The sequence below is a fragment of the Molossus molossus genome, unplaced genomic scaffold, assembly GCF_014108415.1.
Source record: "Molossus molossus isolate mMolMol1 unplaced genomic scaffold, mMolMol1.p scaffold_m16_p_3, whole genome shotgun sequence".
NCBI classification, from domain to species: Eukaryota; Metazoa; Chordata; class Mammalia; order Chiroptera; family Molossidae; genus Molossus; species Molossus molossus.
Genome location: NW_023425366.1, coordinates 40,008,240 through 40,080,328, shown reverse-complemented (window position 1 = coordinate 40,080,328; position 72,089 = coordinate 40,008,240).

Here is a 72,089-nt window from a genome sequence, read left to right as displayed (position 1 = left end):
GTTAGTTGGAAGAAGTTCTACCACCTATAGTACTTTTTTTTCTTTTTAGACAAAGTTATAAAAGAGGAAGGCACAGCCCTGGCCGGTTTGGCTCAGTGGTTAGAGTGTTGGCCTGTGGACCAAGGAGTTGTGGGTTCAATTCTGGTCAAGGGCACGTACCTTGGTTGCAGTTTGGTCCTCGGCCCTAGTTGGGCTGGTGCAGGAGGCAACCAATTGATATGTCTCTCTCACATCAATGTCTGTCTGTCTGTCTCTGTCTCTCTCTCTCTCCCCCACTCTGAAGATAAATGGAAAAATATCCTTGGGTAAGGATTAATAAAAAAAAAAAATACAGAAAGGCACAAAAAGCAAAACAAAATAAATGAAATGAATCCTCTTCCACCCCAGCGATTCACAAGGGAACTTTGTAGAAATGAAGGAATTTAATTTATGATACAGATTGAATACTGCTTCTAGGACCACTGTCCTGACTTTTTTGTACCTTTGGTGATTGGATAAGAGCAATCTTCAGTAATTTAAAATTGTCATGAAGAATGCTTTTTAATTTAATGATTCCCCCAAGCTTTACTGAGATATGATTGACATATAACATTATATACGTTTAAGGTATACAACATGTTGATTTGATACACTTATGTATTACAGCACGATTGCCACCATATTGTTAGCTAACACCTGCATCATACCATCACATAATGTCTAATTCTCCTTTTGTGCTGAGAACATTTGAGATTTGCTCTTAGTAACTTTCCAGTATATAATACACTATTGTTAACTATAATCACTATTCTATACATTTGCTATAATTTATTTATCTTACAACTGAAAGTCTGTACTCTGACCAACATCTCTCTTTTTCCCTCAACCTTAGACCCCTGGCAACCACCAGTCTACTCTCTGTTTCTATGAGTTCAGCCTATTTAGATTCTACATATAAGTGAGATTATACAGTATTTTTTTCCTTCTATGTGACTTATTTCACCAGCATAATACCATCAAGGTTCATCCATGTCTTCCCAAATGGCAGAATTTCCTTCTTTTTTAGGTCTGTCTGAATAATATTCCTCCAATCTGTGTGTGTGTGTGTGTGAGACATTTTTTTAAATTCGTTCATCTATTGAAGGGCACTTAGGGGGTTCCCATGTCTTGGCTATTATAAATAACACTGCAATGCACATGGGGTACAGATACACCCTTCAAGATAGTGATTTCATTTTCTTCAGATAAATACCCAGAAGTAGGATTGCATGGCCATATGGTAGTTTTATTTTTAATTTTTTTTAAGGAACCTCTACTGTTTTCTACAATGGCTGTGCCAATGAACTAAAATGGATATTCTTGGTGGGTACATTCCTCTCATTCAAGTGGTGTTCCTGTCATCACCTCGTTGCCACCAGTTCCCAGGTCCTCGTACGCTGGCAAAGGGGAAGACACGTAGAGGATTGCTCACATTTTTTTTGGCCAGAGTTTGAGCACATGACCCCACCTAGTTGAAAGGAGGCTAGGACAGATAGTTTCATTTGTGTCTGGGGAAAAATAGAAAGTTGGTTTGGTGATTAACCAATCAATTTCTGCCATACTTTTTTTTTTGCATTCATCTTCAGAAAGACTGGGAGGGAGAGAGAGGAGGAAAAGAGGGAGAGAAACATCTATGTGACAGAGACACCCCGAGTGGTTACCACCCACACGACCCCAACCGACCTGGCGATAAACTGCAACCAAGGTACGTGCCCTCAGTGGGAACCGAACCCAGGTCTCTCTGATCCGTGGGCCGACACTCTAACCACTGAGCCAAACCAGCCAGGTCCTACCATACCTTTTGTCTTTTTTTAATTCCTTTCTCTTCTTCCCTTCCTCTCCTTCCCTCCATTGCTCTCCTTTTCTTTCTGTTCTCTCATACGTCAACATAGAATGTAGGCCTGTAACCACTAAGTAAAAGTTAAATTTAAAAAAATATAATCTGCCCTGGCCGGTTTGGCTCAGCGGTTAGAGCGCCCACCTGCGGTCCGGAGAGACCCGGGTTCGGTTCCCGCTAAGGGCATGTACCTTGGTTGCAGTTTGTCCCCGGCCCTGGTTGGTCGTGGGGGTGGCAGCCACTCGATGTGTCCCTTTCACATCGATGTTTCTCTCTCTCTCTTCCTCTCTCTCCCTCCCACTCTGTCTGTACAAAAAATGGAAAAATGTCCTTAGGTGAGGATAAAAAAAAAAAAAAATATATATATATATATATATATATATATATATAAAATCTTCGCCATCTAGAAGAAATTAAGAATATGATTTTACTTTTAAATTCTTAATCCTACATGTTGATAATTTTCCAAGGCTATTAAAATATAACTGAAAATTATGGTTATATCTATTGATTTAATATTTACATCCTATAGCAAAGAAAGTGGTAATGGGATGTTTTTCTCTTCATACCTAGTCCATTCTCTTCTACTCCAGGTATCTGCAAGCCCTTGCTTTATAGTTTTAGAAAAGAGTGGGAAGAAAATGAAAAACTGGCCACAAAGATAAAATGACTGTTCCAAACTTATCCGTTCCTCACAGTTCCTTGAGCATTTTGTAAGTTTTGCAGTGAATGGCAACTAATTAGTGGGGAGAGTGCTGTGAAGAGCGTGCATGGCTTTAGGAGAACTGTTTCTTGCAGGAAGTTGAGCAAAAAGTGTAACTAATAAGCTTGGTTCACAGCCTCTCTATTTTCTAGAGGCTGCAAGATGCCTCTCCACTATGAACTTCCAGAGATTAGCAAAAATATTCATATAACAAATAAAAAAGAAGACAGATGTCTACTTGGTAGCCAAAAATATTTTTCAGATCATTGCTATTTAAAAAAATCTTTCCACAGACTTTTAATTTTCTTTTAATGAAACATCATAAAATGATTTTAGTCCTTCACTCTGGATATATTAGGGTCAAATGTTTTTGTTGGGTGATAAGCCAGTAGTAACCTTAGTGTTTTAAGAACCAGATTACTTTCCTTCTATATAAGCCAAATTTGCAATTAAGCAATTTAAAAAGTAAAGACAACAAATAAAAAATCTGTTTTAATTTTCATATCTTGACCTAAGAAATAGAAGGACTTATTTCACATCCTTGTGTTTATCTGACTGAACTAGGAGTGCCTAAAAAGAATTTTCCCATAACTTTATTTACTTGTTTATTTCCCTAGCTCATTCCAAAACACTTTTAAATGCAAACCTAAAAAGAATAAAATCTTAGTCTAACATCTAAACTCTCTTTTTATTTTGGTAGAACTGAATAAAGATAATAGACACAATCTTGACCTCAAGGCACTGAGAAACACTCATGTGTCTCAAGCGTTAGATTCTGAAGCTTACATTATATTTAGCAGAGGTTTTACATATATCTTATCATGTTTATGGTCTTTGAAATGAGGCATCCCACATATGCTGTTAGGGTAATGCCTTGGCATAGTGGAGTATTGAATAAATGTTGTCTGGACTTAGACTGCCTGGATTCAGATCTCAGCTCTGCTATTTCATAGCTGTGTTATTTTGGGAAAGGTATTTAATATCCCTGTACCCCAATTTTCTTACCAGAAAAATGGAATAATAATAATAGTACCTTCGTGGTTGGGTTATTATGAACATTAAATAAACTAATACACATAAAACACTTGAAGTGATGCATGACTCAAAATAAGTGCCTTTATGAATGTTTGTCTTCCTCGTACTCTCTGGGGAATTGAGTATTTCATAAAATATATATTCTAAATAACTGAAATTTATTCAGTCAGTTTCAGAACTTCTAGTAGCCAATTTTCATGGATCCTTCTAAAGTGGATCCTACGTGTGTCTATGTTTCCTCTGTCCTAAAGAGATTAGACAGAATCTTTCTTTTGGTGACTCAGAGTCATCATTAAGATTCAGAATCATCATTTTAACCGTCAAAAATGGAACTTTGCTATAAGTAAGTGATACTGAGTCAGGTGATATTGAAATGATTAAGATAACATTAAGGGGTTTGTTTACAAGAGGGTTTTGCCCTGGTCCGGACTGCTCTTCGGTTTCAGTCTACTGGCTATCTTCTGCAGACTTGGCCTTCACTGTCCTGGCCCAAGCTAGCACCCCTGCTTTGAAATCCCTGCTTCTCTTTTGCTATAGGTTGTAAGCAAGAAAACAGCCCTCTTTATTATTTTTTAAAAATTGTGCCATAAAGTGAGAGAACAGGCATCCAATCAGGGTGTCAGTTCTCCCTGAGAGTAAATAAAAAAAAGCATGAATTTATTTTCCTTCTGAGTGAGGGTTATGTTTTAGAACAGGGATTGGCAAACTACTGCCTGTGGCCCAAATATGTTTGTGTAAATAAAGTTTTATTGGGACACAGCCACACTGAAGTGTTTCTATATTGTCTACGGTTGCTGTCACACCACAAGGGCAGAGTTGAGCAGTTGCCGCAGAGACCATATGGGTCTCAAAGACAAAAGTACTTACTATCTGATATTTTACAGAAGTTTGCCAGCCATGTTCCAGAGCTTTAAATTTGGGCAGAGTTTGAAATAAACAAGATGTTACTGTGTTTTGTAGTCTGTTAACCTGCATATTCAATTATCTGTGGCACTGCCTCTGCTAAATATATTTTGCATAAACAAGATTTCTTGCAGTAGCTTATGTTGGATAAAGAAAAACAGCCCACAACAGCACATTTAGAACATACAGAGGAGGTGAAAATGTGATTGTTAAGCAGTTATGTGGGGATCCTCACTTTGATATTTGTTGCTCCGCTGTTATCAGTACATACCACGAAGTAAAATTACGTAACTTTCTGTAGAATGTTCTAGAAATGTTAGGAATTGGTTTTCTAATACAATTGTCCAACGTAAGTGTAAATACCTCTGTTGTCTCTTTTCTTACATAGATCTATCTGTTCTTTATCTTTCTTCTTACACATAACTTGATTCTTTATCTTTTCTGTGCAAAAATTATTTTGATTTTTCCAACATTGTACTACATTGTAATATTCAGGAACATAGTGTACACACAAGGACTCTGAATTTGGGTGTGAATTATGATTTAGTCAAGTTACAGAAGAGAAACCTCAGGGAAGTGACACGGTCACCCCCAGCCTGAGTTTCCTTGACTGTAAGGGAGACAGGAACCCTGGCTCCGCTTACCACTTGCCATAGGCTGGATTTGTGCTTCCCGCCCAAATTCGTATGCTGAAATCCTGATGGTCAATATTATGCTGTTAGGAAATGAGTTCTTTGAAAGGTCATGAGAGCAGAGCCTTCATGGGGTTAGCATCTCATAAAAGAGACCCCACAGAACTCTCTAGCCCCTTCTACCATTTGAGGCTACAATGGAAGTCTGAAAACTGGATGAGGACCCTCACCCAATTAGACTGGCACCCTAGTCTTGAATTTCCAGACTCCGGAACTGTGGAAAATAAATGTCTGTTGCTTATAAGCCACGTAGTCCATGGTATTTTGTTATAGCTGCCCCAGTGAACTAAGGCACCACATATAAGAAAGAGCAAATGTGACTAAGCATAGAAGAGGACTCGGCAAGTGCATATTATTATTTATGCCCTGAATAATGCTCTGTTTGGCCCGGTTTCTTCTCACACAAAGACGTATATGTTTATGGAACAGAATACAAAAAGGATTCTGCATGAACTGAAATTGTCGCTGGGCTCAGCATGAGGCTGGGAAGGAGACTGGGTGTGAAAGCCTCTTCAAACTGCAGATGTATTCCTCGGGTGTCTGCTTCGTTTCACTTCTCTGATGGGGGATTTCACACTTTGGTGCAGACCTCTGGAAAATATGCAAAGGAAAAAGAGAGATGGATAACCTTGGAAGGGGGAGAAGATAGTGCTTATGTCAGAATGAAAGTCTGAATAGAAGCAAATTATTGGTTTATTTTGGCTATAGGTCTTTCAGTGAATTTGGTATGTGGACAGGAAAGCTGTTAATTTTTTCAAGATGAAAGAAAGAACAGTTTCCTTTAATGAAAATAGACTCTTAGTGATGTGGAAATCAGAGTCCCCTGTGATGAGGCTTGGGTAGAATTACTGAAGGATGAAGGAACATATGTGGTTCTATTTTGTTTTTATTGGAGCCTACAAAGAAAACCAACAGTCTTCTGGGTGTAAGATATTTATACTTGTAAAAGATCACCCCACTTTTATAATTTAAGGAGATGCTTTGAATTGCATTATATTGAACATATTTCCACATAATCTTGTTGTTTAAAAAACTTTAATCTGAAAATTAAGAACTCTTTTGCTTAGGTAACTTGCCATTTTAATTCTTTTGACTTTTAGAGAAGATATTTTAAAATTGTGATCTTGGATTTGAATTTAGAGAGACCCCCACTTTATTTTTAATCCCTTGGTTATTACCCAAGTTATATCAATTAGCAATTGCTGTGTAACAAACTACTCCAAGACATAGTATCTTAAAATGACAACTATTTATTATTTTCATGTGTCTACTGCAGCTATTTTCAATGTTTTTCATCTCATGGCACGCATTAACTAATTGCTGAAATGTGTGTGTGTGTGTGTGTGTGTGTGTGGTGTGTAGGTATAATTTTGATTCATTCACACCAGATGGCAATTGTTGTGTTGTCTGTTGTCATTTTTAAATTTGACAGTCAAAAGGAAAAGAGGTCAGTACCCCTGACTAAATAGGCAGTAATTGCATGTTTGAAAAATTCTTGCAGTACCCAGTGGGCCTCTTATGGCACACTTGTTGAAAATCGCTGGTCTACTGATTAGCCAGGGGAATTCAGAATCTAAATCAGATTCCGATCATGTTAGCTGGTCTCCCTCATGCATTGGTGGTTGGCTGTCAGTCTAAGACATCTTTGACTGGGAAAACTCAGTACTCCCTCACATGTCTCTCGTCTCCTCATCCCTCCAGAAGGCGAGGTGAGTCCAAACACGTTCTCATGGTTGGGGTCCAAAATGTAGACAAGCTCAATCATACAAGAGGGTATGTAGCAACACACGTGTTTTTCAAAGCTCTGTTTGTGTTACATTTGCTAGTACCCCACCTGACAAAGCAAGTCATGGTGGAACTCAGGGTCAGTGTGAAGGCGTACCAAGGTATGGGTCAAAGGGTGGAGATATGGGGAGGCCAGGAATTGGGGCCTCAACTTACCAGCTGCCATTTCACACTTTTCCCTCTATCTCAGCAAACTCTGTTTTGGCAGTTTTACTATTCATTAGTACTTCTACAGACTGGGCAGAAAAACAAACACACACCCAATTCTAGTAGTCACTTTTCAGCACTTGTTTTTAAAGCTTGGTGAGGAAGTAGCTTGTCATTAATGGCTAAAATAAAATTTTTGCTTTATTCATTTACTTCTACCCCTCACCCCCTTAACCAAATTGAGCACCACACATTCTTGTATAATGAAGTAGTTTTTTGTTTTTTTTCCAATTCTATCCATATCCATTTATGAGTATTATTCTGTTTCCAACTACTTTCTGTATTTTGGGGCCAATACTTCAGTAGCATTTGGAGGACTTTGGTGGACAGGTTCATACATCTTTACTCTCACTTTCACATGTTGTTGTTCTTTGTTTTCCTCTGTCCTAAATGCCAGGATTTTATTTCTTACTCTCCACTCTACAATTCCTGGAGAAACCTCAGAGTGAACATATCCAAGTGACTACTCATTATCTACCACTTGTACATCTACTCATGCCTTCAATCAACAAATATCTATTGAGTGTCTTCCATACTATTTTAGGCATTATTAATACAGTAATGTAGAATATAGACAAAATGTATTGTATATAGACATTGTATATAAGCTTCTGGCATTTACAATCTAATGGGGCTTGACAGACAGTAAGTAAATACATGAATAGCTCATTTTAATGATAAATGGTAGTGATAAATGTTATGGAAAAAATAAAGCAGACAGTGGTGGAGGAGTGAACCGGTGTTCAGGGAAGGCCTCCTAAGTAGGGCAGTGAGCCCTGATAATCTGGGAAGGATGTGGTAAGCAGATGCAAATGCTGCCTGAATATTCATTGTGGCTGCAATCAATACATCCACTGGGAAGAATGTTAGGAAATGCGCCTGGAAGACAGGCAGGGGCCAGGTTATGGAGGGCTTTTGTAGAGTACAGTCAGGTCTTTGCATGTATTCTAAATGGGATAGGAATTTATTGGTGGATTCAGGGCAGGGGAGAGACATGATCTGGTTTTAAGAGTAGAAGCTGTGAGACCATGACGTTGTGTTGGGGAGAAATACGGAGGGGCTGCCTTAGGAGAGCAGCAGTGGAGACTGAGAGAATGGCAGACTCTGGAGCTCTCCAAAGTGTGTTTCATTTAAATAAACCAAATTTAGACATTGAGATCAGCTCTGCAAATTTGAGCATATGGAGAAGTGTTTCCCAAAGTAGACCCAGCATACTTCCAGTGATATCTGAGTTAATTTTAAGTGCTATGTCACCTGAATGGATCTTCTAAACTTTAATAATTACTTATGAATTTAATTTGTATTAGGCAAGATATAAAACTTAAATAGAACACCTATTATGCCATAGTTATTTCTTGAAGTGAGGATAAAGTATTGAGTATATTACAGAATTGAATGCAGAAATAGCAGAAATAGCCCGGCCGGTGTGGCTTAGTGGTTGAGCATCGACCCATGCACCAAGAGGTCACCGGTTCCATTCCCCATCAGGGCACATGCTCAGGTTGTGGGCTTACTCCCCAGTGTGGGGTATGCAGGAGGTGGCCAATCAATGTTCTCTCTCATCGATGTTTCCATCTCTCTCTACCTTTCTCTTCCTCTCTCTTTAAAGTCAATAAAGAAAAAAAAAATAGCAGAAATAAAAAATTGTGAGGGTTGTGTCTGATTGACTAGATTTAGGCCATAGTGACAGGATTATTTATAAGGTTTAGCTCTGAGGGACACATGAATGTGATTCTGCTTTTAGGGTAGTGTGTGATCACAACTATATATTACCACTTACCGATTATCTGTGAGTGTGAGGCTCTATACTAGATACTTGATAGATGAAATTTCACCCAGTTCTCACTGCTATCTATGTGATGTCGGTGGTCAAGTTTTGATATTCTCACTTAAGAGGTGGGGAAGTGAATTTCATAGGGAATAGATAATTTGTTCTAGGAAGTCTGAGTTTTCAGACATTGCGAGATTACAAATGCAATCTGTAGTTCTGATAAATTCTCTGCCAACAGGGACTTAAACTGTTCGGTACACAACTGCAGCCTTAGATCCTAGAGCGGTTTCTGATATATGCTAGACAGTCAATATATGCTGAATGAATGAAAGAGAAAAACAATGGGGCTTTTATTTAGGTCCAACTCAAGAGTAGTGAATGTTCATGTTCCTCACAATAGGATGATTTTTAGGAAGCAATCACTTGGAGTTGTAATGGAAAGACCATATAAGGTGACTTACTGTGCCTTCTAAATGCAGATTTCCCAGTGTGCCAACCTTGGCCTTATATTTTTTCCTGTTCTCCTTTAAGTATCTTATCCACTCTTCTGACTATAACTAAATGTGCAACTCCCCAATCGCAGATGTCGGTCCTAAACTCCAGTCATAGAACAAATAAACCCAGTAACAAACTTGGAGCCAATTTAGGACAACATAACCTTTGGCAAGTCATTTAACCTCCCTTGAGACTCAGTCTCTGTCATTAAGAGGAAGAGATGAAAGCTGGATCCGAGCCCTGATCTGGCTAAAATCTATGCGTGCCAGAAGAAGGAGAAGGACCAGATGCTTAGGGAGAGTAACATTAGGGGAAAGATGACTTGAAAGGCAAGTGGAATTCAATTTCCGTTCCTCTTGAGCATCCTTGTTTTGCTTTTTACCTAGAGCTTTGCAAGTAAGGAGTTAAATACAGTCATGTGAGGCATAACAATTTGGTAAATAGCAGACTGCATATATATAATGGTGGTCTCATAGTTACAGCGGAGTTGAAAAATACCTATTCCCTAGTTATGTTTTAGCTGTCATGACATCACAGTGCAACACATCGCTCACATGCCTGGTGAGGCTGAGATAAAGAAATCTGTGCTGCCAACCATATAACAATATAATGTATACAATTACACTAGTAGGCATTACCATCCAGATTTATGTAAGTGCACTCTGTGATGTTTGCAGAACTGAATTACCTAACGACACATTTCTGAGAAGATATGCCCATCATTAAGTGGCGCATGACTGTAATCCTTTTAGGTAAGATTTCTATTTTTTATTTTTTCAATTATAGTTGACATTCAATATTATTTTATATCCACTTCAGGTGTACAGCATAGTGGTTAGGCATTCATGTAGTTTACAAAGTGTTGCCGCAGATAAGTCTAGTACCATCATGGCACCATACATTGTTATTACACTATTATTGACTATATTTCTTATGCTATACTGTACATCCTGTTATAAAGCCTGATTTGTTTCCCCCTTAAAAACTATTCAAAAGCAAAGCATTGAAAGCAAAGTCATTCGAGCACTTAGACTCCTGGATGCAGCTTGAATATGCATCGAGGGAACCCTCTCCCACCACTTCCCCTCCATGCTCTTTGTTGGCAGCCTGGGGACCATCAGCACTGGGCAGAGCATGCTGGGAGGTCTGCATGAGGTGGGGGTGGGGTGGGGGCGTGGACTGAGCTGGATCAAGGGACTCCCGAAAGGGGCAGAAGCTTTCTAAAGGAACATTGTTATCGAGTGAGGCTAGCCTAGGAAGGATGTTACTGAGCTCAGTAACACCATGTTTCTGTAGTGACATAGAAAAACCAAATAAAAAACCTTTATTATTATTGTTTTTTAAGAAGCTTGCCCTGGCCAGTTTGGCTCAGCAGTAAGAGCATTGGCCCTCAGACCAGAGAGGCCCGGGTTGGTTTCTGCTAAGGGCACATATCTCAGTTGCAGTTTGTCCCTAGCGCCAGTTGGGGTTGTGTGGGTGGCAACCGCTCCATGTGTCCCTCTCACGTTGATGTTTCTCTCTCTCTCTTCCTCCCTCTCTCCCTCCCGCTCCCTCTGGAGATAAATGCAAAAATGTCCTCGGGTGAGGATTAAAAAAAAAAAAAAAAGATAAAAAATCCCAGTCTTGAGTTATATATTTAAAAGTCCTTTATGGATCTGCATTTGTTTTATAAGTATGAACCTATTTATTATTGAGTAAAATAAACAGCTAAAAGTATATGCCACATTTTCCCCTGACTAGGTCCTATTATCTAGGGATGAGGATGGGGATGTATATCCTTGTGTTAAAAGTCTGAGAAAAAACAAAAAGAGAAAGCAGAACCAACTGGAGAGATCAATGAATGGGGAGAATTAATTCAACAGAAGGCAAATGGTAGGAAAGATTTGAGCAAGGGATCTAAAAATGTCAGATCTTGAAGATACAACAATTATAAGTGATAATGGGGCCTAAAGTGTGATCCAACAATCCACTGAGTGATTGAGATGGAGATGGAGGATGCCTTGGGTGATTTCCAACGTGTTAAATTGCTCCTGACTTAGAACCCAAATACAAAATTTCTTTTTTTTTTGGTGCACAGGAGAAAAATTAATGTTTCAAAAGAAGCTTTTGTAAAATGTTAAGCCAGACATTTATTTTTAAACATTGTCTTGAAGTCAGAAAGAGATTAATAGAGCCAATTTAAATCCCCTTAGGGACCATTTGGTATCTGCCTCTTGCTGGATCGTCTCTATTAACAGTAGAAGCAAGAACTATATAACTGACGTGTCCGTTGTGACACTGATTTTTGAATAGATGCATTTTTCAATTCATTGATAGGAGACATCTTATTTCCCTTATTGGGGAAGATCTCTGTCTTGAACAACAAGCAGATAATTTGTGAAATTAGTAGCTATTTTGGGAGAGCCAGTAAACTTTGTGCCTGTTTTGTTCCTGTTTCAAAATAAGGTTGCAGACCAGCACTTCTACTCAGACTAGCAGATGGACTTTGGTAGTGGCGGATAACACAGCAAAAGAAGCGATATGGTGCCTAGAGTTTTTTTTGTTTTTTGTTTTTTCCTCACCCGAGGATATTTTTCCATTTTTTGTACAGACAGAGTGGGAGGGAGAGAGAGGAAGGGAGAGAGAGAGAGAAACATCGATGCGAAGGGACACATCGAGTGGCTGCCACCCACACGACCAACCAGGGCTGGGGACAAACTGCAACGGAGGTACGTGCCCTTAGCGGGAACCGAACCCGGGTCTCTCAGGACCGCAGGCCGACGCTCTAACCGCTGAGCCAAACTGGCCAGGGCTAGAGTTTTGAAATAATTATAATGTCTGATGTTGATAATAGCTTCCATTGGTTAATAACGTCAATATGTTCTACCTCCTTTTTTTAAGCTCGAAACGCATGTGAGTAATAAATGGTTATAGTAGAAAAGAGTTAAGTAACAGGATCAGAAATCTTGGACCACCTCAAATGAACCGATGGAGATGTATGTGAGCATTTAGCCTCACTTTTAAACCTTAGGAAAATTATCTAAAGCTTAGTGAAAAGAACAAGAAAGCAAGAGAAATGAGGCGTAAGTTAGTCAAATATATTGAGTATTTCTTCAGCTTAGCACACGTTCAGGAAGTACGTAGGTTCATTTTCCACATTTTGGGTCTGGTCTTTTTATTTTTAACTTTTACAGCTCTCCACCCTCCAAAGCCCTATCAGCAATGGGTGGGAACTGGGAACCCACACTTCGCATCGACTTGCTCCCTGGGCCACGTTGGGATTTCCAGCTGTCAGGATCAGAGGGCTCTCTTGTAAAGGCTCCATATCTGAGGTCTGTGGGAACGTCTCTGGGGACAGTGCCCTTGTTACTTTACGGGGTGAGCTACACCTTCGAACTGTGCTGGGGGAGCTTTCTGCCTCCACCGCTCTGTCGACAGCAGACCTGTCTGTGGGTTTGCCTGTGATGGTAACAGCCAGACCGATGACTGAATTCCGTGGTCAGCCTTTCCACTGACAAGGAGGGATTTCACCCTGACTGCATTTCTCAAATTTTATTTAAACTTAGGCTTATTTCTGATTACATTAGGCTATTTGTAAAACACAAAATTTAAATTGATTACTATAATTTCCCCCCATCCATAGTCTGGATGAATCAAAAGGTAAAGTGAGGAACATTTCTTATCCTTTGAAAACCTTTGGTTCATTTCAGAAATAAAAAAAATAACACGGGCTCTCACTGGTTGGCTCAGTTGGTTGGAGCATCATCCAGTACACCAAAGAGTTTTCGGGTTTGATTCCCAGTCAGGGCACATACCTAGGTTGCAGGTTTGATCCCTGGTTAGGGCATGTACAGGAGGCAACTGATCCAAGTTTCTCTCTCGCTCTCTCTTTCTCCCTTCTCCTCTCTCTAAAATTCAATACGAAAAAACATATTCTCACCCTGGCCAGTTTGGCTCAGTGGTTAGAGTGTTGCCTTGTGGACCAAAGAATCATGGGTTTGATTCTGGTTAAGGGCATGTACCTTGGTTGCAGTTTGGTCCCTGGCCCTTGTCGGGGTCAAGCGGGAGGCAGCCAATCAATGTGTCTCTCTCACATGGATGTTTCTCTCTCTCTCTCTCTCTGTCTCTCTCTATACATCTGAAGATAAATGGGGAAAAAAAACCCCTTGGGTGAGGATTTAAACAAAACCATATTCTCAGGTGAGAATTAAAAAAAATTACACGTTTTTCTGGATATGTTGATGTATTCTTCTAAAAGGGTCAGTCCTCCATTCCTTGAGTTTTATTAATTTAACAGAAAGCTCAGAGATCACAGTCTAGGTATGTGTGAGATGGGAAAGAGTGGGGAGAGAAGGGAAAAAATGGGTGAAAATTTCATTCAAAGGAAAGTTTTATCATTGGATTAGGAACTAAAGTGCATCAGAAAAAAATGTATCATTCTGAAGATTTTATAAACTTGCTGCACGTGTGCATTTTTGTTTCTGAATAAAGCTCAAATAATTTCTCACAAAAGGGAATCAATACAGAAACCTTCCGGGACATGTTGGAATTGGCAGTTGGTCAGAGCTTGGTCATAGCAGGAGAGGACAGCTGTCTGTCGTGGTGCCTTATGCCAGGGTGTTGGGCAGAACGTCTTCACTTGTCACTAGGAAGACCCCAACGTGGGAGCAGGCTGGGAAAACAGCATGAAGGCGCATCCGGGTCAGACAGTGTCCTAGTCTGAGTTCCTCTAGCTGAGCTCCTCCAGTGGTTAGAATGTTTTGCTTTCATAGTCGTCTGGATTGTTTACTAAGGCTAGAAATGTCCCAGCCTCACCCCAACCTGCTGATTCAGTCTCTGTGGGGTGCTGCTTGGGAATCTGTATATTAGAGAAACTCTCCGGGTAATTGTGATGTGTGGTCATGTTTAAGATCTGCCCATAAAAATTATGGTACACAGTAGGGCCAACTGACTGGAAGCACTGGAGGGAGGGAGGGAGGGTGGGAGGGAGGGAAGGAAGGAGGGAGGGAGAGAGAAAGAGAGAGGGAGAGAGAGAGAAAGAGGGGGGGGGAGAGAGAGAGGGTGTGTGTGGTGCAGCAGCTGTGAGATGAAATCAGGCTACTGGAATTTGCCAAAAAGCAGCAAGGGAGACACATTAGCCAGGTGCCAAGGATGTGGCCTTAGGTCTTACCAGAAATTCCCTCCTCTAGGGTGTGAGCTTCTGGAAAACAGTGACTGGTTCTGATTAAATTCTACTTTCCCAGACCCAGTGCAGGACTGGCCCCAGAAAAGGCCATCACAATGTTTTCTTTTAAAGTTCTGTTTACTGGCCATGGCCGGGTAGCTCACTGGGTTACAGCATCGTCCTGATGCACCAAGGTGGCGGGTTTGATCCCCAGGCAGGGCACATACAAGAATCAACCAAGGAATGCATGATGCATGAATAAGTGGAACAACAAATCGATGTTCTCTCTCCGTCTCTGTCTCTCCCTTTCTTTCTAAAACATCAATGAAAAAAAAGTTCTTTTTACCGTCTAGCTTTGATTTTCTACTTTATGCAGGAATCCTAGTATCTAACTTCTTTCTAGTGTGTTTGCATTTGTCCAGCATTACTGATTTCTTAGGTCTCCCTTTTATTTTCTATTCCTTTGCAGATAAACAACAGAAGCTGAAACTACATGTCTTGCTTTCTATCATATACCATGTTGCACATAATAAGAATGAAGTTTTATTTCGTTCTTGGGTGCACCCAGCATAAACACTCTCTCATAGGGGGAAAGAAGAGCCTGATGGGAAAGAAAAATGCTGGATGCCAATAGATGGCAATTCTTTGGGCTCAGTGTACAGAGGGATCTTTATAAAGGAAGCCACCACCTGCAGTTTGATGTACTTGGGATGACTTTATGCCCCAGTTTTCAGGGTGGTCTTGGCTTCACCAGTTGAGCTGGTACCCCATTTGGTTAGAATCCCTTTTATAGTCAATAATAAGTTATGCGGTCACCGTGAGTATGAGAGAGAGAGAGATATTTCCTGGCATCACTGAATAGCACTCATTTCAGTCTGTAATTTAGCTCATTCCAGACCCACCCCTAACATCTGTGGGCCCAAGACAAGAGTCCCTCCTAGTCTTACCCCTTCTCTTCCTGTCTTGGATCCACTCGGCAACTGGAGGAGCCTCGGAGGAATGTGTGTGGACAAGCCAGTCTGCTCATTCAAACGTCACTCACACACACCATCCACCAGCTGCTCATCCTCACCCCTCAGTCCTAAGGGTGCGCACACTGGCCAGAAAATGGCCTGCTCTTGGGAGGGTAAAGACTCAACAGGCCTTGGAGGCTGGCTTTGGACCATTTGGGACAGGGAATTCCAGGATCATGGGTATCTGGGGAATGGTCCCCAGGTGGGTATGTCCCCCAACCCTGCAGATTGCTAGCCCCACGGGGAGGCATAGTTAGAGGAGGGCAGGAGAAGAGCGCTCTGAAGCATGAGACCCATGTTAGGGTTGCCTGGCCTGCCTCTGCTTTTCAGAGCTCCTGCTTCTAACACGCCCTTGTCATTCCAGGAAAGCAGGCTCACCATGCATTTCTGAAGTATTTGACATAAAAACACTTTCGACAGAATAGCACTTGGCCTGACAGAAACCCCTTGTCCTACCCTCAGGCTGGCTTGTCCTTAATGCCATATATTTATGAGAACAACTTAGTTTTTCAGGTTGAAACAAAAACTTGAACTACATGGCTTCATGTTTTCAAAGTCAACCAAAGGGAAGGCACCTCTCCCCAGTATGCTTTATCAATGGAAATTTGGTGAATGTTTTCTTTGCTTGTTGATATGTTCCACCAGGTATGTAGATGTGAAGATAGGACAACTGTTTGCTCAGCCATTCCCACTGTGGTTTTGTTTATCTAAGGATCAGTCAAATGGAAAGATTTGCCTTTCTCAGGTGATTACAGAATCAGATCCTTTATAATTTCAGGTATTTCCTCTGCATCTATTTGTGGAACTTCTTGAGTAATTAATTATTAAAGTCAACGAACAATTTCTCTTTTTCCTCCATATCTCATTAAGACGGAACTAGCTCACAGGGCGGTCTTTTCCTAGATGAGGAACACTTTCCTTTTGGCGGGTTATGGAATACCCTGTGCATAGGGTGATAGTAGATAGCATGGAGATTGTGCACCACACAACCCTGGAGGTAGATTTCATAAACAGTTTAAATGGGGTTGTGCAAAGTGGCAGCCCTGCTTACGCATGTTTTGGTCAGGAATTTCTCCCAACTATGTACTTCCCAACAGGTCCAGGTTTTCCCCCCTTTCATAACTTATGAAGAAAATGAGTGTTTGAAGAGAGGGAGTGAAAATCATGTTATTCTCAACACTTTTCTCCATTTTATTTTAAGACACTCATTCTCCTTCTAATAGTAATGTAGATGTGGGCACATAAAAGCTACTAAAGATACACAGAAGGGATTTTTATTTAATCCATCATTTTTGGCCAATGATGACACCAAAAATATGTTTTCAAACTCTGGCTCTATCCTGGTGGTTGTGTCCATTAATTTTCATGGGGTCTAAACAGCTATGGCTCTTGCATTTTCACAGATGGTTCAGTATGTTATTTCCCTGGAATTAATAGTGTAAAGTATGCTTCAAATAACCTTGTGTTATTGCCCATTTGTAACCCATAAAACTTGTACCAAGTCACACTGCTGTGGGTAGTTAATTGTCCAGTAGAAAAGTGATCCTTGTATCCAAGCTTTAAAGAAGCCAGTCTGCCTTTATGTGATCATATGTAGGGACTCAGCTGAGCAAGAATTATTATTCAGAGTTTTCTTGTTACACTTTGGTTTTCAGTGGTGGTAGAATGGCGAGGGGGCATTTGGATTGTGGAATCAGTATTCGATGGTATGGTGAGCTGTGCATGTACTTATTATCTTTGTGAGCTGCTCATTACCTCTTCTCTTCTTTGATTATTTGGAAGCTTTCATTCTTAATAATTTAATTTATCCTGACCAACTCCAGCCTCCCATGACAGCCTGAAAACCAGGCTTGATAAAATCCAGACATATTTTACTTCTCTTTTTTCAAACCCAAGAGAGAATTTCTTAGAGGCTGTGCTGATTTGTGTGTCTTGAAAAAAATACCCACTGTGGGAATTTTGAAGTATAATGAAGCCCAGGGAGGAATGGGCTTCATTCCAAAATATTGCAAATAGATAGAATTTAAGCAAGCAAACATAGCATACATTCTTAACTGTTTTCCAAAATACTAGAAGAGGGGGTAATTTGAAAACAGAAACTATCCAATAGTAATGGATGGGTCATAACTCGAGCAGTTCTCACAAACGCTTAGCAGAGACTCTGACACACATTGGGTGCTTAGCAAAGTGTTTATTAACAGAATGAATGAATGGATCTGACCTTGTTCTGTGAAGTTCTACGGCAGAGAACACTTGGCATGAATGCTCACATCAACCACACATAGGCTGTTTTGTTTGGTCTTTGCTGAAACAAATCCTCATTTTATTGATGACACTGAGGCTCAAAGAAGAGTTGAACAACTTCCTTGTGGTGACTAAGCACTAGGATTGCAACTGAAACGTGCACCTTCTGACTCCAAGTCTGGGGCTCTAGGATTTTAAGGGTTACCCACCTTTTTGAGGTCACAGGCCAAAGCAATGTAAAAGCAGCTGAAGAAACTGGAGTGGAATCACTGTTCACCCTTAAATAACGAAGACTAAAGCTAATTCTTCAGAATCTCGATACATGAATAAAAATATGACTTAAAAGATAGAGGCACATATAATGTTAAAAAAAAAAATCTTTCAAAAGTCCAAGTTCTGCAGATTGGAAAAACGAGGTAGCAGAGAAGGAAGGAAATGTGTCTAGTTTCTTTCAAGCTATTTCACTTGCTTTTTAAGCCAAGTCTTTTGTCTCTTACTCAAAATTTCAGGGAAGGCTTGTGACAGATGAGACTTTTGGAAGAGTATGATGAATCAGGAGGGGAAAGGCCTAGTAACTTATTCATTTGCATACTTATGTTACTTTGTCATGTTACTAAGCCTTTATTATTTTACATAGATTCTGTCTTTTCAACTTAACTGCAGACCTGTTAGGACAACTTTCTTCTCTCTCTTTTCTCTTCTTGGTCCCTTATCCACATGAAAAGTCTTCTCCACAGGGCAGGCGTTTGCCTGTGTGACATATTCGAGGTGTTCCAAGGAGCTTCAGTGCCCCCATTGGCCTGATCCCGTCTTTGTAATATATTCAGCTGCTACTGGAGTCATTCCTACATATTAAGAAATGACATGTTTATTGTGTTAATTAACTTGAACAATGACTCATTCAACAGGTAACACTCACTAGCCTACTGGTACACGATAGGTGGTTTATTCTATTAGTTGACTACCACCAGATGAAAACCTGAAAATACGAGAAAAAATTGTTTTGTGGTAGAAAGGGGGAAATAGAGGTAGAGGACACTTTCTTGGGGAAGTGGATCTTCTTGTGCTTGCATGGAAATAACTCAGGCAGGCCAGGGTGAGGTGCTACAAGAAGGGAGAACAAGAAGGAAGGTTCATCATTGAATTTAGCTTCTTGCCCTGTGCCTTGGCCCATGATACTCTGTAGACTGAGAGTAAGGACCGAGAAATTGGGGCAACAATTTTGCTCTATGCTTGGTAACTGCCTAGCAGCTCATAAATTTGTTTTTGTCTAGGGTTTTTTTTTTTTTGCTGAAAAATGCAGCCTCTTGTGCTAACTGTGGACTCCATTATATTCAAATTAAAAGCATTTGACAACCTGAGCTGAAGTGATTTGAGCATTTAGGTTGATTATTTTCACTATATAGTGCAATCAGTTCTATCTAGTCTGGCTGCTTGGAATATGAGATACAGTGAATTGGATTTTCTGGCTAACCGAGATTAAGGTAGAAACATCATACCAACAGTAGTAACATCCTTTGACCTTGGCCAAAAGGGACTCTTTTTCCCAGGTCCCTTGCTTTAAAGGGCCCCATTCTGGCCCTTCTCCTGCTGTTCCTTGTCCCATAAGGAGAAGTTTTTGTAGGGCCAAGGAGACATTATCCATCTCAAACACCCTCACCCTCACTTCTAACCCATTCAGGACCTTATTATTTCCTGCCTAAGTGATCTCCAAATTATTTCCAGATCCTCTGTGGGTCTCTCTTGGGGTCAAATCTTTCACTTGTGTGTGAGCACCCCTAGGACCAAAGTTTGGGGCTGGTTGTGAATCTTGGAGGTGAGGGTTGGAGTGTCCTCATTGAGCATGTGCAGGGCTTGTCACATTTTAGAATTGAACTGAAGTTGGGAAAAAGAGGGGAGTGGGCTTACTGGCTGGGGGCCTTTGGCTCCACAAATTTTATGAATCGGCTGGGATTCCAAACCCTCCTGTAGGAAACCCTTTAAAACAGTCAACTCATCCTGACTGTGAAGCACACTAATTTGAGAAACGATGCTGTAATTGACCACTAAGGCCTTTGCATGCATTCCTGGTCTGCACGTGGAATAGCAGGCATGAACGCACTGTGGTTATTAATGACGTACAAACTAGGAATGACCGTACTCTAGAGACATTCCTAGGGAGCTGCTACCAGGGGAGGTGGTGATCATGGTTACTTCACGAACAATGACGTTTTTTATTTTCCTGTAAATTTGTTTCTTCCCTTAATGCTGAACTGTAAGGGTGTGTGTATGTATTCTTAAGTTGTTGAGTTCTGGTTACTTAAATTTTTACCGTAGTTTGTACTTGCAGCTTGTTTGGAATCTTAAACTGATGTTGGCATATTTTATCCTTTTGTCCTCTCTCCATTGTGATGTATGGTCTCTGAGCTCAGTAAGATGATTTATGTCACTTTAAAATATAGCCTTTCTTTTTCTGTCCTTCTTCTTCTCTCCCTCTGAGTTATATTTATGCCTGTGATCTTCCAGGCCCTGTGCTAGAATGCCTCATGTGCTTATTTTTTAATGATAACATATAATTTTTAAAAATGTCATCATCTAGTGTTTAGTAAATCCATAATAGAAAATAACTGTGTTCCTCTACAAATATGCACAGTGATTTAAAGTTATCATTTCAATATCAAAATCTTTTGCCTTTGTTTTCTTTCTGGAGAGAAACAAATAACTAGAGTTATTTCTTACCATAGAAAAAAATACAGGTAAAACTTTTCAATTTTTATGCTCTGTAATTAGAGTTGCAAACTCTTCTTTAGCTCACTTAACTGTGCCTTTGTTGTGTCTCCTCCCTTCTAAATGCTTTGCCCAGGTCTCCACTCGTACCCCCCATGTCTCTAGATCTTTGCCACTCTCACCTCATTATTCTCTCTCTCCCTGTCTCTCCTGCCCTTCCACTGCTCCTGCAGTGCACCCCTTTCTGCCTGCTTCTTTCTCGTTTATACTCTCTCCTCAGATGTGTACTTTGTCTTTGTCTAAGTTAATATCCACCAGAAGGGCCAGCCATCATTTACTATTTATTTTTAAAAAGTTTTATTATTTTTTAATTTTTGTATTGATTTCTTTTTTAGAGAGAAAGAGAGAGCGAGCAAGAGAGAAACATCAATCTGCTATCTCCTGTACAACCCCTATTAGGGATTGAGCTTGCAACCCAGGCATGTGCCCTGACAGGGAATCAAACCGGGAGCTCTCAGTCCATGGGACTATGCTCAATCCACTGAGCCACATCAGCCAGGCCCAACTACTTTTTAATATAACAAATGGCATTCAGTTGTGAGGTCCCAAGTCAAAGAGCTACAGAGTCATTAGGTTTCAGGGTTGTCGGAACCTTTGAAATTGATCATCTAGCAGAGTCCTCCTCCTCATTCTGTGCTTGAGAAGACAGGTCCACTGAAGTCTAGAACTGGCCCAAGGCTATACAATGACCAGATTCCATGTATCTTATTTCCTAGTCTAGTCATTTTCTTAACAATAGCTTCTGTATTAATTCAAGTAAAAACAAATAAGCTACCATAAGTCATAGACTTACTTATGTGTACTCCTATGGTGCCAAGGAAGAAAAAAAATGCAGGGGGGCGGGGACATGAACACAAAAGAACACACGAAATGCTCTGATAAGTTATTTACTCAAAAGATCACAGTAGGAACAATAGACCAACAAGTTCAGACAAGTGACCGCAGAGAAGAGTGTATTTAAGTTAGAGGACAGGAGAAGGACATTTGTCAACACGTGCAGGGATAGAGGCACTATAGACCTTACAATTGGGGGGTGGGGAAAAGGAGTTGGTTCTTTACCTTGATTTTTCTTACTTTGTGACAAAATGTACAACGAACCTATTTTAATGCATAAATTAAAATCAGTACACTGTAATTTACTTGGGTTAATATAAATTTAAAATTCTTCAGGCCAGACCAGCTGTAATCACATTCCAAAGATCTCCATTTTATCATTATTCACAGCTAACAAGACATTTATGATCTCTTTTTGGTTGTCTCTGGTGGAACATTGTTGGCAATGCTTTCCTGACTTGAAATTCTCATGTGCACGGAAATCTAGTTAGGAAAAATGAGTAAGCCAATAACGTCTCCTAAGAGTATAATCTCTCCTTTGTGACATAAATTAGATATCCATTCACATCTATGGAATAATTCCCAGTTATGCAATTAAGTAATCTGATATGCACAAGCAAACATGCCCATCTCTTTTTAGTCTAGGAGAATTCAGTCAACTTTCTACTTGAACAAAGAAGCTATGCTTTTAAATAGATGCATCATTTTCTCAAAATTGGATTATAAAGAGCTGATCTGAGCTGCAATCAGACAGATAATTAAATGGCAAAGGTAAGAGGCTTCTGACTGTGCATGTTTACAGTGTTAATTGAAAAATTAAATTGTGATTTTTAATCCTAAGTGTAATTTGACCAACGCACATGTATAATGATGTGAAGTTCCCTGGCTTCACATTTTAGTCTTGAAGTTGATGCATTTGCAACAAGCTTCCTCAAAGAGAATGGACAAAGTTTGATTGGAGAAATTTGATTTCATTTTATGTTTTTCTGGAGTGTATATATTTGAATGAAGAAATGAAGATGCTACTTTAAAAGTTTTTAAATTTTGTTGTTTCCTCCTTTAGCTATAATGCTTTGTTTTCTTAGGTCTGTTTAACAATCTGGAATAGTTCCCAAAGTGATTTTTAAAATGCTGGGAAATGTCCCCTCTTTCTCAATGTAGTTGTTGCCTCTGAAATATCATAAATTTTTAATTTTTTTTAAAACATTGTTTATGGCAGTTATTACTTTTTACTTCATTTTATAGTAATTTGGCATGCAAATATGTCTTCCATACTAAATTAAATTATTCTTTGAAGGCAGGGTCCATACCTTCCTCTTTTTTACCTGAAGCCTTTCTTTTGGTTGGTGAAATGTGTGTGGACTCGGTGAGTGAAACTAAGACATCCGTTGCTCTCTGAGCCTGTACAGATGCATGGCTGGTTATGGGCTGGATAACTGGCTGACCAGTTTACACCTAGCCAAAAAGTCAGAGACAACATGCTAATAACGTTCTGTAGATTATGTTGTTGCTTTGAGCAAGAATGAAGTGAAAAATGTAGATTTGTGGTCCAACTTTTTTTTCAGTGTGATTGAAAATTTAATTCAGTATGATTGATAATATTGAAAATAAATGGGAAATGAGATGATGCTGAGATTAGTTGAAGAGAATCTGGATTTTTCTCTTGGTTCTTTGGACAAGGAACCTTTCAGGGTTTTCTCAGATATGTAAGTCCTAAGAGCTGAATATTCTTGAATATAGAACATCCAAGTCCTGAGGCATTTCTTCTTCTTCTTTCTTATTTATCTTTTTTATTAATCCTTTCCAAGAGAAGGAATAAGAAATATGGTTGTGCTTTTGCTGTTAATTAAAACTTCCCATGAAATTATTTAGACTCTTTTGGGCTAATGAGAACACCTATTGGGTACTTTTCCTGTGCTTTTGAGAGTTGTTGGAAGAGTTCTTTATTATTGTCATTACATAATTATTATTAATAATAATTTGTTTCACTTTACTTTTATGTAGCATTAATTTTGCCAAAAAGCCTAGCAAGACATCACCTCCCTATCCTGGTCAATAAATATGCTGTTATAGTCATGCTGCAGAATATTACTGAACTGACAGTTCAGCCAGCCCAGGCTCCCTCTTTTGGCTTTGTAGAGAGTCCAGTAGTAGGTCCTATAGAATTAGGGATAAAAGGAAACACTTTGGCTTTTCAAAATCTCTTAATACCATTTAAATTCCTAGACGTTCCCCCCCCCTTGGGAGGAATAAGCTGAATCCAGCACCCTTAATACCAACGCACTCTTGCTCAAATTCATCCTTTAATCCTTCTGTGGATGGGGAGATAAAGACATCTACTATGATTTCTCTAAGGCTGACAGGTTTATTTATTTATTTTTATTAAAAGTTGTTAATGCTGACATTATTGCAGGTGTCCTCCTCCCCCCCGCTTTGCCCACCTCCACCCACCCCTGCCATCCCTTCCCTTGACCTTCACCAAACTATTGTCCGTGTCCACTTTGGGAGAGCCGAGAAGATTTGGTTTAGAACTTCGGTCTCTCCTTTTGTGAATATATTACATTGTGAACTCACTTGGAGCACACTTGAATTGTCCTAAGAGGTAGAAAAGAAACCAATAAGAGAGACTGGGGCAAAAGAAATGGTAAAAGGCAGTAGCAGAAGTATGTGCCTCACGTACTTTTTATTTTATGTGAGCATCTAGGGATCTTGGCAAGTGCCGGGCTTGTCCAGCACAAGGTGCTTGGAGAGCTTGGTGATCTACTGAACTGTGGAGTGTCAGTTCAATCATTTATTTTTCAAGCATGTGCTCTGTGCTTGCTAAATGCAGAACATGATCTTCAGTACTTCAAGTTCCATTTTTAAACTCACCTTCTATGTTGGGCAACTTGTTTTTATGATTTCTGCTGTTAATCTTTTTTTCATTTATAGGTAGGAGATAGTAATGGTAATCTCACAGAAACTTCAGGTTGATTAGTAGGTAAGCATCTCATTCTAATAAATCCATATAAAAACATGACAGCATTTATATTTTTGTAGTCAAAACAATGGTCAGTCTTAGTTTCTCCAGGTAGGATAGATATTACCATGCACATGGCCAATTATATTTATTCAGCTCAATTTGACCAGGTCAAGAAACATGTATTTACATCATACTTTTGAATTGTGAGAGATATAGGAAGCATAATAGTTCCCCTAATTTGCATTTGGTAAAACTGAAGTTGTGATTTTCCCCAATTTATGCTGATATAAAATAAATTATAGATACAGGCTTTTCAGTCTTTAACCTTTTGTTCTCGTTTAATTGTTCTACAAAGAAACAAACAGTACATATTAAAGTTATCTTTTTTGTTGTTGTTGTTGTTAGTCTTCCCCCTGAGGATATTTTTTCCATTGATCTTTTTTTTAGATAGAGTGGAAGGAAAGGAGAGAGGGAGGGAGAGAAAAAGAAAGAGAGAGAGAGAAACATCAATGTGAGAGATGCATCAATTGGTTGCCTCCCAAATGACCCTAACCAGGGCCAGGGATTGAACCTGCAACCCAAGTATGTGCCCTTCCTTGACCAGGAATGAAACCTGCGACCCTTTAGTCTCTGGGCTGACACTCTAATGGCTGAGCCAAACTAGTCAGGGCTAAAATTATCTTAAAAAAAAAAATGTTGACAGTATTACAGATGTTCCCCATTTTTCTCTTCTTCCCCCTTCCATATTAAAGTTATCTTTTTAATTTTTATTTATTTTTTATTTTTGTTATAGATGTTTCTCCTTTTTTACCCTCTTGGCACCCTCCTCCCCATCCCCGGCTTTGATGTCCATGTCCATTGGTTATGCATACATGTATATAAGTTCTGCGGTTTATCTCTTCCCACCACCACCACCCACTCTTCTGAGAGTTGTCAGTCTGTACCCTACTTCCATGTTTCTGGGTCTACCGTATTCCTCAGACTGTTATGTTCATTATATTCCGTATATAAGTGAGATCATGTGGTATTTGTCTTTTTCTGCTTGGCTTGTTTTACTTAGGATAATACTTTCCAGGTCCCTCCATGTCGTCTCAAAGGATAAGAGATCTTTCTTTCTTACAGCTGCATAGTACTCCATTGTGTATATGTACCACTGCTTTTTTATCCATTCGTCTACTGGTGGACACTTGGGCTGTTTCCAGATCTTAGCTATTGTAAATATGGCTGCTATGAACATGGGGGTACATATATTCTTCCTGATTGGTGTTTCAGGCTTCTTAGGGTATATTCCTAGAAGTGGGATCACTGGGTCAAATGGCAGTTCTATTTTTAATTTTTTGAGGTAACACCATATTGTTTTCCATAGTGGTTGCACCAGTCTGCATTCCCACCAGCAGTATACTGGAGTCCCCTTTTCTCCACACCCTCGCCAACACTTGTTTGATGATTTGTTGATGGGGCCATTCTGACAGGTGTGAGGTGATACTTCATTGTTGTTTTAATTTGCATCTCTCTGATGATTAGTGATGTTGAGCATTTTTTCATATGTCTCTAGGCCATTTGTATGTCATTTTGGAGATGTGTCTATTTAGTTCCTCTGCCCATTTTTTAATTGGGTTCTTTGTCTTCCTTTTGTTGAGTTCTGTGAGTACTCTATATACTTTGGAAATTAACCCCTTATCTGGTGTATCGTTGGCAATGATGTTCTCCCATGCAGTGGGTTGCCTTTCCATTTTGATGATTGTTTCTTTTGCTGTGCAGAAGCTTTTTAGTTTGATGTAGTCCATAAAGTTATCTTTTTAAATGGCACACTCCGTCTTCTTGTCCCTTTCTCCCCCAAGTAAATGCAGTAACCCTCATTCTTCATTTGTTGTAAATTCAATTTGTCCAAAATAGGCTGGAAATAGGTTAATTAAATAACAATATGTGCTGCTTGACATGGGGTTAGAATTTATATAAAATCTGGTCAAAATACTTTTCAAATAATTAGAAAATAAAATAATACGAACACCATCACAGGAACATGGATCACAACTTTAGAATCCTTTTGATGTACCTGAGACCGAATCTCCACTAATGAAATCCTAATCGTTGCTCTTAAAAAATAATTCTCCAAACCAGCTTGGTTATATTTATTTTGTCTCTTTTTTCTTGAAAGGTTGACTTAATAAAATAAAAACTTGCGTGAACTGGTGATTGTTTAATTCCAGTTAAACAGAAATTTAGTTTATTATGATTAAGGAGAATGATGGTTTCTTAGTTTCTGGTTCTATTTGTGGGAAATGTGTTTCCTTCCAATCCCGGACGCCCCTGGAAGCCTCCTTATTGTCATCTCACAGGGTCTTTGCACTTAATGCTGCCTCGTTTGTGAAGCCAGAACATCTTAACCTTTCTTTCATTTTAACTTTTGTCATATTTAAATATATACAGAGTACTTCACAGCAATTGACATATTGAAGAAAAAATTTAGTGAAGAAATACATTATTATTAAGGCAATCTGAAAGAAAAAGTCCTATTGTTACCTATTGTTATTGTGGAAGTTAGATTACCTACTTCATAACAACAGTCAAAGATGAACAACCTGTCTTATTAACTCTGCTGTATTGAATTTGGACATTTTACACAATCTCCCAAGATTTTTTTCAGGTGATCTTTAAAAATGTATTTCAGGGAAGTTTTAACAATCAAATTCATGATTTCTGTGTTAAACTCTTAAAACATGTTTTCATGCCTCCAGTGTGTGGGGTGGGGAAAACAAATACAATGTCTTATTCCAACTTATTTGCTAATAACAATTCAGACAATTTTATGTAGGCTTTTAAAAAATTCTAGAAGTTTTCCCATTTTAGGCTTAACATATCAGGATCATAAATAAATATGAGGTATCTTTTGGAGGCATAAGAAACTAAACATTATGCAAATTCTGTCCTCTGTTGTATCAGGAGCTTGAATTGTTTGCATTAGAATATCTGCTATGAGCCCCGGCTGATGTGGTTCACTTGGTTGAACATCGTCCCGTGCACCAAATGTCAGGGCACGTGCCCCAGATGCAGGCTTGATCCCCTGTCAGGGTGTGTGCAGGAGGAAGCTGACAGATGTTTCTCTCTCACGTTGATGTCTCTCTCTCTCCTTCCCTCTCCTTTCCTCTCTCTCTCAATGAAATAAAAACATATTTAAAAGGATGAAAAAAATACCTCTCTATTTATATTAAAAAAATATCTGCTATGAAAGCACTGAGATTAGATGGATGGATGTTAGCTCCCCTTTTTTTCCTGCTGTCGAATGTCAGAGATTTGTATCATTGATAGGAATTGAGTTTTCATTCTCCTTGGCCACCTTCTGACGCAGGCCCTCCTGCAGTATCTCTCCTTGTGCCCAAGGTAAGTTAGAAAAGGAATCTCAGGAGTGAAGTGTAGGTTTGTTAATGAAGTGTGGGGGAAGCCAAATGAGCATCTGCAGACTGAAAGTGCACATCTTTGTCTGCCTCAGTGTGTGAGAAATGGAAAACCCTTCACACAGCCCGGACCTCCCACCGGTGTGATTATCAAGTAGTGTTTATGGTCAAAATATGACCAAAGGTTTTTCTGAAGCCAAATGTTTTATGTTATGTGTGGGGCAGGCATTTGTTTGCCTGCATTAGATTCATGAACTAATAACATTCTGTTCCAAGAAATACTTCCAGGTCTCATAACACCAGGGTTTTGTTCTGAGTTATTCAGGTAGATAGATGATTTTGCTTTTAAATAATCAGCGCTGGAATTTCCAAATGTAAAGACAAAGTCACATATAATTTAATTTATGAGGAGGGTGCCTTTTTGATCAATGCAAACTTTCACACATGACTAATAATTGGATTTTCTTTTAACAAAATATCTTTTGTTACTTTATCCTTTTTGGAATGATTGTAAATGTCAACAAGATGAATTCAAGCACATTTTATGAGATTTCAAACAAATGGTCATACATAAAAAAAATGACCTAAATCAACCAAAATAATTGAGCTAGAATGTACTATTAATAAATAAAATAAGAAATTGAAAAATTATCTCCCTAAAGAACTATCGAGTAAAATAGAAAGCGTCCGAGGTTGTCCTCCAGGGTTGAAACAGTATTTCTGCTCCAACCAGAAACGTACTGGAGAGAGCAACTCCTTGCAAGGGGACTGGACCCTGCAGCTGGGTGTCCTCAGTGTGTACTCAGCGCTCCTTGCTAATGCACCCTGGTCTTAAATAAAACAGAATGGCAAATATTTAGAGTGAGTTTTATGTGTCTTTGGGATTTTTCCCTTCCTGTCATTGGTAAATAGCATATTTCCTCTGCCAATCTGTGACCTTTGAGATAACTATCCTTGTTAAACACAGACTCATTTGTGTGTTTGTTTTCTTTCTCTCTCTCCCCACCCCTATTTAAAAAAACTATTTCTTTTTATCCACCTCATATTCAACTGTTTTCAGAATAGAGTAAGGTCTTCTGATGAGCCTGGTGTCTGTAGTTTTGGAGGGAGAGAATCAGAAGCAAAGGGATGAGCAATTGCAAAGATAAGTCCACAAGTGAGAACTAAGTAGAAATAGGCTTTATCCATTGCAAATTTCGCTTAAATGTACTGGTTGTAATATCCATGCTTGCCATATCTCAAAATGAAATACAGGTGGGTAGAAAGGCTATTCTAAAATATATGATATGGTTTTATCTCATGGTAGACTGATTTGTATGATATTCTTAGATTTTCAGGGGCTCCATATGGACTTTTGAAATAAAAGCATTTTATCAGAAATGCAAACATGCCACTTGCCCTGCTCCATACTAACTTGGATACTTAGAAATCAGCACGTGTTAGTGAGGTGGAGGCCACAGGATGGTATCTGGTCACTGCTGTGCTAAGTTATACCAGGGCCATCATCACGTAGTTGTCGGCCCGTTAACCTGGAGTAGTGTCTGTGCCGCTCCTGGAGAACTTGCTCAGGCACCCAGGGTGTGCAACAGCAGCCCCAAACCTCTTTTTCTGTCCCTTCATAATTTTCACATTCATATGCATGTAGTTTTTTTTTTTTTTTAAGTATTTCTTTAAAAAAATGTATTTTTATTGCTTTTAGAGAGAGAGGAAAGAGGGAGAGATAGAAACATTGATGAGAGAGAACATGGATTGGCCACCTCCTGCATGCCCCCCACTGGGGATTGGGCCCACAACCTGGGATGTGTCCTGACCAGGAATCAAACTGGCAACCTCTTGGTGCATGGGTCGATGCTCAACGACTGAACCACACTGGCCAGGCATATATGCATGTAGTTTTCTTCCCTCTGGTTTCTGGGCCAAAATTTGCTAGACAGAGATAGGATTAGGATGAAGAGACCGGTATGAGGAGACATACCAATGTCCATTATGTTACACCAGAGGTATTACATCATACCAATGGAGTGGTTATAGAAACCTGGGTTCCATCCGAATTCTATTAGTGGCATGTTAACTATGAGTCAGCCTGCTCTTTGCTTAGTGTCCTGTATTGTTTCTATTGTTATTTCTGCTGCTGCTGCTGCTGCTGCTGCTGCTATTAGATGTCATTTGAGAAATCAATGCAACTCAATTATACTTTAAATCAGTGATTTGTAACCTTTATCATCTCATGGCAGACATAAACTAATTACTAAAGTTCTCTAACACACACACACACACACACACACACACACACACACACACACAGTATAATTTTGATTCATTCACGCCAGACAGCCATTGCTATGTTGGTTGTTGTCCTTTCTTTCTTTCTTTCTTTCTTTCTTTCTTTCTTTCTTTCTTTCTTTCTTTCTTTCTTTCTTTCTTTCTTTCTTTTGACAATCTAATGGAAAAGAAGTCAGTGCTCTGACTAAATAACCAGGTATTGCATGTTTTAAAATTTCTTGTGGCATGTTGTGGCACACCAGTTGAAAATTGCTGCTTTAAATCAATATCTTAACCAATCTATATTCTCTTGTTTATATATGGTAGCATGGGGTGGTAGTAGGAATGTACCAAGCTAGTACATGATACGTTTTATAACCTATTTTTGTTTTGCTTCATTTAACAAGCTCTTATACACTTCTGTTCATTCCTCTAAATATTCTACAGCATAATTTTTATATGTAGATAATTTTGTTATAGTTAGATAGCATTCACTTATCCAATAAAATTAAAATTTTTCCTACTATAAAAGTTGTAGTGCATTGCCTTGTAGCAAAATAGGGGTTATTTCCCTAGGATACAGTTCTAGAAACAAGCTGTTAGATTAAAGAGTATATATATTTATAAATATTTGATTCTTCTGTGTAAATGCCCTCCAGAAAGTTTTTCCCTTTAAGTTATTCTCCTACATTGGTATGTGTATACTTTCCCATATCATAAGTAGTATTGTTTAAAATAACTTTGCCAATCTGATATGGGGGAAATGGTATCTCACTGAGGTTTTATTTGCATTTCTTAAAATACTGGTGAGGTTTTCCAGCTTTCCTTTGTACATAGCCTGTTAGTTTCTGCTTATTTGTCTTTTGGGATGCTTATTTTCCAATTAATTTTATTGAAATTCTTTATATAGTACAGATAGTATTCCAGTTGTCCTTGGGGTTTCTAATGTAAATATTTTCCCCCATTTCTTAACCACTTTTGCCTTTTTTCCTTTGGAATGTTTTTACATGAGAATTTTCTGTTCACGTGGCTGAGCCTTTACATGCTTTCCTTTTAAAGTCTCTGTTCTTGGGTGTATTTAGAAAGGAATTCCCGTCTCAGATGACACACACGTTTCCTGCATTTTCTTCCAGTGCTTTTTTGGTTTCTCATTTTTCATTTAAATTTTAATCCATTTGGAATTAGTTTTGTTGTATAAGAATGTGAGAATTTAACTTTATATATTTTTCCAAATAGTTTTCCACTTGTTCTGACAATTTACAGAATAAACGCTCTTTCCCTTTTAAGTTTTACCTTGAAAAAGCAGAATACAAAATTCTGTATCTAGATTTTCTTTTTTATCGATTTCTCTATTTTTTTAAAAAAATCGGCATCACCCTGGCTGATCTGGCTCAGCGGTTAGAGCATCGGCCCATAGACCCGAGAGTCCTGGGGTGGGTTCCGCTAAGGGCACGTACCTTGGTTGCGGTTTGTCCCCGGCCCTGGTTGGGGTCATGTGGGTGGCAACCAGTCTGTGTGTCTCCCTCACATCGATGTTTTTCTCTCTTTCTTCCTCTCTCTCTCCTTCCCACTGTATCTGAAGATAGATGCAAAAATGTCCTTGGGTGAGGATAAAAAAATCAGCATCATATTGTTTAACTATTGTAATACATTTAAATATCCAAGAGCATGAATCATTTTTATCTTTTTAAAAAAATCTTGGCGATTTCTTTTATCATCTCCAGCAGATGGTTGTCATGGTGTCTTAATTGCTCATCCTGCCCTCGTTCTCACTCGTTTCTGATCTGTTGTTCACAACAGAATTGACTATTGTTCTAAAACACAGGCTGGATCACACTGCTCCTCTGCTTGTTGTCTATACTTCTAGCCATTTTAAAAACCTAAAAATGGGCAGGTTGCCTATAGCGGGATTTTAAATACGAAGTTAAAGCCATTTCTGGACTTCAGAGTGTTGGTGGACACTGTATACACTGTTTTGGTAAATATGCTTTCATTTATTTCTTCCGACGAACAGAGTTCATACTTTTACTAGATTTCAGAGAGCCATGACCCAAGGCATTAATAACCATCATGCCATGGGGAGGTGGTCAGATTCCTCAGGGTGGCTCATGAGGAGCAGGCTCTCCATGGTGGACTTTGCTTACCCCCCTTACCACTCTCCTGCATCCTTCCTGCACTGGCAGCTTCCCAACCAGTCTGCTGATCCACGCCTCAGTGCCTCTGTACGTGCTATTCCTTCTGCCCAAGTGCTCTCCCCATGTACCTCATTCACCTGGAAGAGTACTGCTTGTCCCTCAAGAAATGAGCAGAGGTCTTCTCCTCTGCATAATGCCCAATCTCCTAATGCAGAGCTGATCACCCTCTCTCTTTTTAAACTGCTATACTTAGTCTATATTTTATCATTATTCTTAGACCACCAGTGGGTTCTTGGGCAAAAATCAGAGAAATTTAAGGTACAAAGGAGACCGGGAGAGTGAGTGAAAGCAGAGAGGATGGTTCTGGGGCTCTTGCAGCCTCACTTGACCACTGTGCTTGAGCTGAAGTGACAGCAGTGGAGATGGAAAAAGAGAACAGAGTTGAAGTTTATTTTGAAGGGAGAGTGGACAGGGTTTGCTGATGAACTGTGGTGGGGGAAAGGAAAGGAGCAATCTGGTATGATCTCTAGGTTTCTGGGTCTAACACCCGAGTAGATACTGCGCCATGACTTTCCTTGTTTAGCTTTTGGCCTCAGTAAGATTTCATCTGGTGGATAATTACCTCAGATGCCACGTTTCCTGACCTGTAAACGTCTGACGGCATCTGGCGTAGGAAGACTAGTTCCCGTGCTGCCCTCTGAGACCGAGGCCCCGGGAGTCTCATGAGGTATGTCTAGAGGGGCAGGAGGGAGACTTCATGAAGGACATGGAAACAGACCTGGGATAAAGAACCAGGTCACATTAAAATGATCTGAGGTGGAGTACAGTTCATGTCCAACATCCAAAATCTATTTATGTTAATTTTTTGGGATGCCTGTAATCCTAGGAAAAAAAGGTGTGTGTGTGGGAGGTATTTCCCCAGTCATTAACGCTTTAATAATGGAATGAAAATAATGTTTAATAATGAAGCTTTAAAGTAGTCTGTTCAAAAGAATGTTTGGTGATTATCCACTGTGAACATCTGGAGAGGAAAAATATATCAAGCTGCCTTATTCTCTTTAAAGGCTGCATGGTATTTTGTTACCTACATGTTGTTTCATTTATACACCCAGCGGATGTTTAGGTTGTTTTAATGTTTTCTTATTTCTAACAGTGTTCACGTGTGCAGGTACATCTCGGTAGGACAAAATGTTAAGAGTAAAATTCTTAGATAAGAGCTGTGACCAAAGTTTTCACCATACAGTGCCTGTGAGTCACTGCTTCTCCCATTATCCCACCAACACAGGTGCGGGATAGGGAAGCATGCTGCCACATTGTAATCTCAATCAATGCTGCTTTTATTAGGAGTACAGCCCAGCACTTTCCGTGTTAACATTTCTAGTTCCTTTTCTCACTGCATTACCTACTCTTAAACCTCAAGCTATAAGAAAGTGGTGAATGTCCAAAGGAAAATTTGCTCACTTTTCCTGACATTTCTGGGTACTGAAGTGAGGCTCCAATTTCTACTCCTATGGAGACTGACTTAGGTTATTCAGCAGAGGTTCATACTCTTTCCTTAAACTTATTTTTCTAATTAAAATTTTATGTTTCAATTACAGTTCGCATTCAATATTATTTTGTATTAGTTTCAGGTCTACAGCACAGAGGTTAGACAATCATATACTTTACAAAGTGTCCCCCCCCCCAATATTTCAAGTACCCACCTGGCACCATACATAGTTATTACAATATTATTGACTGTATTCCCTATACTGTACTTTTGCATCCCTGTGACTATTCTTAACGATCAGTTAGCACTTCTTAATCCTTTACCTTTTCCATCTAATCCCCCAACCACCTTCCCTTCGGGCAACCATCAATCTTGTAAACATTTTTATTGAATGCATACTATATGCCAGATTCTGTCTTAGGCACTGGATGGGTATAGCCAATGAACAAAACAGGCACAAAGTCCTGCCCTCATAGAGCTTACATTCTAAAATGGAAAGCATACTGTAAATAAATTAGCTAAAAAAAAAATACAATATCAGGAGGCGATACTGAGAAGAATAGAGCAGAGAAAGGATTTAGATGTGAGGAAGGAGGGAGGTACTATTTTAGGTAAGGTTGACAGGAAAGCATTTCCAAGCACTCTACCTACTTCATTCCCATCTGTGTGCTGCTCTAATGTGTTCCCCCTTTCTTATTTCATTCTCATTCAAGTGTAAAGTCTCTGAAGCAGGGTATGGCTAGAGCTTTGTTTAAGACCTTCCCACAGCGATCACACTGAAATGATTTCTGCTCAGTATAAATTATCTGGTGTGTTGGAACAAAAGAATGGTATCTAAAAGCCTCTGCAGATATCTACACCGATATCTGATGTAGAACAAGTGTGGAATATTCCAGCACTTACTGAGGGATATCGTTTCATTCTATCTCATGAATGCCAGGTGTCCGCCACAAAAGAGAGCTTCTCAAGGGGCCTGGCTTATGTCTTTTGTCCTCATGACAAAGGAAGTCTTCACTGGAAAAAATTGTCCTAATCAGGGAAAGTGGAAATGAAAATTCATTGTCGCTTCCATGGCTCCGGAACATAAAATGTTTCCCTACAACAGGGCTGGTAGGGAAAGACAAATTTGTATTAATCTGTGTATCTGGATACTTCAGAGCTGAAAAGGAATGCTCTAAGCTTTTTAATCCACAAGCAGTGGTACCTGAATTTTCATAATGGATGTCAAAGACCTGAAGAATATTTTCAATTTATATATTCTCTCTGAATTTATGCTCAAAGAAAGGTATTACTGTAAATTTACATAAGGAAAAACCTAAGTATAGTAAGAATATTCAAGATCTATAGGCAAATCACGGTGGCCGAGACTCCAGTGGGTTCTTGGGCAAAAATCAGAAAGACATTTTGTGTTCAAAATTAGGAAAGTCTACCCACCATCAACTTTCAGTGAAGCTACAAACTAGCCACTCAGCTTTTCTTTTGGTCTAGAGTCAATGTAAGATAATAATAATAGCCGTTATTTATTAAACACTCTGCATAAAACCCTGTGCTGAGCACTTTATACATTGTCTATTTCATTCTCACAGCAAGTCTGAAAGGTAGGTGATTTCTTTACACCTCGTAGATGAAAAAATTTAGGCTTAGACAGATTAATTAACCTACCAAAATCAAACAGTTAATAAATATTAGAATTGTGATTTGAGCCACATTTATCTGATTCCAACACTTGTCCCAGCTAATGTTTACGGAGCACCTCCAAAGGGCCAAGCAACAGTTTAAGATGAGTTCACACATGTTCAGCCACTACAACCAGATAAAGCAGATATTCTGTTGTACACGAGGAAACAGAGTAGAGAGGTAGAGTGATTGCTGTGATCACACCTTTTAGAGCAGTCAAGTTTCCAAACTCAGTGATTTAAAACAATTTTACCTTTGATGTTGAAAGTATACAGATGTCCTCCCTTTATTCCCCCACTGACCCCCTCCACCCCTCTCCTGCCAGCCCCGGGCCTTCATGGCACTATTGTCCGTGTCCATGGGTTTTGCATATAAATTCTGTGGTTAGTTTCTTTCTGCCATTCTCCCCCGCTTCCCCTCTGAGGTTTGTCAGTCTGTTCCCTGCTTCCATGTCTCTGGCTCTATTCTTTCGTCAGTTTATTTCCTTCATTAGATTCCACATATAAGTGAGATCATATGATACTTGTGTTTCTCTGACTGGCTTATTTTGCTTAACATAATACTCTCCAAAGTCACTAATTATCAGACAGATGCAAATTAAAATGGCTCTGAGGTATCACCTCACACCTGTCAGAATGGCCCCCATCAACAAATCATCAAACAAGTGCTGGCGAGGGTGTGGAGAAAAGTGGACTCTAGTACACTGCTGGTGGGGATGTAGACTGGTGCAGCCACTATGGAAAACACTATGGAATTTCCTCAAAAAATTAAAAATGGAACTGCCATTTGACCCAGTGGTCTCACTTCTAGGAATATATCCTCAGAATCCTGAAACACCAATCAGGAAGAATACATGTACCCCTACGTTCTAGTGGTGCTATTTTCAATAGCAAAGATCAGCCCAAGTGCCCATCAGTAGATGAGTGGATAAAAATGCTGTGGTACGGTTACACAGTGGAATACTGTGCAGCTGTAAAAAAAGAAAGACCTCTTACCTTTAAGACATGGAGGGACCAAACCCAGGGATTTTTAAAAACTGTGTCACAGCCAATTCTCAGCCTGCAATGTGATCATGGTATTAATCTTACAGTTGCCTTTTTCTTTGAGGTAAAGTGATAATTAGCAGACATTCCTAGGAGAAAGGTGTCAAATATCTGCACTGGATTTCCCTATCACTGAGCCCATTACCTTGTTGAATCTAATTTGATACTTCTAGAAACAGCATGAGTTTTGTGCGTCGTGCTCAGCATGCTTCAGTGAACTAAATAGCATCCTGGCAGTCCAAGAAGACTCATGTCGCTTCTAAATATGTATGAGTTATGGCTGCCACCTGCAAGTCGCGTAGGCAGTGGGAAATCAGACTTCATTCAGAAGGGTGTGGAATGGATGGGTATTCTCTGACACCCCCCCCCCCAGCTTTATTGAGGTATACTTGATAAATAAAAGCATAATATATTTAAAGTATACTTCATGCTTTGATATATGCACACATTGTGAAAGGATTCCCTCCCCATTGAGTTAATTTTCCCCTTTATATATTTGCCTTTCCTGTGTGTGTGTGAGTGTGTGTGAATGTTTGTTCTATTCTTTTAGCAACTTCCGATTATACAACACAGTGTTATCACCTATAGACATAATGTTATATATCTCATCCAACCTTATTAATTTTATAGCTGAAAATTTTTACCCTTTTACCAATCTCTTCCTACTTTCACCCCTCCCCAGCCCCTGGCAACCAATTTTATACTCTCTGTTTCTATGAGTTGAACTTTTTTTTTTTTTAAGATTCCACCTTAAGTAATACAATGAGGTATTTTCCTTTCTGTCTGGTTTATTTCACTTAGCATAACACTCTTCAGGCTCATCCATGTTGTTGTAAATGACAGGATTTCCTTATTCTTTAAAGGGTGAGTGATATTTCATTGTCTATCCATTCATTTGGTTGGCACTTAGGTCCTTTCCAGATCTTGGCTATTGAGAATATGCTGCTATAAACAGGAAGGTAGAGATTTCTCTTTGAGATAATAATTTTGTTTCTTTTTGATATATAGCTAGAAGTGATATCTACCATAGAACAATGGTCCTACCATTACTGGATTATATAGAAGTGGGTTCTACCATAAGACAATAGTCCTACCATTTGTAGATTATATGGTAGTTCTACTTTTAATGTCTTAAGGAACTTCCATACTTTTTTCCAGAATGGCCATACCAACTTATACTCTCACCAATGGTGTACAAGGGTTCCCTTTTTTCCATACTTCGCCTGTATTTGTTATTTCTTGTCTTTTTAGTAATAGACATTTTTACAAGTGTGAGGTGATACCCTATTTTGGTTTTGATTTGCATTTCTCTGGTGATTAGTGATGATGAAACTTTTTCATGTACCTCTTGGACATATGTATACCTTCTTTGGAAAAATGTCTATTTGGGTCCTTTACCTATTTTTAAATTGGATTATTTTATTTTATTTTTTGCTGTTACAAGTATATTTCTTAGGTATTTGAATATTAACCTTTTTTCAGGTATGTAGTTTGCAGATATTTTCTTCCATTACATAGGTTGCTTTTTTATTTTGTTGATGATTTTCTTTGCTGTCCAGAATTTTTTTAGTTTGATGTAGTCTCACTGATTTTTGTTTTGTTGCCTTTGCTCTTGGTGACAAATCCAAAATATTATTGCCGAGACCAATGTCAAAACTTACCCACTATGTTTTTTTTCTAGGTGTTTTATGGTTTTAGGCCTTACATTCAGGTCTTTAATCCTCCTGAAGCTGATTTTTGTGTATGGGTTAAGATAGGAGCCCAGTTTAGTTTTTTTGGCATGTAGCTGTCCAGTTTTCTTAACACCAGTTATTGAAGAGACTATCCTTATCTCATTGTCTAATTTTGGCTCCTTTATTGACCATGTATATATGGGTTTATTTCTGGGTTCTTGATTCTGTTCCATTGGTCTATGTGTCAGTTTTTATGTGTGAGTATCATACTGTTTTGAATACACTAGCTTTGTAATATAGTTTGAAATACGGAAGTGAGATGCCTCCAGTTTTGTTCTTCTTTCTCAGGATTGCTGTGGCTATACAGGTTCTTTTTTGCTTCCATACCAATTATAACATTGTTTATTTTCTGTTTAAAATACCATTGAAATTTGTTGTTTTGTTAATCCTCACTTGAAGACACTTTTCCATTGAGTTTTAGATAGAGTGGAAAGGAGGGAGGGAGGGAGAGAGAAACATTGATGTGAGACAGACACATTGATTGGTTGTCTCCTGCACAATCCAGACTGGGGGCCAGAGATTGAACCTGTAACCCAGTCATGTGCCCTCAACAGGGAATTGAATCTATAGTCCTTTGGTCCTCGAGCCAATGCTCTAACTGCTGAACCAAACCAGCCAGGGCTGCCATTGGAATTTTGATAGGGATTGCATTTAATCTGTTTATTGCTTTGGATAGTATAGACATTTTAACAATGATAATTCTTTTTTTTTTTTTTTATCCTCACCCAAGGACATTTTTCCATTTTTTTGTTCAGATAGAGTGGAAGGGAGAAAGAGAAAGAGAGAGAGAGAGAGAGAAACATCAACATGAAAGGGACACATCAAGTGGTTGCCACCTGCACGACCCAACCAGGACCGGGGACAAACTGCAACCGAGGTACGTGCCCTTAGAGGGAACCGAACCCAGGTCTTTTGGGACCGCAGGCCAACATTCTAACCGCTGAGCCAAACCGGCCAGGACAACAATGATAATTCTTTAAAAAAAAATTTTTTTAAGTTGATTTTTAGAGAGAGAGGAAGGGAGAGGGAGAGAGAAATAGAAATACTGATGAAAGAGAACATTGGTTGGCTGCTTCCTACATGCCCCACGCCCCACACTGAGAATTTGGCCCACAACCTGGGCATGTGCCCTGACCTGGAATTGAACTGGCGACTTCTTTGTGCATGGGTCGATGCTCAACCACTAAGCCATACGGGCCGGGCGACAGAGATAATTCTTCAAATCCATGAGCACAAAATATCTTTCCATTTATTGTGTCCTCTTCAATTTTAATCATCAATGCCTTACATTTTTCAGTGTACAGATCTTCCACCTCCTTGGTTAAATGTATTCTTAAATATTTTATTCTTTTTGATGCTATTGTAAATGGGATTGTTTTCTTAATTTCTCTTTTTGATAGCTGTTGGTATATAGGAACACAACTGATTTTTGTATTTTGATTTTGTATCCTGAAAATTTATTGAAATTGCTTATTAGGTCTAAAAGTTTTGTGGTGGAATCTTAAGGGTTTTCTATCTATAATATAATATCTTTGCAAGTAGAGACAATTTTATTTCTTCCTTTGAGTTGGATGACTTTTATTTATTTTTTCTTGCCTAATTGTTCTTGTTAGGACTTTTAGTATTATGTTGAATAAACCTGGTAAGAGTAGGTATCCTTGTCTTGTTCCTGATCTTAGAGAAAAAGCTTTCAGCATTTTGTTGTTGAGTATAATGTTAGTTGTGGGCTTGAAATTTGTAGACTTCATTATATTGAGGCACAGTCTAGCTATCTACAGCTTTGTTGCTTGTCTTTGTATCACATTTTTCTGTTTGTTTGTCTAGTGATTTTTGATTAACTACTAGAAATTTTGAATGTTATGTGGTAAAGCCTCTGGATTCTATTATCTTCTGAAGAATGTTGATTCTTATTTTAGCATTCTGTTGAATTATTGGTTGATCACTTTTAACATGATTTTTATGTTTTCTTAGTGCAAATCTCTGGGAATTCCAAGGTATTTCCTAAGTTTTTTCAATTTGGCAGTATTTAATGTCCAAGAGATGCTGTTTTCCTGGAGGATAGGCTTTAGTTTAGACTTTGTTAGGGTCCTAGGACTTACTTTGGGACAGGTCTTTGCTTATAGAATGCACTAACTTCCTGTGCCCGAGGTGACTGCCAGAGATGTTAATGAAATATGTATTAATGATATTTTCTACTCTCTTAGGGCCTGGACTCCAGTGATGTCCAGCAGTGTCTTTCCTCCCAGCACTGTCTTTCTCCAGCATGACTTGACCTCTAGTATTACTGTTTTTTGTCTTTTTAAAAAATATGTTTTTATTGATTTTTTTTTAGAGAGAGGAAAGGAGAGAGAGATAGAAACATCCATGTGACAGAGAAACATCGATCAGCTGCCTACTGCATGCCTCCTAATGGGGATTGAGCCTGACCAGCAATCAAACTGGGATCTCTCAGTCCATGGGATGACTCCCAATCCACTGAGCCACATTGGCCAGTCTGCTGTGTTTTTCAACCCCGTAACATTTGCCATCTGGTAGCCTCAGATGGTCTTGTCCTATAAAAGTATGGCCAAGATCACAGTCACAGACATATGGAGAACTCCCGCTTAGACTTTGGGAGTTTCTCTCCATATAAATCTTAATTTCCTAGGGCCCTGCCTTACAGATTCAAGCCACTTAAGTTGCCTTGAAACATGATCTCTACCCCCTCAACTCAACGTGACTGCCATGCTGTGCTTGCCTCCAGCTCTTGGCATCGTGTTCAGGATAAGATCCTTCGTCAGAGGTGGACAGTCACGGGACTTGCCTTGTGAGTTTGCCTTTTCTCAGGGATTGCAGTCCTGGACTGCAAACAGTTTCCTCTTGCATTTTATCCAGTTTTAGGAGTGTTCACTGTTAGAGGCCCGTCTGTTATCAGTTATTCCATAATAGCTGGAAGCAGAAATACTCACGGTGACAGTTTGATTTACAACTGTTTGTTACTTAGAATGATACTGCCTATCTTTAAAATATATGTTTTTTGTAATTTTAATTGTTATTTTCTATCAGAGAATAATATATTCACATGGACAAAATTCAAAAGCTACAAAAGACTTTAGAGTGAAAAATCTTTCTTCTACCCTAAGTAGCATAGTTCCTTTCCTCAGTTGAAAAACGTCATGTTTCTTTTGTACTCGTTCAAAGATATTATATATCCCTGAGAAAAAATAAAGAGAAAGATTATTACACAAGATTATAAGATTGTTACTGAAGATATTAACTACATAAGATTATATCTAATTTTATTTTTCACAGAAATAATAGTGATATATATATACATGTATGTATATATGTATATATATACATATATATCTTTCTGTACCTTATTTTTTCCTGCTTAATAAAATATCTTGAAGATATTTAAATATATTTAAGATGTAATTTCTCCCTTTTCTTTTGTCTCCATGTTATTCATTTGTATAAATATACCAAAAATTATCTTACATATTACTATTTATGATTATACTTTTTGATTTTTATGAACAATGTTCCCTGAGCTATCTTTTAAAAATTTATTGGGGTGATGCTGGCTAATAAAATTGTGTAGTTGTCACATATAAAGTTCTATAATACATACTCTGTTTATTGCATTGTGTGTTTATCACCCAAAGTCAAATCTTTCATCACCATATATGAAATATTTTACTATTTACTACCTCCCTCCCATCCCTCTTTCCCTCTGGTAACCACACATGGTTGTCTGTGTCTACGAGTTTTCGTTTTTTGTTTGTCTTGTTTGTTCCTTTGTTGCTTTCAGTTTTATATTCCACATATGAGTGAAATCATATGGTTCTTGACTCTTCTGTCTGACTTATTTTGCTTAATGTGATATACTCAAGATCCATTCATGTTGTTAAAAATGGCAATATTTAATCTTTTCTTATGGCTAAGTATTCCATTGTATGTATATACCATATCTTCTTTATCCAGTCACCTATTGTAGGACACTTTGGTTGTTTCCATGTCTTGGCCACTGTGAATAATGCTGCAATGAACATAGAGATCCATATATCTTTATGAATAAACATGTCCAGGTAAATACCCAGGAGAGTGGTTGCTGGGACATATGGTAACTCTATTGTTAATTTTTTGAAGAAACTCTATACTGTTTTCCATACTGGCTGTACGAATTTACATTCCCACCAGCAATGAATGAGGGTTCCCTTTTTTCCTCAACCTCTCCAACATCTGTTATTACTTGTCTTGTTGATAATAGCCATCCTAACAAGTGTGAGGTGATATCTCATTGTAGTTATAATTTTGCATTTCCCTAATAGCTAGTGAAGTTGAGCATCTTTTAATATATCTGTTGGCTATTTTTATGTCTACTTGGGATAAGTGTTAAGGTCCTCTGCCCATTTTAAAATTGAGTTGTTTGTTTTTTGTTGTTGAGTTATATGAATTTTTAAAAATACATATATTAGATATCTACTTCTTATCAGAGGTGTTGTTTGGAAATATCTTCTTCCACTTGGTTAGTTGCCTTTGTGTTTTTTTTGATAGTTTCTTTTGCTGTGCAGAAGCTTTTTAGTTTAATAGAGTCCCATTCATTTACTTTTGCTTTTACTTCCCTGATTTTGAAGTCAAATTATAAAATCTTCTCTAAGACCAAGGTCCATGAATTTAGTAGTATATTTTCTTCTATATACTTTATTGTTTTAGGTCTTTGATCCATTTTGAGTTCATTTTTGTGTATTATGACAAATAGTAGTCTAGTTTCATTTTTTTTTTTGCATATAGCTTTCAAATTTTCCAGTGCCATTTATTACAAAGGCTTTCTTTCTTCATTGCATGTTTTTGGCTTCTTTGTCAAAAATTATTTACCCATATACATGTTGGTTTATTTCTGGGCTTTCAGTTCTGTTCCACTGATCTGTGTGTGTTTTTCTGCCAATATCATGTTTATTTATTTTTATTTTTTAAAATCCTCACCCGAGGATATTTTTTATTGATTTTCTAGATAGAGTGGAAGGGAGGGAGAGTGAAAGAGAGAGAAACATCACTGTGAGAGAAACACATCAATTGGTTGCCTCCCACATGGCCCTGGCAGGGCCAGGGATTGAACCTACAACCCAGGTACATGCCCATGACCAGGAATTGAACCCGTGACCCTTAGGTTTGCAGGCCGATGCTCTAAGCACTGAGCTAAACTGGCCAGAGCAATATTATGTTTTTTTTTTTTTATTGATTTTAGAGAGAGAAGAGGGAGAGGGAGAGATAGAAACATTGATGAGAGAGAACATCGATTGGCTGCCTCCTGCATGCACCCCACTGGGGATTTGGTCCACAACCTGGGCATGTGCCCTGACAGGGAATCGAACTGGTGACCTCTTAGTGCATGGGTCGATGCTCAACCACTGAGCCACACTGACCGGGCTCTGCCCACATTTTTAAAGCACACAAATAGGAGAATTTTAAAAAATTACTGACCAAAACAGAAATAAAATTACACTTTCAAAATGAAAATGAGGAGCTAAGATGAGATCTGGAATATTAGAAAATGAACCACAGCCCTGCTGGTGTGGCTCGGTGGTTGAGCATCGACCCTGCACCAAGAGGTTGCCAGTATGATTCCTGGTCAGGGCACATGCCCAGGTTGTGGGCCAAATCCCCAGTGGGGGACATGCAGGAGGCTGCCAATCGATGTTCTCTCTCATCGATGTTTCTATCTCTCTCCCTCTCCCTGCCTCTCTCTCTAAAATCAGTAAAGAAAAAAAATGTGGGTAGAGCATATGATAACCTGCTTCTCATTCTGAACTTGATTGTGTCTTTCAAATGCACAGTCTAACCTTATTAATTCCTTATGGAATCATGTCCTTTGATATTCCTAGCTTTTTTTTCCCACCCCTTTACCTCACTTGTTTTTCTGAATTTGAAAAGCTAAGGGTGTCTGGTACAAGGTTTGACTATTCACCGAACATTCTAAATTAATCTCTTTATGTGGAAACAGTGAGTGACTATGCTAGAGTTTTTCTACTTCCTGGAACATAATGTTGTCTTTAGGTAATCAGGAGTCTGAGAATTTGCAGTGTGCTAAAAAACAAATTATGAATTCATTGCTATGAAATATGATAGTATCTATCTTTAATATTAACATTTTTTTATGAATAAATGTTAATAGTAGGGCATCCCCCCCCCCCATGACATTCACCTTAAACTCCATCCATTTAAATATCATAGACAAGGACATTTCTCATTTGTTCATTTTTCCTTATATCTGTTAGTATTTCAGTGCTGTGTGGTCTCATCACTAAGTTGTAGTAATATATGCAAGGCATGGACACTGAAAAAAATCTACTAAAGGAATTTTTTTCTTGGTAACTGCTTTCTACAATTTTTTCTCTTTTTTATATTTCAAAGCTTGCTTTGAATATTGAGATTCACATTGCCCACTGTTTTTGACTCTGTATCTTCCAGTCAAATATCCTCACTAACCTGTTGTACAAGGTTATTATGCAAGACTGACATGGAGTGACTTGAAACGATCTTGTAAATACAGCTGATTTTTCCACTGAGAAAGAAGTGTGTTACTTTTGAGAATGCATTAACTCACACTACTGGTGTTTATTAAGCTCTAGGCTTCGAGCTTTGTTAGGGGTAGGAAAAACAAGATAAAAATTAAGAAATCTGGTTTTTGCCTTCAAGGAGTGTAGGGGTTCAGAAAACAGGATTTGAAGTCCAGCAGACAGGCGTGGGCTAGACACTGTTGGGTAGGTACACTGAGTTTCCGCTCTCTCATCTGTGAAATAATTATTTCACACATTAAATGAGATAATCTGTGGGGAGAATTGTCCCCAGAACTCAGAGAGGTTAAGCACATTTCTTTTTGTGATCTTTTCAGTGGCTGTTAATCAGATTTTAAAATACAGCTGCCAGACACCGCTGTGGCTATTACCATGGCCACGCCCCATTTTAGCAGTAAAAAGGATCTGAGCTCTTCTGCTTCAGGTAAACCAGATGTTTGATTAAGTAATGTCCATACTGACCATTTGTAGATGAAGATGGGTAGTGTGATGAGTCAGCGTAGCATAAAGATTATACTGTCAGCTTGTTTGAGGTGGGTCTGTCTGAAACCGAATGACTATCTGAACATCCACACTTCATTTTCCCTCTTCCTGCATCTCAGCCATGGAGGGATTTTGAAATGCGTGTCAGAGGTACACAAGCACCTTGGATGTGGATTTGTGTAGGTGGGTCCATCACAGGGTGGGACTATTATGATCTCAGGCAGGTGAGTGCAGGCTGTCCCTGGAATGACTCCTGCCTTGGATTTAATATAATTAAATTACAAGTAGGTTCTCATGAGAAGAACCCACTTTATTTCGTGGTTATTTTCTATTGTCAGTATTTATAACACTTAAACCAGAACATTTAAAAAATGGTTAGGATTGGTTTACATTGGCTGCCTGGATTGTTGAATGACCAGTAACTGCTTCACAGTTTTGTTTGTAATAACAGAAACAGAATCCAGACAGCTTTTTTTTTTTTTTTTTTTTCTATCTCTAAAAGCAATTCCTTCATTGACCTTTAAATATGTACCTAATTATTGCAGGGAGAGATTTTATAATAACCCCAGGCTAGAGTTGCTTGTCTCTCTGTATACCTTTTTTCTTTTTCTTTTTAAAATTGCGTTCTTTCTGGATGGACAACATCTGTTTCAATAGTGTGTAAGTTCAGATCCATAAAAATACTCAATGAAATCAAATTTGTTTTTATGACTGTTATTTCTTTCCTTCATCCAGGGAGACAGATTAACATACAAGAACTACCTAAGGAACATAAAAGCAACTGATAGACAATATGCCGTAAATGACACACTTACTGTGGAGGAGAGAGCCGGGGACTGCTCAGTGCTGAAGCTTCAGCTTGGAATGTTTCTCTGGGACATTAAAGGACCCTAGTGCATGTGATGGACAGGGACTCTCAGCATGAATGTGCCGTGGACACATGACCCCTCCTCCTTAACTCCCAAAGGAGAGAAATTGTAACTATCGAGAGACTTGGTAGAAAAAAACACAAAAGTATTCGAAATTAGTGAAGTAAATTGTAAAACAAAGGTCATGGCTCCATTTTTCTCTAGAACTATATAAAACAAGATTGACAAAGTAAACCTTAACTCTGATAAAGTAGCTAGAAAAATCTAGAATTTCCCTGTGAATTAGGAGATGCTTATAATTGGCTGTATCTCAGCCTTCTGAAGGGTAGTTGTAACAGGGTTCTTTGTTACGTTGGGATCTAATGCAGGGATGAAATAATCCAACATAAGACTTCATGATATTTGTACCCAATTGAAGTTCCTCAGCTTTATTCTAAAAAATTAAAATTAAAAATTAAACCATCCCCAAATTCTCTTATATCCGTGGCTTTTTGAGTTTTATAAGAATAAACTATTACCTTTGGCCCCTTTGGAGTCTGGTTTTAGGCAGGTGGGAGAAATGATCAGGCTTCATGCAAAATATAAAATGTACATTGTGTCCTGTTTACCAAATGTGCACCACTGTGTTCCTGACTCTGTGCAGCCTTCCTGCTCCCAAGTCCTTCCTCGCTTCCCTTTTCTCGTGTAATGACTGTCATCTTCAGAAAATGAAAGGCTCTGGCACTGTTATGTATCGGTAACTTTGGGGCCAATATAAAACACAGAGCACGAAAGGGATGCTTTCCCCTTAAAGTTGGAAGAAAAATGGATTTAAATGAAAATTGATCTGATGTTTGAACTTTTTCTGCCTGTGGGTCCAATGATGTAACATCATAGTATATTGCTCTCTAAAAGTCCTGAAGGTTTTAAATCAGTGATGTCATAAAACAAGGCTGTCCCAGTCATTAGGAATCCAGTCAGGGAAGCAGGTCCAGGAGTACATAAAGGTGGTGATAGCATGAAGATTCTGTGTTTGTGAGCTCCGCCGGCAAGGGGAAGAAGGTGATTGTCTTCATGGAGTCGATTAGTTAGATGAATTTCACGTACTTTTCATACCTGAAGCTGTATAATATCACAGCTAAAAGCATGACTTTGGGCCCTGGCCAGCGTGGCTCAGTTGGTTGGAGCCCTGTCCCATGCACCAAAGGGTCATGGGTTTGATTCCTGGTCAGGGCATACCCAGGTTGTGGGTTTTATCCTCAGTCAGAGTGAGTATAGGAGGGAGGCAACCGATCAATGTTTCTTTCTCCCCCCCTCTCCATTCCTCTCTCTCTCAAATCAATAAAATCATTAAAAAAATAAAACATGGTTTTGGAGTCACAGTGAGGTGGGCTTGAATTTTGGTATCATTACTTAATAGCCACAAAGACCTAAGCAAACAACTCCATCTCTAGGTTCGCTTTGGTTTCTTCATCCACAAAAAGTATTTGACAAACCGACCTCAGGATTAGTTGTAAGGGCTATATGAAATAATGCTGTAGCCTTGGGCAAATAGATAAATAGATACTAACAACAAGCTGTTATCATACACAATGGGTTACTTATTTTTAAATAACCAAAATTATTAACCTGAATTTAGCATAAAAACTGGAGTGCCTCACAGTCGTCATTGGAGATTTAATGACTATTGTGCTTTGCTAGGGCCCTTAACGGAAATCCAGGTGACAGAATCCTTTGCTCTGAGTACCTATGTCAATATGCAAAACATGCAGGGTTTCAACTGGGCATAAAAGAGTCAGGATGGTTTGGGAAATATTTGTTTTCCTGGAAATAATACAAATCACTCATTGTCCTTGGACCCAGAAATGAAGAAACAAAACAAAACAAAACAGATGAATTGAGTTGAAACACGCGCACTACATTCAAATATTTGAGACCACCCAAATGTATCCAGATGGAGTAAGGCTTTCCAAAAAATGTTGACTGATTTTCTGTCTCTTCTGGACTGTTCTTTCAAGTGGGTGTGCAAATATGTCTACTTATAAAAGAGCTACAGTGCGGGGTAATGGGAACAAAATAATTGATTAGGGTCAGAGCCTTCTATGGTGGTCTTTTCCTCTAACGTCTCTGTGTCTTAGTTGCTCTACTTGCAAAGCGGGAATAATGAATAGATCACCTTCCTATTGGTATTTTGAAGACATAACTAATTGTAGTGGTGTTGGTGTCTTACCAGTTGTGCAGGTGGATCTAGCCATGACTGGAGAAAACCTCAAGGAAGACAGATGGAATACAGGCAAGCCAGCTTTATCCCAGCTCCCTCCCTGCAATAAAACTACTGAGCCCAAAAGAAATAGTTACTCTGAGAATTTTAGTGTTTCATGAAGTTAGTGAGTTGAAAATTTTAATTCCTTTTAATATAATTTGTCTTGGGGAATCCTGGGCAGGAAACATGGTCATTATTATGTATGGCTGATAAGTTCCTCCTTGGGAGGTTAGGTGAATGGTGTGGAATAAACTCTGTGTCTACGTTGAGATTTTTGTGTAGGAAAGGTAGGAAATGTTCAGGTAATTCCTTAGAACTATTGTGAGGGTTAGGGGATATATTTCTACTGTTAAGGTTAATTTCACTCACATTTTCATTCAGTTAGACCTGGTCTTCCTGATCTAGACCTAACTTCCCTGATCTAGAGCTGATCTTTGCCACTGTCAACTTTAGCCCTGGCTAGTTTGGCTCAACGTTTAGAGCATTGGCTCTCAGACTGAAGAGTCACAGATTTGATTCCCAGTCAAGGGCATGTAATCTGGTGACAGGCCCTGGTTGGGTTGTGCTGGAGGCAACCAATTGATGTGTCTCTCTCAGGCACATAGATGTTTCTCTCTGACTCTCTCCCCCTCCTTCCCTCCCATTCTATATGAAAAATCAATGGAAAAATAGCCTTGGGTGAGGATAAAAAAAAAACAAAATAAAACACTGTCATTTTATCCTTTTAGAACTAAATTGTTTGAATTGGACTTAAATGTTCAGAAATAATGTTAAAATATAAAATTCCTTGCCTTTGGTATGGATACGAATGCCTCCACTAAAAGAAAATTCTCTTTTATATAAGAATCACTTTGCCATGTTGTGACATCTTGGTTTTATATAATAATTGCAATAATGCCTGGCCAGTGTGGCTCAGTGGTTGAACATCGACCCATGCACCAAGAGGTGGCCAGTTTGATTCCTGGTCAGGACACATGCCCAAGTTGTGGGCCAAATCCCCAGTAGTGGGCATGCAGGAGGTGGCCAATCCATGTTCTCTCTTGATATTTCTATCTCTTTCTCCCTCTCCCTTCCTCTCTAAGAATCAATTAAGGGAAAAAAATTAATTGCAATGATGATGATGTTAATGATAATGAAATTAGTTAACATTTATGTGGCATTTCCTCTTGTGATCTTTCTTTTCTTATCTCATACAGCTCTGGTAATAAAATATATGAAAGTCTAGGATAGTCCTTACGTAACTTTTCTTTCTATTTAAGCTAGTCTTTTTTGTTTTAAAACATCATAACCTATTTTGGGGCTAGCTACCAGATGTAACTATTTTCAGGTAGATTTTCACAGTGAATGAAAAATGAACACTTCTGGAAAATATATTTTTTATTAGCTACGAAGGTTGTATCATTAAAGGTTTTATTACAACCGAAAACTTTTGTGATTTGAAAATGTTAGAATTTCCAAGGTTGCTCTTCATCCAGTGCAGTAGTTAATAAATAGCTCATTTCTAATTCTTTGTGGCCTGGGTACAAATATCATTTTATCCACGCATTAGCTCCAAAATTGACCCGAGGCAAATTATTTTGCTTTCTGAGCTCAGTGTTCCCATATGTAAAATGAGAATAATAGTACTTATCTCATATGATTAGTGAGAAGATTAAATGAGTTTATGTTTGCAAAGCAGTAAGAGTAGTGCCTTTCTCATGGTAAGTGCCCTGTGAGTGTTTTAAAATAAATGAACATAAACTTGTGATGGTCATTGTCATCATATTACTAAGAAGCCTGGACAGGGAGGCAGTATCTGCAGTGGTCAAGCACTCAAGCCTTTGGTGCCCCTGTCTCTTGGGAGCTGTGTGAGCTTTGGTAGGTTGTTAAACCTGACACTTTCCTCTTTGTACAATGGGGAACAGAGACATACCAACGGCTCCTTATGGTTGTTCTGAGGACTCAGTGAGATGGTATTTGTAAAGCACTTGTGGTGAGTCATGAATTTCACTCCCCCTACATCTGGATAGGCAGAGAACATATAGCTCCTTAATTTTGATTTTAACTAATGTGATATTCCTTCTGAGCAAACTCTAGCTGTTTAAAAGGAAAATTAATTAAATATCCAAGTTCCTTTTAATTTTAGTCTAATGTACTGATTTTAGATACTGCTCTGTTTCTAGGAAAAAGTGCTCAGACTTTCAGATCTCTGTGTCCAGGCTTTCCCAGGCTCCTCTCCCATAGGAGACGTGAGTGCGTGGGGGCGGGGCTGAGCGTAGGCAGCCTCTTGGTGGGAGGCGGAGTCCAGAGCTCTAGACATGCTGTCCACTGCTTCATCTGTTCTCCCACTTGCGGTGTGGCCTGCTGGCATTCTTGCCTGAGACCGGAGCTGGTATAACAGAATCTGGTGTCTTTTGGGACTGGCTAGGTTTTGGCAGTCTTCCTGGCTCGCTGAGCATCATCTCCTTCTCGCTGGTGTGTCATGGGTCCTCTGAATCCTTGTCCTACTTTGGGAACAGACTGGGTGTCCCTGGATGGATTCTTCACACCCAGCCTTTGCCAGGGCACCATCTCATTCCTCACCAGCCAGCATACTGGCTGTCAGTGTAGTCACTCTCTTATTTCCTACCCTCTTAGGGAATGATGAATCTCTGAGTCCCAGTCCTATCATGGTGGCTCCCACTGGGTACCACGAGGTGCTCAGGAAAGGTCATCTCTCTGCCTAACTGCTTCCAAACGGGGCAGCCGGCGAGCTCATGTCCTTCCAGAACCCTAAGCAGGAACAGGATCAGAATCCTTCATTCCCCTGGCCCCCTCATACCTACACAAAACTCCTTCAGACCACTTCTGACCACGTTGCTCTCTCCCCTCCCTTTCCTTCTCCCTGGCCCTGGGATGAGGATGAGACCCCGGTTCCCCACACTCTCCTATGCCACATCTTCACTGTGGGAGAACTCTTTAAGTCCTTCTGATATGTAAAACATGACGCAGACATTTAAAAATGATTTCTCAAGACAATATATTATTAATACTTGTATAAGGCCTATTTTAGATGCCAGATACTATCAACTTCTTTATCTTTCTGTCCTCAGGATGGTTTTTACTTGAAAGGCAAGGAAAGAGCACAGCAGTGTTTTCCAAACTATTAATCCAGAAGTAAGCACTAAATAAATACAAACTATGATGATGATGATGATTAAGTAACTGTTAGCACAGGATATACCTTTTATTTAGATTACTTTTACCCTTGGATAGCTTATGGTTTCAGAGACAAGAAGAGACCAGACAAAGGTATTTTACAATTCTCAGGGCACCCCCACGCTTGGCATCATAACACGCGAGCTCTTCCTGGCAGCTCTGTACCCTCCTCCTTTCCCCTACGGTTCTCTGGCCAGAATGATTTTTGCTGCCTTGGGGCTTTTGCAACTGCTGTTTCATCACCCAACACCGCATTCCCTGTGTCTTCTCCCAGCTAGTGTCTTATCTTTGGGACCCACTTCAAATATTGCCACCTCCCTTATTTTCCTGGGTCTTCCCTGACCACCCAAAACAAAGCTGCCATCCCACTGCCATTTGCTGTTCATATTGCATTATCCTCCTTATATCCTTTTCCTGAAAAAAATCACACTTTTTAAATGTTTACATGTTTACAAGTTTGAAAGGATATGGACTGTGTCTGTTTTATTCCCTGGGTACCCCTAGAGCTTAGCTTATGGCTTCGTATATACAAAGAACTTAATAAATAGTTACTGAATACATGAGAGGTGATTGAATATAGTCTTATTTCAGATATAAGGAATAATGATTATTATTAACACTGGTGACATGGATATACATGGAGCAAAAATACCTTGAAAATACAGAAATAGAATTATATATATATATATATATATATATATATATATATAATTTTTTATCCTCACCTGAAGACATTTTTTCATTTTTTTGTTCAGATAGAGTGGGAGGGAGGGAGGGAGGGAGGGGGAGAGAGAGAGAGAGAGAGAGAGAGAGAGAGGGAGAGAGAAAGAAACATCGACGTGAAAGGGACACATGGATCGGCTGCCACCTTCACGACCAACCAGGGCCGAGGACAAACTGCGACCGAGGTACATGCCCTTAGCAGGAACCGAACCCGGGTCTCTCTGGACTGCAGGCCGATGCTCTAACCACTGAGCAAAACTGACCAGGGCTCTATATTTTTATTATGTACAATGTAGTGGAGAGAATGGATCTCCCTAGGTTTATTATTTTGTTCCCTAATGCTGGTGGGGGAGATAGCCCTGCCTTCCAACCAAGATTAGAATTCCTTTTAAGGGAGGCATCATGACTCACATTTTTCTCTTATCTTTTATGATGTCTAGTTGATCAACACATACCTGGCAGTGTTTATTGATTGTGGTAGTGGGGGCTGGGTGATAGGCAATTATAAGCCATGAGCTTTTTTTTATGATTAAACTGGGAAAACTTTCAAAAGAAGGCAGAATTCCAGAAATTATTTGGTTGATAAAAGGAGAGCCAATGTTTGTTTTCTGGAGGAAGGGTGATTGTCAAGTCACATGCTGAGGAGCTCTGAACTTCTGTAAGCCGTTGCCTGTGCAGAAATTTTCATTTGATTAAAGAGTTTTTGGGCTACAAACAAGTAGAAATTACTCATTTGAAGATTGGAGCTTCCACAGAGAAAGATCAGAGGTGGGAATGGAGCAAAAGGATTGTTCCAAGACTACTGCTGTGTAAATTACCTTAAAACATAGCAGCTGAGAATGACCAAGTTCTTCTGCTTATGCTGGAGACTGAGGTCAAGAAATATTGAGAGCACAGCAGGGACAGGTTGGTTCTGTCTCAGCTGTGAAGACTTGAAGGCCAGGGGAGACTTGATGCTGGGGCTGGAAGACTCTTCCACGCAAAGGTCTGGTGACAAGAATGGCTTCGTGTGACCTCTCCATGTGGCTTGGCTTCCGCACACCCTGGGTGGCCACAGTGTTGTCAGACACTGTACGTGTTGCTCTGGGTCCCTTGCATATGTATTCCAGCAAAGAAGACAGAAGCCACCAACTTTGGAAGTCACACGCCTCACTTCCATTGTCCTGTTTGGTTGCAGCAGTCACAAAGCACAGATCCAAGGGGAGGGGACAGAGACTCCACTTCTTAATAAAATAAGTGTGTAAGAATTTTGGGGTTGTGTTTTAACTACTTCAAGAATAAAAGAAGAAACTTGGAGGAGAGGTTTGAGGTCTTATACTTGGGAACAAGAGATGACCTATGGCTCTGCTCTTGATCCAGTTACGTTTACTGTGCATGAGCTGTGATCATTAATGGCTTTGGGGGGTGAGGGGCTAAGTTAATGCTCTTTGATTATCCTCTGGGAGAAAATTTTTCTACCTCAACTCTAATGTGCTCAGGAGCTGAGAGTTGGACAATGAACAATTGCTTAAAGTCCTTGGTGGTCATACTAAAATAGGTGGAGGTATTCTTATGTATTATAGGATCCCCTTATCACCAAACAGCTGCTCATCAGAATTTTTCCAAACACGTACTCTCTTTTTCCTCCTCCAACCCATACTGCTTGAGCTCTGCTCTTTCAGTCACATCTCTTCCCCTGTTTTTTTTTTGTTCCTCATCCCAAACTTATTTCTAATCGCCGTCTGCATCTCTCTTTGCCCACTGTTCTTGGTGTTTAGAGTGAGAAGGGCTGATCATGCTGAATTTATACTTTCTAAACCAGCCTCTGGAAATCAGATAGGAATCTCCAAACTCATATTTACTGTCATTTATTTAACACTATTTACAAGAAATAGAGGAATGAATGTTAGCTTATTGTGCCACATAGTCCTATTTTCTCAACAATACTTTGTGTTTTTATTAACAGAGCTGTTAGAAAGAAAATGAAATTAATCTTTATCAGGAAGTCTGCTAATGTAAAGCTAAGAGTACTAAGCAGCCAGGAATGAAGTACAGGACTGCAATCATTTTATCACCATTCTGGGAGTTGTACATTAAGCTCCTACACAATAATCAAATATTAAAGTATGAGAATACAATTTGCCTAGAATTTAGGAATGTGGCAGCTTTTCTTGAGCACATTTATGGGAAAATCATGAGCTCAAATGGAATTTGCTCAGGACTATATATCAATTTACAATCAGGGCAGGCAGTATCGAAAACCCTAGACTCTACCCATTAATCACTGTCGATGTGGTATCTCAAACAGAAGAGAGTTATGACTGATATAAATAGCACACTGAGTTTTTACTTTAGATGGCGAAAACAACTGAAGGAGTTTGGGATAGCACATCCATACTCTCAAGCCCCTCTACTTTTTCCATTTAGTTTAGAAATTAATCTTCCAGGTAAGAGTCCTGTACTTTAACTATTTAGACATGGCAATTTTATAAAGCAGATATGTACTCTCATACATCTGACCCACCGTTGACAGGTGTCAGAAGTGGGGTCAGTTGGGATGGGGAGTGCTTTTAAATTATTTTGTCACTGCAGATATTACATTTTATTTTGTTATTTTGATTTAGCGAAATGTCTCAATGATGTTTCTCAATAATGGCAATGGCATTTTTTGTTATTTGTTAATGATGAAACTATAATTTAAGAAAGAAAACAAAAAGGACAAGATGGCTATTGTGAAGAGAGCCACCCAGAGCCCATCTGTTGGAAAGAATACGGAGCCTCAGGGGGTATCGCTGGTGCAGTGAGAAGGGGGTAGGAGGTGATGGAAAGTGCTTGGGCTTTGGAGCCCAACTTCCCTTTGAATCCATATTTCACTACTTTCTCCCTTGTGTTCTTGAACAAGATACTTAACCTCAATATTCTATGATCTGGGAAGAATAATCACTATCTAGTGAGGGTGTTTTAGAGATTAAAATACTATAATATTTTCTATAAAATCCTTAGCAAAGTATTTGCATCACATTCAGCAAAATATGTCTTTTCAAAAGGATATGGACCACTATGCTATAATTAATAAGCAGTGCTATAAGCATTTGAGTGTCTCGAAACAATGTGCGACTTGCTGTCTTTTGTTTTCTTGGTATGTGTAGCGATGCTCCTGGCTAGCTTTGGTTTGGATGTAGTGGTAGCCACTGTGTGAAACAGGTTGAGGGATTCTGTGCAGGTCCAAGTGGACTTATGTTATTCATAGTGCTCCAAATTCTACTGTTACCAATTTAGTTCTCTGAGTTTTAAAGAAATTTGTAACACTCCAAGTTCTGCATTATAGCCCAGAAGTGGGGGGGGGGGGGCATAAGGAGAACTAGGTTGAGGAACACTAGTCCCTACATCCTACTCTAGGCATCTTTTATACATTTTCATTGTCCCTGAAACCCCTGCAACCTTATCTGCCCATAGATTGTCAGGGATGAAAGCTGAGAGATGTCAACTAAGTTTAGTTGAAAGAGAGTGGACTATGTACCAGGAGGCTTCTGTAGCTATGCCGTTATGGGACTCGGGGCTGGTGGCTTCATCTTTGAACTCCAGTTTTCTCCTCATGTAACAAGATGGCTCAGAGGTTCTGAAGTCACTTTCCTTTCTCTCATTCTTTGGTCGCTGATGGTGGTCTGGGGAGCCCAGAAGAGAGAGAAAGAAAGAACATCACAGGCAAACTCGTCTCTTTCCAACATGGCTCAGGCTTTCTTAGTGGTAGTGTTTCTGGGGAGTTAAGGATCTGTTAAGCAACTACAGTGTTAAGTTACTGAGCCCTCACTCTGTTCTCCATGAATCAATTTTCCCACCATCAATTTCTCTATAACCGTGTTGTCTAATGTGGTTATTCACATTAATTAAAATTAAATAAAATTGAAAATCCAGTGTCTCAGCCGTACAACCCCATTTTAAATGCCCAATAGCCACATGTGGCTGGTGGCTGCCATGCTTGGCAGAGAGGACAGAGCATTTCCATCAGCACAGAAAGTTCCGTTGCGTAGTGCTGCTCCACACCTCTGACGTTGCTCTCAGCAACTGGGTAGTCACTTGAGCAGAGGCAATGCAGTCCTACGGGAAGTCCTCAACTTTTAATTACACTCAAGTTAACAATCCCATTGTTTCAAGCAAAAGAATGGTTGCTCAACATTCCGTTCTCATGGCTCTTAACCAGGCAGTCAACATAGTTTTATTGAACATCACCCCCTCTCTGTGGACTACGTAAGTGAGGAATGAATGTGGTCCTGTCTCCAGATAACTATAGAGAGAGACAAAAAAGAATTGGGTTGATGACGAAGTGTTGGCACAGAAAGCATAGCTTGGTCAGATTATAGGAACCAGAAAATCTCTAGACCTTTTTTGTTCCACATACATGAAAAATTGCAGATAGTTTTAATAGAATAAGTAGTGCAGAGCAAAATTCTCTTTGATTTATATATTAATACTGTCACTGCAAACCAAAATGTCATTGAGATCCAAACTAAACAAAAGTTCTATGAAATGGTTTGTCCCTTCTAGCTTCATACACACAAAGCATTTGCTGTCTGCTGGGCACTGTGCTGTCTCCTGCTTTTTCGTGTTTGAGTTTCCTGACACTCCCCAGCTCGGGTCAGCTGTGCACCCATAGAGAGGGCACCAGGAAGGGCTGAGAGGCAGGGCTCTGGAGGAGAGTGGGTGGGCTTGAATCCCAGCTCCAGCTACTTACTAACTTCAGGACTTCAGGCATTGACTTAATTTCTATTAGCTCTAGTTTTCCTGCTTGTAAGGAGGAGGATACAAACTGAGCCAGATAAGGCAAATGAAATGCTCAGAGTGATGCCTGGCACCTAGAATGTGAATAAGGTGGGGAGGAGTCATCTTTTTAATCCCACAGCAATATCTCTGATGTACGCTGGAAACTCAGCAGATGTTTGTTAATAGAGAGATGGAGACAGATGCGGGTCACATTTTCCTTTGTCTGCAGAACATTTCCTGGTAGTGTAGGTGGTCACCTCAGTGAAATGATTTGGGGGAGGCCAAAAGCCTCTTATTCAACCCCAGATATGTTCTCACTGGTCCTGACTGCAGTTTTGAAATGGAAGCTTTGCTCATGCCATTTAGGGAAAGGTCCCCATTCAAAGCAAATATCCCTGTAGAGCAGGAGTACACGAGGCTAGTGTGTGTCCCAGTCCTGGTCTCGCTGCTGTGCCCTCCTCTCAGGCTGTGCTGTGCCGTGGAGACAGCTCTGGCCTCCAGACCGGGCCCTGACATCACCCAGCATGTGACATCGCTCTCCTGGGCCACGAGCCCATAGTTTTTCTATTAATTAAATGAGAAGGAGAGATTTCCTATAAATGGTTTGATTTGTGATTCTATAAATGGGATGTTAAACAGGTCAGTTTTTGAGGTGAGGCATGGGCAGAGTCCGGAAGGTGACGCTGTAGAGATGTAGCCCTGGAAGGACAGAGGGCATTTACCAAACACGGTCACGGGTGCCTGGGGATGAGGCCCAAGGGACATACCATGAGGGTTAACAGGGATCAACAATGACTGTTTTAAGGCTTTATAGTTTTGTCTGAAGCCAACCTGATTTATAAATATCACATGGGAGTTTTACTGGGTAGTAAGCATCACAAAAGATTACCAACCCTGTGGGCCTGGACTGAGGCCAGTTTACTGCTCCAAATGTGATCTTCAGTGCCAGGTGCCCATATGCAGCCAGGGCTTATGCATATTGTAGGCATCCAGGTGTGACTGTGAATGCAGTGGTGCAGCCATGGAGTGCCAGGAGGCTATGGGCCTAGAGAGTCCAGCTGGGCCCGTAGCAGTGGGGGAGGATGCAGCTCTTCGTGGCTGTAGGTGATTCAGGGACCAGGCCAAAAATGACTGAGCATCTTCCAAGTGTCAGGTACCATGGTGGACATTTCACACACATTATCTTGTCTAAATCTCACTGCAGCTCCATGAGGTAGATGCTATTGTCTTCATGACACAAGTGAGGAGACTGAAACTCAGAGAGGAAAGTTGGAGAGCTGAGATGGGAACATAAGGTCTTTGGATGGGCAAACACATACTTTCTTTCCAGGTACGTCACTCACATTCCAGGATGTTCTGGAAATTTTACTTGCTGTTATTGTTCAGTGTTCTTTGCCTGTGGGCATTGTGGATAGAATTATTGTTCTCACATCATTGCTATTTTCAGGCATTTCTGGTACAAAGAAATAATCTCCACCAGTGGCCCCATAGTCATCACTTGAAGTCATTAGTTGTGTGTTTTAGCTGTCAGAGTTCCAATGTAAGTTTTTCGTTGGATCTATTTTTTCTTTTACACTTGGTTGATTAAGAGTTACAGTTTCGTGTTTCTCACCTACTTTAGGAACTCGTGTTTAGATTTTATTGAGACTCATTTCTAGTGTTCTAAAAGGTTAACAAAAAAGTTGGAAGCTCTCTGGGTTTCTTATTAAGATGTTGCAGGGAAGAGGACAGAGTGTATCAGTTTATTGAGCTAGACATATCTGTTGACTGAGGCAGACATGGCAAGTATGTTCTGGGAATAAGTGGGACATTAATCGAGGCTGGGGAAACTAGAGGGGTCTCTGCAGGGTTGGAGTTTCCTGGGAAGTTCCTGTTAAGACAGAGAATCAGCAAATGCTCACGTTTCACATATGGATCCCTGAAATGGGCGGGAGTGAGATGCTGCAGAGAGCCCATGAATCGCCCTTGATGAGGATCAATGTCACCAGTCACTTCCTCTTGCATGTGCTAATCAGGTGCATCGTCTTTATCAGTCCAGTGATCTTTCGATGAAAAGGAAGTAGGTTCTGCAGTCATCTTAAGACAGGGGCAGTGATGTGTGTCTACTCCAAGGACGTGTATTACTTAACAATTTGGGGCTTCAACAATTGAGTGGACTGAAGACAGATGTTCTTGAAACATGGTGTTTTCATTTTCTTTAAATCACTGTTTGTCCTTTGTGTCCTTAGACTTTTCATTCTGAACTATGTCACATATTCAAGAGTTTATATTATGTGGTTTAACGCCTAATAATGAAACAAGTTCCTGTCAATGCACCGCTCGCTTAGGAGTATGAGCCCTTCCCCCTTTGCGTTCTCCTCTGAACCAGTGTTTGAAATGTGTGTTTAGTGTGTCCTTGTTTTTCTTGACAGTTTTACTACCTATGATGGTTTGTTAAATAATTTTCCTCCATTAAAATATGGCTTTTGTGTAATAAAGCCCTGGGTACCTCATAGCAGTTTTCCTGTTTACAAAGACTGGGTCTATTTTAAAATAGATACGAAGGCCTGTGTCCCCAAGTGCTGTGTTTTGATGTTGCCCTGATGCACAATTAAATTAAGAAATTTGCACATCAAGCAGTCTTTACTCCTCTGCCCCTAGCACCACATAACCTTCACTTTTAGTTCTATAAATGAGTATATTTTATAGAAGGTTGTTAGGACAAGAGATTTGTGTGTTATTACATAAACCTGTGGTTTATTAAGAATTTACATTCAAGTTTTGTGGGAGATAAATGAAAACCGTTTGAACTCATTCATTTCTACTTTCTCTTCTGTGATCCGCAGTGAGTGGGGCAGTGGTCCCTGCATAATGCAGTAATGAAGATGTATGAGACAGTCTGGCCTTCCTTGGGGTTTTCCAGGTTCAAAGGTAGACACGCTCTACATGCTGATCAGATTTAGCGGCAGCTCCTACTGTGGCTTGATGCCATTGCAGTTGTTCTGATTTAGCAAAAATGTGTCCCTTTAATAATCTATCCCTTAGGAAACTTCAAGGCAAGCAATTGAAAGCAAATCTGGCATCTGGTAGAATCACTGTGAAATTTCAGGCACCAGACTTATAACATGGGTGGTAACAAAGAGAAGTCAGAACTACCATCACAGTCACATCACAGCACCAGCCTGGTGAGCCATCACTGCTGCTTCTGCTAGACACGACGTGGTGGCTTGCATGCCCACTGCCGGTGTTGTCTTTGGATGCTGCTGCCTGGCGATGCTGATGTTGTTGACCTGGCACCTGACTGTTGCTGTCACGGTCACCAGAATGAAGGCTCCCTGTTCTCTGAGTCACTGGCTCTAGATTTGAAGCCTCAGGGCAGGTGTGTCTCTGCTCATGGCTAGCTCACGATTTGTGTCATAGTTGCCAGAGGAGCTGGAAAAGCAGGAATCTGGCCATTTTGACTGCTATAATGAAACTGGCTTTGTTTCCCACGAAGACCCATATGGTGGGAAATTCACCAAGTATAGAAAGGGAGGTTCAGATGTTGGAAGGCCACTGTCTGACCATACATAATCAACTCGTTTTATCCAAAATCATATTTTTGAGCCTTTAATTTTCCTTCTTGCTGCATCTTTTTTTCTCCTTTATGCCATTTATTAATATTCTATATTTCAAGTAAGAGAAGAAAAGATAAAGACAAAAACATCTAAAACTGTTTTATTTTATAGCTTTCTTGATGTTTCTGTAGGCAGTACCCAGAGGTAATATTGCACTGACTCCCCACCTTCAAATCTTGACCTCTCCCACCCTCACCCTTGAGAACTTGGAAATGGAGGTGTAAACCTACTTTCTGAGAGGACAGCTATGAAACAGGCCCAGAATGGATCAAGTTAAAGGAAACAAAGAGTAGTTATTTAAATTAGGTTGAACTATTGCTTAAACTAGCAGTTCTCCCCCTCATTTATATAAATAATCACATTTTAAAAGTTCAGGTACATGAAATTTGTTTTGGGATGTCCACCTCATTGTAATTTGGAGATAGATGCTTAAATATGTGGCAGTAGAGCTTGGAGATTACAAACAGGGTGTGGAGTCAGACAGACCTGGGTGCAGATCAGTGTGTGACCTTGGGTGCATTCTTCATTCTCTGGGTCTGTTCCTCGTTTGAGAAAGGGCAGTGATAATCCCTACCTCCCAGGGTTGGTATGGGGCTTCAATAAATTCATGTATGTAAAGCCCATAAGTAGCATTCAATAAGTGGTAGTTAACTATTCTAGTTCTGATCTAGGAGAATACAGCAAAGCTGGTTTTCTCAACATGGAAAGAGGTTGCTCTTGGAGGAATGCCCCCTCATTAGAAATGTTCAAGTGGAGGTCAGTTGGTATAATGCAAAGGGTATTGTACCAAAAATTTCTGCATTAGGGAGTAGGTGTGATGGACTAAGGGGCTTGCAAGGTACACCACAGCTACTTCTATGGGACAGTAACTCTCTTGAGAACTCATATAAGGGTTACTCCCCTGAGCGGGGTTACTCTTGCTCTGGATGGCAAAACACCATCCACTCAGGTAGTGTCCATGAAAATAAACACCTGCCTGGAAATAAACTCATCAGGCCAAGGAAAAATTGGTTGATGTGCCCAGATAGTAACAGGCCCATAAATGTGGCAGTCACCTTCACTTTTATGATTGCAACTCTGACCGCTTTCCCTGACTTGATCTAGGCAATATCTTGAGTAACTTCCTCAATGATGGTGACATTCCTCTGGCAGTTGCAAAGCAGGCTCACAAATAGGAGGCCTCCCCAGATGGTTACTAGTGGCTGATTCTCTTGGTAACTGTGGACTGGGTTTCTTCTCTCGCTTGCCTTCTTCTTCTGGGTACCTTGTGCCCTGGTAGTGGTCATGAGCAGGCCTGACGAACATGACTGGGTACCCAGGTCGGGTAAAGAGATGCTGAATCAGAAGGTGGAAGGATTTACCCCTCCTCCCTTAATCTTTTAATCTTGATATCAGGACACAGTGAGATCATGGACTGTGCTTTGCAGAAAGGAAAGACGAAATCTTTGCTCTTGAGACATTTGTAATATAACTCGGCAATTCCATCCCCCGTCCTTTACGTCTCACTACTTATTGCATTGACTTGTAGTTCTCCCTCTTTAAATTGAGAGGCAAAACCAGACACCACATAATGGAATTTTATGTTGTAGTCTTTGATTACACTTCCCTTTCAAGCCTCAATATTTCATGTGGTGCATAATAATGTTCTTTGTAGGAAAAAAATCCTTAATTTGAAAATGTTGCAGATAGCCTTTTATCAGGAGCTATGGACTGTCAAAATGGATAGATCTAATTATGAGCCATTGTTGTGGAGTGAGCCATCTTAAATAATAGAAGCCAAGTTTCCAAATATTAAAAAATACCTTACATTTTTAAGCTACTTCAGAATAATCAGCTGTCTGCGGATGATTGGTTTCCAACAAGTTATTTCAGCTGGAGGCTGTCAGCTTTCTACTGGTCCTGCTATTCTTGTAACTGGAGTGGGGATTTGCTGGGACCTCGCTGGGCCCTCGCTGGGACCTCACAATCACCTCTTTGCTTGAACAGGGTTTGGTTTAGAAGATCCTCACTGCACTGGTACATTGAGATCAAACATGAGGAAAGGGCTCGGGATGGAGCCATCTGAAGAAAGTCTGGGTTCTTGGGGTCACTTTAGGAGTGTTAGTATAAACTTAAACAACATTGTGTTTCAGAACTGCCCTGAAGGTGGAGGTGGTAGAGAGTCATTTCTCTGCAAGGAGTCTTTGCTTTGGTGAATTGGTTTTTGCTTTCAACAAAATGTTTGCCTCAAAGCAGTGTATAGAAAACCCAGATCAGTGGATAGTCATTAAGATTCATGGGCTCTTTTGCAGTAATGTCCTTGCTGTTTCTCCATTCCCGAAGAAAGACTTTAAACATGTGAAATAGGTAAGACAACTTAGGAATTCGTAATTTTGTAGACTGGAAGTTTTTACTTGGTTTGGGCTTATGGTTACCTGCGTTTGCTAGGAAGAATTTGGGGGACCTCATATTTGAATTGATGTAAATAAGAGAGAATAAAAATCTAGATGATAAAACTTGCCCTTTGTTGATTGGTGTTCAAGTTAGCTCTTAAAATTGTAGAAAATTAAGTTACATGAGTTGAAAATACACAAGGATTTAGAAAATTTAGGTAATTCTGTAGGTAATTAAAACAACTTGTTTTGGGAAACATGTATAAATTTCTTTTTAAAAAATAATTGTATTGATTTTTTTTCAGAGAGAGGTAGGAACATTGATGTGACAGTGATTCATCGATCAGCTGCCTCCTGCACACCCCCTACCAGGGATTTAGCCTGTACCCAGGCATGTGCCCTGATCAGGAATTGAACCGGGACCTCTCAGTCCATGGGACGAGGTTCAGTCCATTGAACCACAGTGGTCGGGCTATAAATTTTCTTTTTAATGTGTGAAATCTCCAAAGAATTCAAATAAAAACAAAACAAAACACAACTGCTAAATTAATTTTAAAATAAATTAACAGTGAGCATTATTATCTCCATTTCAGTGATAAAAACCCAAGGTATGGAGAAAAAATTTTGAAAGAGGAAAGAGCTGCCACTATAATTTAAAATATATTGTGAACAAAATGAACTAACAAGCAAAATCGAGACAGACTCATAGATAGAGAGCAGGCTGACAGCTGTTGGGGTGTGGGGGGAGTGGAGGGATAGAGCAAAATAGTAAAAAGAAAAAGAGAGAGAAAAAAACTCATGGATATGGGCAACAGTGTGGTGATGGCCAGGGTAGAAGAGTGTATGGGGGGAGGTAGAGGAGGTGGAGGAAGGTATAGGGCAGGAAAATGGTGATGAATGGAGACTCGACTTGGGGTAGTGAACAGACAATACAGTGTGCAGATTATGTGTTGTGGAATTGTGCACCTGAAACTTGTATAATTTTATTAATCAGTGTCACCCCAAAAAATTCAATAAAAAGAAATATGTGTGTGTGTGTGTATTTCTCTCTTCTTTCTATTCATTTTTGAAACCAGTTTACTAAATGATCTTGTGATAGGAAAAATCGGCATTGATGCCAAAACATATTTTGTGAGTTTGTGTGTGTGTGTGTCTATCTTGGAGCATTCATATTAAAATTACAGGAACTACCCTACTTGACTAAGGTGGATTTTATTAAAAAATTGGGGGGAACATATTTGAATAAATGTAAATAAGATTAATAGAAATCCAGATGATTGCCTTGGCCAGTTTTGTTCAGTGGTTAGAGTGTCAGTCTGAGGACTGAAGTGTTGTGGGTTTAATTCCTGGTCAAAGGCATGTACCTGGGTTGGAGGTTCGATCCCTGGCCCCACTTGAGGTCATGTGGGAGGCAACCAATTGGCGTATCTCTCTCACACTGATGTTTCTCTCTTTCTCTCCCTCCCTCTCTTCCACCCTACCTAAGAATCAATGGAAAATGTCCTTGGGTGAGGATTAAAAAAAATCCAGATGATTGAAATGTATTTCACCTTTTGCTGATTGAAGTTTTATTTAGCTCTTCAACTACAATAAATAAAAGGTTATATTAACTGAAAATATACACGGACTTAGAAAATTTAGGCAAATTTGTAGATAATAACCCTCTCAGGGAAGCATTTAATGAATTATTTTTTCAACACATGAATTATGAATTAGTTTCCTAACAGAGTTAAATTAATCATTTATAGTAAAAAGATTTTTTCTTCACACCACAATCTATGCTAAGTTGGTAAAGAAAAATGTTGTAGTCATTCATAACTGCAAGAGTTTATATCTTGCCCTGACCTTCTCAGTGTTTAGTGAGCATCCCATGTGGAAATAGTTTGAAATGCTATCTTGCAGTATTAGGTTTTGGTGAATCCAGACATATTTGTTGTGATTTGGCAAAATGAGTATTGTGGAATTAATTGTTGAACTGAAATTTTCTGATGCCAGCAGAAATTCACATTGCCAAATTCTCTTTCCCTTTATCTCCTAAATTCAAAGTATTTTAAGGAAAATTTAATAAAACATTTTATTCCTTTAACTTCTTGATCCAATTAGCAACATTTTATCATTGCAGTGGGCTAGTCACAGGGTCGTTTTTCTTAAATCTTCCAGCTTTAAAGGGAAAATGAATGGAACTGAACCCCCTAAGTATTGAGCACAGATGTGCAGTGTTCAAAGATTTCTCAGGAGAAAAGACTTTCTCCCCTCTTGGAAAAAAATCAGGCAATGTGGAGCATCAAGGGCCCAGCTCCCACGGTCTTTGTATGAAGTTGTTCCAATGTGTGAAGCATCCATGCTGTGGAGGTTTAAATTGGCTATAGCTTGTGCCCAAAAAAGTAGGTTCTGGGATTTATATAAGCCCTTTATTTATTGGAACATATCTGATGGTGTGTCATCCACTGATCCCTGTGATGTGAGCCATCCTTCGGTCAAGGCCAAGGAGAGGCCAGAAGGTTCACAATCAGATCTTTGTCCCCTAAAAATACTTCTCAGCCTCTATGAAACCCTCCCTATAGTCATAAAAGCAGTAGTTACAATTAGCTTAGGTGAAGTACCCACTTCTTTTACTTGAATACAAAGTTTAAAATCTTCCCTGTAGTACCCTTCTCGGGAAATTTAGGGAAACATATTTGCTCATGAGAGTGCTAGTTGGGAGCATGTGTGGGAGGCTGTTGTTCTCATTTAAAGAAGTCACTTTATTTTTTTATTATTTAAAAATAATTTTTTTTACTGATTTTAGAGAGAGAGGAAAGGAGAGGGAGAGAGAGATAGAAATATAGATGAGAGAGAACATCGATTGGCCACCTCCTGCATGCCCCCCACTGGGGATTTGACCCACAACCTGGGCAATCAAACCAGCAACCTCTTGGTGCATGGGTCGACGCTCAACCACTGAGCCACACCAGCCGGGCTAAAGAAGTTACTTTAAAGAGAGAATTTTGTGACTTTCCAGAGGCCAGGCAAAGGCTACTTTCTGCTTAATGCTGAAAACCTCAACGTGGGATTAATAAGAGACTGGAAAATGAAGATGGAGAGGGATCCATACCTACATAAACAGCAGCATGGACAAGTTCCTAATACACATCTCTAATTAACTAATTAATCACTAATATACTCACTTATTAATTTATGAAATATTTATTTATTTAAGGGCATCTCTTACCAGACAAATTTCTGGGCACTGCAGTTATAAAAGTGAATGAAACAACGTGTCCCCCCCTTAAGTAGCCTAGCAGGGAGTATATTATACAAATAACTGCAGTGGTTCCTTCACAGATCAAATAAAGGTGAAGGTTATCTGCTTCCAGGGTTATTTATGAAGAAAAATATATAAAACATCAAATAGGAAAAACCAAATTCATGTTCACAATTGGTTTGTCTGAACAACATTGTCATCACAAACCAGGTAATAGGAATGCAGGACTTGGACGGTGAGTGGCATTGTCAATTTCAGTTCTGATTTTTCCAAAGTATACAAGCGATAATTTATGCCATTTCTACAAGGAACAAAACAATCAAAACCACTGCCAATACAAACTCAGGGTACCCTTGGTGCTAGAGAACTCTAGCATTATAATTTTTATTTTTATCCTCCCCAAGTATGTATATGTTCATTGATGAGAGAGAAAGAGAGAGAGAGAGAGAGAGAGAGAGAGAGAGAGAGAGAGAGATTGAGATTGATATAAGAAACATTGATTGGTTGCCTCTCATATGTGCCCTGACCAGGAATCAAACCCGAAAGTGTTTTATGTATGGGACAATAATCCAAGCAACTGAGTCACCTGGCCAGGATTCTATCACAATAATGATTCTTTACATTGTGTGGAATTGGATGTTTATAGAACTTTTATAAACATTACCATATTTAATCTTCATAATAGCACTGTCAGTAAATTTTTTTTTTTTTTTTAATCCTCATTCGAGGACACTTTCCCATTTTTTGTACAGACAGAGTGGGAGGGAGAGAGAGGAAGAGAGAGAGAGAGAGAGAGAAACATCGACATGAAAGAGACACATCGAGTGGCTGCCACCCGCACGACCAACCAGGGCTGGGGACAAACTGCAACCAAGGCACATGCCCTTAGCGGGAACCGAACCCGGGTCTCTCCGGACCGCAGGCGGACGCTCTAACCACTGAGCCAAACTGGCCAGGGCAGTAAATTTTGTTATTTCAATTTTTCTGTTGAAAAAAAAGAGCCTCAGCAACTGTGACCGAGTTGGTCATCCCGACTCCAAACTATCAGAGCAGCAGCTTCAGAGAGGGTCTTGAATGGATGTTTTCTGCCTGTAACTCCAAGGAAGTTTGTACTATCCCTCAACCAGGATTTATGAAAGGGCCACATATAAGGACTGAGGGTGGATCTAAATAAGAAACATCACAGCTATTGATGGGAGAGGACTTATCACTGCTTAGGTCCTTTGAGGACGATGTGGTGGGCAGAATAATGGCCCTCCGGAGAGTTCCACATCCTCATTGCAGGGATCCGTGAATATGTTAGATCACAGGACGATGGGAAATCAAAGTTGCAGATAGATTTAAGGTTGCTAGTCAAATGACCCTAAATTAGGGAGATTATTTTGGATTATCAGTTGGGTCCAAAGTAATTGTTAAAGGTGGAGGTGGAGGAAGAGAATGAGAGGGAGATGTGGGGAAGGAAGGACAGCCAGAGGGATGTGACCTTGACGGCTTTGAGACTGGAGGAAGAGGTCACAAGCTAAGAAATGTAGATGACCTCCAGAAGCTGGACGAGGCAAAGAAACTCATCTTCCCTTAAACCCCCAGAAAAGAACAGAGCCCTACCAACACCATATTTTAGTCCACTGGGGCCCATGTTGGTCTTCTGGCCTACGAAACTATGAGATAATAAACTTTTGTTGTTTCATCCCACTAAATGTATGTTAATTTGGTACAGCAGGAGTAGGAAGCTAATACAGAGAGGGTGGCTGTTAGAGCCAGGTCTACAACTCTGCCCTCCAGGCAGGCAGCGGGACTAGGAGCCCTTTGTAACCACCATGTGGGGGCAGTCACAGATTGGATCAGTAGTTCAAGACATTATTTATCCACAAATATGTCTTGCACATCTACTTGATGCCAGGTACTGTTATAGGCCCAACAGAAAACAAGAATAAAAAAACCCTGTCTTCACAAAGCTATCATTGTAGACGGGAAGTCAGGCAATAAATAAGATAAATAGGTAAAACACATCATGTACTAGACAGTGATAAGGAAATTATATGGACAGAAGGGTGGTAGGAATTAGGGTGTGTGTGTGTGTGTGTGTATGTGTGTGTGTAGTGGTTTGCACATTTTAGATGGAGCTTCCAGGGCAGGGTCACTGAGAAGGTGATACATAAATAAAGACTTGAAGACTTATGTCAGGAAAGAGGAGACATGCCGTGTAGCTTTCTGGGAAAGCATCATCCAGAGCAGAGAAGACAGGCTCTGAGGACGGTGGGTTTCTGGCATGCTGATGGGCGGGAAGAGTGGGTATGTAAGAAAGTAGGATGCCTGGTTGCTCTTCTGAACAGTGGCTTATAGCCCCCTTAAGCCTGAAGTTGGAACCTTTCTTCTCAGCTGGCGGTGGTTCTTTTTTTGAAAATTCTGCTGCAGAGAAAAAGCAGACGTTTCCAAAGGCCTACTGGAGGGAGCCTGAGAGAGATAGTATCAAAGAATTTTTCCGTGCCGATAATCCAATTTTATGGATCAGTCATTTGAATTAATAAAGAGAATGGGGGAAAGTGATGCAAATAATGTAAGTACTGGTTGGCATTTCCTTGGAAATTTGAATAACTTTTATTTTTCAAAGGGCAGTGTGGTTGGTTAATGACTGGAAACAGGCAGAATTGACATTGCTCTAAACCCAGCTCCAGTTTACAGAGTGATATTGGAAAGGTCAGTCTCTTTTTCTCTTTTCACATTGTCATCTCCAATATAAACCCCTCAGAATAACTGTCATCCCTCCGTCTCCAGGCAGAACCCACAGCCAATATCCTGCTAAGGCTACTAACTTTTGCGGTAACTTGTTGTACGTGGCTAATTACAATAAGGTACATTTTAGGTGACAGAAAGGATAAATGTCAGGTTCTCATACATTATTGGGGATGTTTTGTTATTTCAAGTATATATAACATAAATCATGTGATCAAAATAATTCTTAACCATTTTGGAGTTATTGACCCTCTCCCTAGACAAATGCACATATATCCACCTTTTAAATTAAGACGTCTCAGAACATCCTATGTTCATCCATGGGCATAGAGACCCCAGGTTGAGAACCTCTGACGAGAATCTCTCTCCACCACTGTTGTCATGAAGGTGTATAAGCTTAGGTATAAGCTTAAGGAACCATGAGGGGAAGGACACTGCACTTCCTGTTATTATTTTGTGTTTTATTCCAGCCATTTCACAGACATGCTCTTTGACCATGGATAAAGTACAAAACCTCACTATATCACCATTCCTTGGATGGTAGAATGTGAAATAAAGTCCAACCCTTCCTTTCCTTACAGGGATATTGAGATTAAAAAAGCAAACAAACCCAAAACGAAAGTGACCATGCTTAGAAAAGTCACAACGACCCTTAGGGTACTCGATGAATATTTGGTGAATTCATTGTTAGCTATTGTTATCAATTGTGCATTGCTTGATTAGGTAGCTCAAATCTTAAAGGGCAATGTTTCGCCCATAAAACAACTCTGGGACATGCATCCCAGGGGAAGAGTGTCAAGGAGCATAGGGATGGAACCGGAGTTCAGTACAGCGTCCCCCGTCCCCAGCCCATGTTACTTTTCACTCTCTGTTATCCTTAGTTTTGCATCAGTGGACAGAAACTAGGGGAAACAGTAGCCTGCAAAGATTGGTATCAATTATACCAAAGCAAAACCTTGTTCACCAGCACAAGGGTTGGAAGCAATATACACAAAAATGTCACAAAAAACAAAAGCACACAGACACTGGCTTCAGCATTGGCGTCACTGGGTACAAAGTCTATTTACATTGGTTCTTATGAGGTCAGCAAAACATTTTGAATAGCAACTCCTTGGCTGCCTGCAGTGGATCTGAAAATATAAAATAAAACATAAACAGTAGACCTGACTTATGAGCTGGGCGTTCCAAGATTCCTTCTTTGCTTTCTGTTGTAACAGATTGCGTTGTAGCTGTATTTGTAGATGTCTATCCTCTCAGATTAAAGAATCCAGTGTTGCTTAGGGCAAAACCCAAAACACAGGTGATGGAAGGCAACACCCAATGTTAAAACCTTCAACAAGGAAGATACACTGTGATTATTTTCCTTCCATTGTAAACCCATAAGGAAAGACAGGGAGGGGCAGGGAAGTAAAAGCCTAAATCACGTCCCCATGGATTGAAGGCAATTTAGTTTCCACTAGACATGGTGACAGTGATCAATGAATTGCAAAATCTCAAACACCAGTTGCCCATCACAAACTGTGTCGCAGGATCCTAGATCAGAGATCCACAATATGCTTAGTTTTCACATCAATGTAAGCAGTCAATGTTGGCTGAGCTAAATGGTCTTTAGAAATAGTTGATCGTCTCTTTCTCCTTTTTAATCCTCTAGTGTCTCAAAAAATAAAACTGCCCCAGAATATGAATTTAGTCTTTATTCACACTTGCATATATTTGCATATAAATAAGTTGCTTATGATAAATCCAGTGAGAGTTGATGGGCAGGACTACCATCTACCCCATGCTGCATTGCATTTCTGCTCGTTAGCACTGAGGCTGGCAGAAGTCTTCTGCAAGGACAGCTCAGCTCAGGGGGAGATGCAGGTGACTTTGAGGGGCCCATAGAACAGGTCTCAGGAGGGTACTTGCATCGCTCACTTATGTCTTTCCGAGGATTCTAAACGGGTTCTTTCCAAGGATTCTAAAGTGTAAAGCCAGCCCAGTGTCAGGAATGGGAAAGAGCCCGTGTGTAAGAGGTTGAAATGTGGTCACACAATATCTGGAGTGAAGATGTAGAGAATTTATTCTCAGAAGCTCCCTGTCAAGGTGTTAGCATTAGAGTCCCTTTAAGGAAACCAGTGCCCATAAAGAGGCAATAGCTAAAGAAGCGGAGGCAGGGTGAACCCAATGATGTATAGCCCATATAAGCGAAAACATCCTATTAGTATTTTTTGGGATTTGTTTTAGAAAAGCATATACCAAAGCGAGGATTGCAAACCCCCCCCCCCCATTTTTCCTTTGGTTTAGGTTTTGTTTGCCATAATAATTGGAGACTTCTATTATTTATTTTATATGATATATAGACCGTTCAGGAATGAATTGTGTTTTTTCAGTTATTTTTTGCATTGGGCTTGGTGCTGGGAAACAGAAGTCAAGCATAGCCCTTGCTTGTCAGAAGTTCACCCTCTGGCAGGCGGCCTCGCCACTCGGCCAGGTCACTCCTGTGTAGTTTGGTAGGTGAGACATACCAGATACGCTGTGGCCCAGGTGCAAGGGCTCAGCTAGGGTGCAAAGAATCGAGGGGAGGTTTGAGATCTCGAGCTGTATCTTGTCATAAAGTTGGGGTATTCCGGGTAGATGGGAATGGGAGGCAGAGGTACACATTCCTAGCGGAGGGAATAGTAAGTATAACAGATGGCAACAGCATTATGTGTTCTTGGGACCGTTGGTAGGTGTGAGACAGAGCGTGTGGGTGTTATGCCGGAGGCCTGGGGACTGGTGAAAGAGAAAGCAGACCATGAAATGTTATAGTGTACAGTGGCACTTGGATTTTATCTAAAAGGAGCCCTGGAAGGGTTTTGTGGCAGAATTGCCAGGGCTCCTCTCATTCCCTCAGCAGTCACTATTCCCATACAAGCCCCAAACCACGAGTCCCCGTCGACTGGAAGTTTGTAAGATGGGAAGGGGGTGAGCCCGAAGTGCCCAGAGTTAACACACTTGGGGGCAGCCCTGAAACTCAATGGTGGATAAATGTCTCAGCTTCTTTGCTCCTGGGGTGGGATGAATCTGTGGCATGTTCTGTTGTCGCCCGGAGGGCCCAGTGGATCGAACCCCAGTTGCTCACAGACGTTATCTGATCATTAACACACTGGTACTGACTTCCTTACCATCCCTGCCATTCCTTCATACACTCTGCCTTGACTTCTTGGGATCATTTCACAAACAACTA